Genomic DNA, 54,183 nt, shown 5'->3' on the forward strand with positions numbered 1-54,183 from the left:
TGTAGCCACTAATGTAAGAGTCGACGTTACCGCTGTAAGTACTTTGAGTCATAGTAATTACTAGTCAAGTACATGAACAACTAAAAATAGTCTACAGTATGCATCTGAATCTGGCACACCCTAATTTAGTATGCTGTTTTTTGTGGGAGTTGTTTGCTTCTACATATAAAACATGATAGCTCTGGCATAAGCTAATCCACTTTGAAAAGCAGAATTTTTGTCGAGTTGGAAACCTTTGCTTACAAGGACTGTTTTGTGCACATGTTTAAGAACTCATTTAGACATCCCTAAATAGTTTTTTATAGTTTTTTTTTTAAATTTTGCAGCCAATTCAAGCAAGGTAACTTTCACTTGATTGCTTTGCGCATTGCTGTTATTAATGTAAATGACTAATGGTTCTATCTATAAACGTGAGTAGCATTTTTGGTTCAAATTTTTTTTATATTTATAAGTTTTTTTTACGAAATTTATCTCATATTTGCAGGATATTTATATACTAGCAGACAAGCTGACACAAAAACAGGGTAGTAGCAAGCCAGATGTGAAGCGAACGTATAACATAAACTTGATAGTCGTAATTGTCTTCTCTTCAACATCTGAAGTTCTCAGCCTCATACTAATTGCAGCCATCATTAAAATAAAGTGAGAGGTATGAGAACTATTGAGTGCAGTCAGTTTAACACAAGTTGCATTTTAAACATGTTTTTTATAATAAGAATGGCATGTTTCGCAGTTATTTGACTGACTCAGATGGAGTTTTTTAAAGGGATGATGACCTTTTACAAACAAATGAATATTGTAAACAATGTTAGCAATCTGCTTAAATTGCCATCTGTCTGTATTTACAAAATTTAAAGTTGGCATTGCAGCGAAATAATTAATTTACACGACAAGTTTTATTCAGCAGCTCTTTTTATTCGTATAATGAGAAGGCAAGGAGTCTAGTTCAGTACTCTCGTTATATACATGAAGTATTTATCTATGTAAAAAACATACCTATCTAAAGTTATCAAGATTATTTGCTTAGCAAATTAGTTATATGACAACTTTTTTGTTTCTTAGAGTTCAATTAGCTTTGAACTGTATGGATAATTGTCATTGATGATCATAATCATTGGCCATAATTGAGAGGTGATAATAAAATTCATATCTTTCTATATTAATGACAAGGAAAATAAATAAAACTAACATGACAATGGTACATCAATTACCAATGGTCAAAGTTGGAAACATCACTAACAAGCTAATTAAGCAAATCATATAAATAAAAAGGCAACACTAGATATATTTGTTAACAAATTGAAAACACCTAATTCTAAAATATAATTTAATGAGTGTAAGCCATAAATAGATGTACATACTTTGGCAGGTCTGTAGATGGGCTGTACAGCTTACTCCGAAGTACTTTGCCATATGCCAATATCCAAGTTTAGAATCAAATGCTACAGCTCTACACGTTTTATAGTTATTAAGGCTCATTGTCATACATTTTATGTCTGTTTTTATGTCATGCTGGGTGGTCTTTGTCACTTCGCCTAGACACAAATCTATTTTTGTATAATATATTTGTAGAATTATGTGGGTTATAATGACATGGATACTGTAACTCACAAGTATACCCAAATAACCAATTATGTTAAGCGGATGCGTTTTTGTTGATCAATGGCAGAAAGGTGAGAGAAAAATCAATGATAAAGCTTTGAGAAACAATTTTATCAATTTTAATATAGTTCTGTTGTAATTTTGACATAAAAAACAAAATTCAAAGTAGTTATTCTGTTAAAAATACTGTTTCATCCTTCTTAATCTCTATATCTATAAATAAATTTCTCAAAGTTTGTCGACTGTTTCTGTTTTCGGTTTGTCCAGCTATATAGCTATTAAAACTTTTGAATTAAAATTCAAAATATTACTGGAATTGAACGCACAATGATAGCAAACGCAGATTGATAATCTAATGCATTAACTACGAGACCGCAGAAGCTCACACAATTGCCCACTCTTACTACATAATGTATACACCTTTTTCCGTTTTCACACCAAAATGATGCATTAGTTTAAACTCTATGAACTCTTTTTGCGCTATGAAATGTGATGCTTTTTTGTCCTGCCGTATTACGGCTCATTTTTTTTGCAAAAGCTATATCAACAATGGATTCTTTCGAAATTAAAGTTTGGCAATTAAAGTTTTATAACTCTATGAAACACGATGCCTTTTTTGCGATTTGTGAACTTTTATTTCCGGCTTTTCGTGAGGCTCAATTGCTAAATTGCGGTAAAGGTTAACCCTTTTTACGCAAACAATTTTATTGTCTCGAGTAGGAAGTCTTGAGATTCTCTCCCCGTTTGTCAGACAAAGACACTAGAATATCTTATTTTTACATATTGTCGTTCAAGTATCGTCGTATTCAGAGTTTTGGAGGATAGCTGCTGGTGGAACAGTAAATTTTATACACACACTTCTATGCAAGAACTGTTATTAATAATTCAACATGTTCAGAACTTTTACTTTGTTTTCTCATTTGGTATTAATTGTATCATTATTGAATCATCTCTTATAGCAATCGTAGCAAAACAGACACAATTTAGCTATTACTTGCTAATTATCTCACTTTTACATCTAAACCCTTTTGTAGTCTATGAATTTTTTTTAATTTATTTGACTTGCGCAAAACATTTTCCTCGTGATATGAGGAAATATGAGTTTAAAAATTGTTTGATAAAGTTTGAAAACCTTTACAGTTGTTTTTATTTTCTGTCTCAATTTAATTCAATTACACAAAACACTTTTCTCATGACATGTAGTCTGAAAGTAAGAATGGCAATTGTTGTTATATTCTAAATACAAATCAATTTTCTGTCCGAAGACTTTTTTATTACCTGGGCAAAAAGGGGTTGTACAGCTAGTACATACATATATATTTTTCGAATTTTGTGTATCAAGGCAGGATATGTTTAGCTATAGCTGTAAAAATCTTGGAATAAAGAGTCCATATTGCAGGAGATTTCATTATTGGACCTTCCCCTTCTCCAGTTCAATACTTGACCAATTAAGCCACACAAGCTTGATAGATATGCTAGGCATTATATGTTATTACTAGCTGTACCACCCGGCGTTGCCTGGGTAATAAAAAAGTATTTGGACAGAAAATTGAATTGTCCTTAACATATAACAAATATTACCATTATAAATATCAAACTACATACTATGAGAGAAGTGTTTTCTGTAGTTGAAATAAATTAGGAGAGAAAATAAAAACAACTGTAAAAGTTTTCAAACTTTGTCAAACAACTGCAACTTTCAAACATTATATCATGAAGGAATGATTTTGTGCAGAACAGGTTCTTTTCTTTGGAGGTGTTTGACAAGTTGTAACTTCTGTGAATACATGTATTTAACAGATTAATAAAAAAAATATGACAGAATATGGTAGTATTTTGTGGTTGAAATTTTATTACAACGATTTCTGCCAAAAATGGTTGAAGGAAAACTTAATACTAATAATAAAGGTTGGAAACTAACTAAGTAATAATAGGTAACAGTGATAGGACAATGAACAATTGTTAAACTTCAAACAAATATTAAACTCGAATTAAAATTAAAAAATGCAAGTTGCAATAAAAACGATAATTTAACAAACTTTAAAAACTTATATTATAAACTTCAAAAGTTATACAAAGTTTATAAATGTAATAAGAGAATGTAAATCTACCTATATATATATATATATATATATATATATATATATATATATATATATATATATATATCATATAATTATATTATATGATATATATATATGATTATATTATATATGATTATATTATATATATGATTATATTATAATCATATAACATGAATTATATATATATATATAATTCTCGCAGTATGTAAATGTATGTAAATATAAGAGAGTGAGGAATAACTGATAATAACGATAAATCTTTAGATAATCTTACATTAATCTTACAAATTATTGTAGCAAAATGTGAAAATAAATACAAAATACTAATTAGCTAGGTTTAGAGGAAAAGATGTGTAAGCTAATACACAAAGCGAGCACTAATAGAAAAAATTTTGAAACACGCATTTAGCGAACGAAACATTCGGCTCTTGAGGAAAGGAAATAGCGCCTGTTACTACATTATATCGCTATTAAAATAAACGATAAATAACAAAATGAATAAAATTAAACAAAATAAAAACAACTGTAAAGGTTTTCAAGCTTTTTCAAACAACTGTAACTTTCAAACTTTATATCATGAGAAAAAGGTTATCAAACCACTGTAAATTTAAAAGTTCATAACTTTCAGCCATGTATAGCTTTTAATAACGCACAGTTCAACCTATTCTAGCGGAACGGTTCAAGCGTTGCTAACCAAATTTTTCGAAATCTGAAACAATTTTTCCTATTAAAAAAACTGATGTAGATTTTAATCCGTTTCAAGATAAGAAAAACTTGAGTAAATTTGGAGATATACTTTGGTAAAGTATTTTTTTCAACATTTTACACCATAAGCTGTACTGTATACTACATACTATAAATAGAAACTAGTATATATAGATCATGTTTAATTTTAATAAAATGTTTGATACTTATGATGATGGAACACGAAAGCAAAAGTAAACATTTTGTATGTTTGGCTTTTAAAACATCCAAAGCATTAAAGGTTAAAATACAGTACTAGAAATTGTAAAAATCGATAATAAAAGAGCAAAAAATACAACAGATAGTTGCATCAAAAATCGTAGGAAAAAGAAAATATAAACTGCAGTGGCCTGATTACACCTTTAACTTAACAACTTTACACCTTTACTTAACAACTGTACCTTTCAAACTTCATATCATGAGGAAAATGTTATGCGCAGGACAACTAAATTAAAAATAAATAAAACAACTGTAAATGTTTTCATACCACTGTAAATTTAAAAGTTCATAACTTTCAGCAACCTATAGCTTTGAGTAACGTACAGTACTTTTAGTAAACAAACCTTGGTTCTCGATCATAGTTTCGATCACAGGTTCTCGATCTCCTGTTAAGTTTTTTTAGCGTTGCTAACCAAGTTTTTCGAGATCCGAAACAATTTTTCCCATTAAAATAAAATTATGTAGATTTTAATCTGTTCCAAGATGAGAAAAACTAGGGTAAGTTCAGAGATATACTTCGGTAAACATTTTGCACCATAAGCTGTACTGTATACTACGTACTATTAATTGAAACGGATATATATAGATCGTGTTTAATTTTAATAAAATGTTTCATATTTATGATCATGGAAAAAGAAAGCAAAAGTAAACATTTTGTACGTTTGGTTTTTACAACATCTAAAGCATTTAAGGTTAAAATACAATACTCAAAATTGCAAAAATAGATAATGAAAAGGCAAAAAAATGCAACAGATAGTTAAATCAAAAATCAAAAAAAAGAAAATATAAATAGCAATGGCCTGTTTACTTTACATTTACAGGAGACTCATCTTCCAAAACAATTTAGGGTAACTCGACCGGAAGGGTTAACTCCCTAAAAAATTTCTTTGGTAGAAGAGGCGTTGTCTCGCATGGTTTCTCCCTTTTTGTAAAGAATTTACAAAGCATGAAATGCTTATCCATTTCCAAGCGTTGTCGGAGCTTAGCTAATTGCAATGCACATGCTTCAGCTTAGTTGAGAACCGAATTTATGTTCAAGCTCTGAGGCAAACAAATCTCAAAACCTTTGATGAAAAACCTAAGGCTAAAATAATTAGCACACGTGTGTTGTATACTTTACATGAAAACGTATCTAATCGCTACGGCGTTGTAGCTCAGTAGTAGAACATCTGGATAAAACGCTCGTCGATTAAAACATCATCGAGAGTTCAAATCCATCAGAATCCATCAGAATGCATAAAAACCAAGAAAAAGCGTAAGTTTACGGGTGCTCAATTGTGAGAGCAACTAGACAGCTCTTATTAGTAAGCTTACGCGAATTAGTGATTGGTAAAGTGCCTGGTTAATAGTAAGTGGCAGGCAACTACAGTACCTCTCATTGCTTATAAACTGATTTTTAATACCCAGGCAACGCCGGACATCTAGCCAGTATACATATATACCGCATATATAGTATATATTTATACTAGCTGGATAACAAACACTAACAAACGCTGATATATATGCATATATATTATATATACATATATATACATTTATATATATCCTAGTGTTTGTTGGTTGTTTCTTCATCCATGCGTCCAGTTTCGCAATGAAAATTGAGCCAAGAAAAATCCACATCGTCTAAGATTTGATCCCTGCGCCTACCATACAAAAGGCAACAAGCTAATCATTAAGCTATGCGAGATAAAATTGGTTCATCGAGCAGATAGTCATTATTTGGGTTAAATTACTTACAACACTGTGTTACACAAACCATCACCAAAGCTTGATCTCATAGCTTTTCATTAATAAGTGCACATAGCAATACCTATACAAACTTATTCAATTTAACCAGTGACACCTACATTGCCAGTCACTGTTCATGGGCTGCTTTCATTACTCATGCAATGGCAGGCATTCATCTAGATATGTATAATGTATATAATGTATGTACTATATGCATGGTATCAAGTAATATATATTTTACATTATGTAGAATATCATCATACAATATTACAGTAGATGCTTCTCCAACATGTGTCTCCTCTAAAATAAATTCCAGATAGCGTAAAAAGTTTATGTGTAGTTTTCGTTTCATTCTATGTAAAAAACTCTGTATATCAAAAAGTGGCAAGTTGGCTGATTTATAAAATTTAGGTTGAATGGTAATCTATCTCGCAGCACTTGAGAAAAAAGAGTAACGCCTGTAAGCATTAAATCTATTATATATAGAGCAACCGTGGCATTCTAGTTTGTCATGATAGATTTTCAGTTGTTTTGACAAAACAGAGAATAGGTTAGCTGTGCAATAGTTCATAAATGCTTATAGGCAATTGATCGGTACATGTGTTACAACGTTGATCTACCAAACTGAGTGTCATGAGTTAAAGTATTGTAAAGAGTTATCTATTATCCTAGCATTGATCCTGAATATAGATAGATGGCAAACAGGTAGTACCAATGTTTATCGGAAAACTATTTGTTATTTTGCTTTATTGAAGACGTATAAACTATTTGTTATAGTCTATAGAACCAGTGATATTAACCAGAAAAAGAAGAAAAGTGGGCGATGCAAACAAATAATGTTGAAGTTATGTTACACTCAACAAATAAAAATGTTACGTCTAGTTTGTCTTTTTGTATGCCAAAGAGGTGAGTTTAAAAAGATCTTGGAATATATTAGGCAACTTACAAGCTAGTATTTGTATTACAAACCTTACTAATCAAAACAGTAAGAGCAAGCTTTGGGATGTTGCGCAGTAATGCAGTAACTATGCGTATTTTAACTTAAATCGCAACTTATATTGCCGTGTGAATTGATGTATATCTGAGCATATATATATACATATATACATTTTTTTCAAATATTAAGAAGAAAGTAAACTTTTAGTAATTGTGTTAGTTCCCTTTATATATATATGTTTATATATATATATATATATATATATATATATATATATATATATATATATATATATATATATATATATATATATATATATATATATATATATATATATATACATATATATATATGTATATATATATATACAGGCAACTTTATATGTAAGTTTATATACAGTGCGTGTCATAGCTAGGTGAGGGACCCAAATCTCATTACTAATGAGAGTTAACTTCCTGCCAGGAAACAACTAAATCAAACAAGTGATGAACTTTGCGCAAAAGCTAATAGTGCCGCACCTCTCACAGAGTGCTCAACCAAACCGAAGTGATGTATATTTATATATGATATATATATATATATTACAGAAAATCCCTTTAACTTTTCAGCAAGTAGCAACATCAAAGAAATTAATGGTGTCAAAGGAATTAAAAGTCTTTTAGGGCTGACAGAACATGTATAAATACTATAAAGCATTAAACTCATTTGCTAAAATTAATGAGCATTGTTTTAAGAATAACAATTTTCAAACTTTCACTGTTACATTTAAACTTTTTAGTCAGGGATTTAATAGAAAATATATACGGTAACTGAAAATTTCATTTGCCGTCACAAATCACTGTAGCCGAAATTGGAATTTCTCAAGTATTTGAGCTGACTTTTAGAACTTTATTCACTATTTAGCTGATGACAAAAATAAAAAGTAAAAAAATTTTTTTCTTTTTTGTTCAATGATATACTAAGAAATTTAACTACATAATATAGTATTGAAAAGATTTTAAAGAAAAATTAAAGGTTAAGATTTAAAAAAAAGATTTTAAAGAGTAAAAAGCCAAGTTAGGAATAAATTTCTTTAAAAGTTTTATAAAAGCTTGGGCTAACATTTGTTTGAAATTCAGAAACTTGTCATAAAATTCTGATTATTCATTGATTTTGGTCCTGATAATTTGTGGTAGTCTTGTGCCAGCTTTCAGAATTCTGCTTGAGTTCTCCAGATAATGGTCTAGTTTTGACACTATATATCTTATTGGATGCAAATAATGTTGCGTGGATGTCCTTAACCTGAAATTAGTTTAGCTGGCATCCTAACAGTCTTGGTGATGCTACATTAGTGTTGATGGCAATGCTTTATTGCCCATGTTACCATATTAGTGCTGATGGTAATGTATCAGTGCTGATGGTAAGGCTTTATTGCTCATGGTAGCATATTAGTGCAGATGGTAATGTATCAGTGCTGATGGTAAAGCATTAATGCTGAAGATAATGCCTTACACTGTTATTACTACATTAGTTCTGAAGCTAATGCATTAGTCCTGTTGGTAATGTATTAGTGCTGTTGCTAATACAATACTGTTAATAATAGTGCAGTACCTGTGATGGTAATCATAAAAATTTGAAGTTTTTTTAGCGCTGATTTTATTGTCTTAGTGCCGATATAACTGCATTAATGCTGTTTTGAATGCTTTAGTTTTACTGGTAATGTATTATTGCCAATATAACATCTGTAATGCTATTCATAATGTATTAATGTAAATACTAATGCATTAGTAGTTATGATGCCTCTTGCACTGCATTATTAGGCAATTTATTTTATGTTCACAGTATCTAAAAATGGTTGCATGTAATTTTCAATATATACAATTCACATATATGTAGTTCAATGTAAATTATTGTAACTACCGATTTAATCAATTGTATTCACAAACGAATAGTCTGGCATTGCTGCAACTGATGTCATGCCAGCCATCAAGCGCAATGCCCACACATAGCCCAGGGCCACTATCGTTTGGCTGATTGTCATACCAGTCTGAGTTAAGTTGGCCATTTCCAGGGATGACTCCTGTTACTAATCCTTTCCATGCAAATTCAATTAAATCTTTCTGGCCGCCAATGAAACTGTATCCGCCCCAGCCTGAAATAGGCAATGTAGTCACATTTTAAAAATTAGTTTTTCATCTTTTGTTTGAAGAGCTGTTTATTTTCACTACATCATATTTTATTTCCAGCACATTATAGCAAGCAGAAATGAAAGTCATTACATAAAAAGTTTTAGTTGGCGTTTTGATTTCAATTAAGAATTTTATGGAGTCGGTGTGCTTAGAAATTGTCATTATTTACGATGACGTTGGAATGCTTACGATAATATTTCTAAAGCGGTGGGTTCTATTTAAAAATACATTCTCCGGTGCTCCAGTTTGCGTTGAAAGATGGTTGAGCATGCCGATCAGTCACAAAGAATAAGTAAACGCAATTATTCTGAAGTAAAGGAAGCTGGTCATATGGCACAAATGGTAGCTGCTAAGCCAAATATCTGAGTTCGAATCCAGTGCGATGCTATACTTTTTACTACTATCTACCTGTGGCCTCTGATGGGCCGACAGATAGACAAACAAAAAGCTTAATTTATCAAAAATAAATAATGCCAAACTCCTATGAACAATATATTATTTTTATTAATTATTTTGACTAAATAAAAAAGGCTTAATATAAGGAAGAGTTTCAAAATGTTTATTTTCAAAAAATCTTAAGAGTTAAAAAAAATTCTATAAGCTATCGACCTTTTGTGTTGTAGCTATTAAAAACCAGACTAGCTAATGTTGTTAATGACTAGCGTATTTTTAAAAATATATGCATCTATATTCTTTTTAAACCAAGTTAGAGAATATAAATGACAATTTATAAATAAGAATTGAGAAATCTACCTGAGTTTGAAGGGTAGAGGTCTAATTCAATTTTAGCTCTCAGCCATTCTGAGGCTTCTGTTGTAGCAAAGGTAGCAAGGTACTCTCCGTTAGCTTTGCAGTAAGCATCTGCGTTGTCCCAGCTTAGAGCTGTCTCAATGAGACGAAAGCATGTCTCCGATACGGGATTGTATGTGTATGGATCTGTGCAGATTAACTCAGCTGTAAAAATTTGCATTACAAACATCAACTACTATATGTACATGAATTTTCTTCAGCTAGCAACCACATTATGTTTCTGAGATCACAAAAATCTATTTCTATATGAGGATAAGCATAAAAGAACTTGCTGTTGTCCAGTAAAAAGATGAATTTACACAAAGTCTTTGCAGATTCTATCGGAAAGTGTTGGTATTTCTCTATCATTTACAATTATTTTTTATATTTGAGTGGATCTGATTGCCAGGATGTTTCATTATTAAAGCTAAACAATTTGATCACATTTGAAGCACTCGGGCTAATTGAAAGTTCAAATATGATTCCTATAACCGCAAAGTCACCAACAGAATAGAGGGGCATAACAGTAAAGCTTGAATGCAATAGCCGACATCAGCTATAGCAACGATACCATTTAGTGAAGTCATTTTGCATTTATCTTTCTTTCAATCGTTGGTTGTAGCGTTTGTCTTGTAATCTAAAAATGCGCTGGCAGTCCAATCACCTCACAAATCAAAGATGGTTACAAATGATAAAAAATACTAATACTTCTTAATAAAAGTTAGAAAATTTTTTTTGTAAGTTCACCTTTAACAGCTTAGCCAAAAATAGTTCATTGTTAGACAACCTCATCGCAGTAACTAAACAAAATTTGAAAATGATTTTGTATATACCAGACTTTATATATACCTGATTTTATACACAAGTAGCTAGTTATAGCTTTATTAGTAGTAAGTCCAGCGTTAGTCATGATTTATTTCATTTTTGTAAAATAGCACACAAAACCACTAATAGCTGAACTTACTGTGGTAGGTCTGTAAGTGGGTTGTGCAGTTTTCTCCGAGATACTTTGCCATGTAGCAGTATCCAAGTTTAGAATCAAATGCTACAGCTCTACATGTTTCATAGTTAGCAAGGCATATCGTCATACATTCTATTTTTGTCCGTATATCATTTCGGGTGGTCTTTGTCACTTCGTCTAGACACGAATCTGTTTTTGTAAATGTCCTGAGCCTCGAATTGGCACAAACTGCCTAAAACATTTTTATAATATTATACTCATCTCCACAATAACATGTTATTGCTCACACATACACTCTACCCAATGCATGCATCGATTAAATTTTTGCATTTTAGTTTTAGAGGCAGACATTTAAAGCCAAAAATAAATATTACCAGAAGTATTTGGTAAAGTCTCAACAATATAAAAGTATTAATAAGCAATGATAAGGAATTATCTTTGCAAAAATTGCAGTTAAAAATGCTACGCTAAAGAAATGTAAATAATTACTAGTGCTAAAACATATTACACCAAAATCTAGATATATAGGCAGAAATTAGGATTCATTGAAGTCTATGTGCGCACAGTTTTATAACCTATGAATATTCATACAAGGCATATACATACAGGTAAATGTGAAAAGACTTACTTGAGTAGGTAAGTAAACATATATGTAAACCGAAATGTAAACAGAAACAATATTCAACCAATTTTATTGATACCTTACATGAAATTTGTATGTAGCAATTCATTTAACTCGCATGCGTAAAGGAATTTACCGTCCTTTACTTTGGCACGATCTAGACTATTACATCAAGAAAAGAGAATGCGTATGGTTTCATTCACTTTTATTAAGGAAAGAATTTCCACTAGCCGAGGAGTGTACGGTTATTAGTCTGTTCAACTGAGTGAGCGCGCTCCTTTATATACAATAAGCTCACCCGTTCCAGCTAGCGGAACCAAGTGAGAAAACCGGCTAATAATGGAAACAAGTAGAACCGCTAATGCGTTGGCATAGTTACAATACATTACAATAGCGATACAACATAAAATGAAAGCACAGCGATATAGTATAACAAGCAAATAATAATGATGAAATAAAAATAACAACACAAAATACATATATTAAATATTTGCAGGAATTACAAAGTCATGGTCTGGCGTCCACCACACGTGCAATCACCTAAGCTTTTTCAAAATTATGTCATAGCCTTACACGCATAATTTTACAAACTCTCAGACAGTTTCAAATTTTTAATAAACAAGACTGTTTTCTTCTGATAATATATAGTTTAATTTAACAGCTGAGACACTAAAATTCTGTGTGCAGTTTGATTATACTTACCACTGCGCAGAAAGCCAATGTCAGCTGAACGATTGTCAACATTATAGCGAGCGGTGTTAGTGTTTCAACCTAAAATATAGTAGCGCATGTACAACCAATAAAAGTAATACTTGCGGCTATACCTCAAATGTTGTAGAAGAATGTTTAAAGCACTAAGGTTTGATTTGAGAATAAAAGTAATTTCCTTTGTTTTTATGTATTTCACTTGAGTTAAAATTTTGGTCAAAAACTATAGAGTCGGTCCCAAATAGCCTGACCTCAGACGTATATGAGTAACAATCCGCTTCAAAGCATCTTAGCTGAAGTTGTGCTGGTTTCTGCAATGACTTGTAGTGAAGTTCAAATCAATATTATAATGAAAAAGTAAATACAACTCGCAAATGCAAAAATTAATTATTAAAATGATGACGTATGCGTAGTGGCCAGCACCATAGTCACTGAGCAATGGGAGCAGCCATTTTTCAGCGCTAAAGTTGCTGAATTATTATTAATAGACCAGTGGTTCAAGTAGCACAGGGACCATTGTTGGTGTTAGAGAAGGCTTCCAGCCACAATTACTCCTGTGCCAAATCTGGTCGGGTTATCCCTGACTAAACTGGCTTTATTTTTACGCTCTAGCATAGATGAAGAGGGTTGCTAGCAACTCTGAAGGACTAATAAAAAACTTGACCATGAGTGAAGGATCGTTTTTCCTGCCTACAGCTAGCTAGCTAGTCATGATGCAGCAATAAAAACGTTCAACAGAAGCTATGGCAAACCACTGTTGAAACCTGCTAAAAAAGTCGTTGTTATAGAATGTTGGGGAGAACCCTAATAATCTATGTCATCAAAAAACATAGTACTTGCGAAATAAATTTGTATTAGTAAAATAAGAACTAGGGTGGCTACCATTAGCTAAGTTATTCAATGGCCATCGTTGCGTTGGTCATGTTTTATCATTCAAGGTGAATCAGATTTAGCAAAACAACATATAGAAATATTGATTGCAGGGAACCATTACGGTATGTTGACATTAATAGTCCAGTGCATGTGATGCTGAATTGTTGAATTTTTTTTAGTTTAAGAAACCAAAAGCAGAGCAAGATTTGATTGTTCCAAAATATGGCTGTAATGTATGTCTTTAGAAATTCATTTTGTCGGAATGGCCAACCTTGCCAATACACAATCAGCGTCAAATTTATTGGCGGCGACATTTGCCATTTACACATGTACTGTGTGCGTGGCAGTCTAAGGTGACATAAAGGCTTTTAAACAACTATTTAACTTTTTTATATATAAGGTGATTATATCAATGTATTTCACACTTAGTCGCTAAACTATTACACAAGTGAATAGATGCATTATGCTATTAAATGTATTTTCTGACACAAGGGAGACAACTTCAACAAATAATTGTGGTTTTTATTGAGATTTGATAAATAACAATACATTCATATAGATAATTAATGATAGGATTTAGCTTTCATCTTCCTCATCAGCTTCCTCCTCATCCTCTTCCATACCCCTGTTAGTGCATTCTGTATTGGTGCAGCCACAAAGGTCGCAGCATGGTAAGTTGGCCATCTTGCATGAGCATCTTTGGCGGCAGCCATTTTTGTCGCACTTGCAATGTACCGTCTTCAAAACTTGTGGTGGTATGACAGATTTCTGATACCAAGTTATTTCTAGTGTGTCTTCTTTAGTCATCCTTCATATCTTTCTGATTTTGACTGTTCAGGAGAGTGATTCGGGTTGTTTATTTTACCACCAGCTAAACTGCAGAAATAAAGTATATATATGTGCAATGTTAATTCATACCATAAACAGCAATGGCATTATATCAAATTGTTAGACAAGCATGTGAAAGCTCTTTATTAGCAATCATAGAGTGTGTAGATGTTAGTAGGATAATTTAAAATGAAGCCATGTTGAAGAAGAATTATATAACACAAATCCACTGTTTTTTTACTAAGATTACATTGCACTGATAAGTTTATGTTTGAGGTGAGTTATTTCCCCCTGCCAAATAATTATAATCCTTGACCATATTAAAGAGTCTCAAGTTGAGATTTATTAATAATCTAGTTCAGCGCCACTATGTTTGGGGTTGCTGTTTTGCCTCAAACTACAACTGAAATAGATTGTCAATCTCTATAGCGGAAGGCCACACAAATCCCAACATATACCATACACCTTTTATACCTATTATTCTACACACTCTATACATACCACATCATCGCTCCTGCATAATCTGTTAAATAAAATCATACTTTGCAGTGTTGAATGTTTCACATGACAAACAAATATCAAAGATAGAATACCTGTTCACACAGAGACTATAAAGCACTAACAACAACAATATTCTTAAAAAGAAATATAATAGGAAATTTACCTCTCGGCGTCATATACATACTTATCAGAGCAAGATTTATGGTATTTTAGCTCTCGAGCGACAGCATCACTCCAGCTAAACTCCCGCAAAATACGTTCATTTCCAAGGATCTCTGCACAGTCCTGGAGTTCACCTTTGAAAAACAGCACAACAAATAGCACAACTCAAACATATACCATAAATCACAGGTTACCTTTAGTAGGTCAAAATCGGATGATATCGTCATAATAATACTATGCCATCAAACCAACTAGATCAAATCAGCCATCACAGGCTATTTAAACATTCTTCACTGACATGCATGTACCTGCAGTTTTGGACTGGGTTTTTTGGAGTTTATCAATAGTAGTGGTTGCACATCCAGTCTTGTACTTGTGTTCCTTCTGACACAGAATACATATTGGAGGTAAGATTGGTCGCTGGTTTGCCACTCGTTTTCTCTTAGCAGGCCTAGGTGTCTCCCCTATACTCTCATTTTTCAATTGACATTCATCAATATTGACAGCTAGGTCTGTCTCTGGCTGTGGTGATATTACGCAAAATGTGCAAACTTACTTTCATTTTTGCAAAGAATAGGTTTATATTATGATGGAATAGCTGGGGTGGCGGTTTCTCAACCAGGTAAAACCTGGTCTCAACCTTTGAAAAACAGCACAACAAATAGCACAACTCAAACATATACCATAAATCACAGGTTACCTTTAGTAGGTCAAAATCGGATGATATCGTCATAATAATACTATGCCATCAAACCAACTAGATCAAATCAGCCATCACAGGCTATTTAAACATTCTTCACTGACATGCATGTACCTGCAGTTTTGGACTGGGTTTTTTGGAGTTTATCAATAGTAGTGGTTGCACATCCAGTCTTGTACTTGTGTTCCTTCTGACACAGAATACATATTGGAGGTAAGATTGGTCGCTGGTTTGCCACTCGTTTTCTCTTAGCAGGCCTAGGTGTCTCCCCTATACTCTCATTTTTCAATTGACATTCATCAATATTGACAGCTAGGTCTGTCTCTGGCTGTGGTGATATTACGCAAAATGTGCAAACTTACTTTCATTTTTGCAAAGAATAGGTTTATATTATGATGGCCAAGCTGGGGTGGCGGTTTCTCAACCAGGTAACTTGATAACACTGAGGCAGACCATTTTACACATATACACTAGACTTTTGTGTACTCTGCGTAAAACAGTTGCATCTCATATATACATATGATATTTTGCGATACTGACGCTGGTGGGCAGATCGACTATTATGTCACCACGCGAACGTTTTTTATAAACTGATTTCTGGTTAGCTTATTGTCTTTTTTTATTTAATTTTACTACCAATAATAAACTACAATAGATTGGTCTCTGCTAGCAACAAAAAAAGCCGTTTTGAGAAACAAAAACGATCGTTTTTGTAATACTGAATGAACAAAAATCCGAAATAAAAATGTATTTAAATAAAATTGGGAATTTTGTTTGTAGCTTGTTTCTGCTTTTGTTTCTGCTTTCTGAATGTTTTTCCAGAGTGACGCAACTTTATTTTACTCTCATGGCGTCTTCCAAAGGCTATAAGCAAAGGAGATTGTTGTTTGAGATAGTATTACTCAACTCACTTCAGTTCTCCTTTGAGCTGATTGTAACGGTTTCTTGTGAGTGAAATGGCTGTAGCACTTCTCATGGCAGCTGATAGTGATATCTTAAGAGGCGTTGGTAGTGGTAGAAGATGATGATGCTCCTAGTCCCTTAGAAGATCGTTGCAAATAGAGTCTGGATAAACTCCTTTGTGGCTCAAGATAATAGTTAATATATTGCTGCACATATGACTCAGCAGTGCCGAGCCGCTTTGATGTTAAAACAATCAAGTTACAGTTGTCATTTTCTAATTTCAGACAGTGAAAAGCACATGAGGTAGGAGCCTTTTTCTCCATTTCAACTTGCAAACATGCATGCAGCTTACGCACTACTTTCTTTCATAATAACAAACCGGATTACTAATAGTAAAGCACACTGTTTAACATGGCGTAGTAATTATAAAATCATGACCGCGTGCTGTGAAATAATGCAACCATATTTTGTAACATTTTTACTAGAAATGGCAAGTTTTCAGATTCCAAAAACTTTATTTTAGTTAATTTATGCTACATTAACCATTTTAAATGATCAAAAAACTTCTGCTGGCCGTTTTCTGATATTTTACAATTCAGCATCACATGCACTGGACTATAAGAAGCTCACAGGGAAATAACACTTGCCAAGAAAATATGTCCAGAAATGGTTGGATACTACAAGCTAGAGATAAGAGTCCATCACAGTGGACTCTCACCCAACACTGTAGTAACTAATGTAGGAGTTGACGTTACCTCTGTAAAATTTTGAGTTATAGTAGTTAGTAGTCAAATTCTTGATAAAATATAAATAGTCTACAGTACGCATCTGAATCTGGCTCAGCTTGATGAAGCATGCTGCCTTTTATTGGAGTTGTCCGGGTATACATATGAGAGATGATAACTCTGGCACGAGCTGATCTTTGTCAAAAAGAAGAATTTCTGTCGAATTGGAAACTTGCTTGCTTACCAGGACTGTTTTTTGCAAATGCTTAAGAACTCATTTAGGCATCTCTCAATTGTTTTTTATAGTTTTTTCATTTATTTTCGACAGTCATGTCAAGGAAATTAACCTTCAATTGAATATTTTTACAATGTTGATATTAGTGTAAACGAATAATCTACCTGCTAAAAGTCACTACCATTTTGGGTTCAAGTGTTTCTATCTATAACCATTTTTTTGAAATTTATTTTATATTTGGGTTATCTCCTTTTCGCTATCACATTATCTCATATCTCACAAAGGGCTGGGGAGCAACCCAGATGTGAATCGAACTCATAACATAAACTTTATAGTGGTAATTGTCCTCTCTTCAACATCCGCAGTTCTCAGCCTCATACTAATTGCTGCCATTATTAGGATAAAGCTGCAGGTATGGGAACTATTGAGTGCAGTCAGTTTAACACAGGTTGTATGTTAGGCTTGTTTTTGATAATAATAATGACATGTTTTACAGTTAGCCAAATCAGATGGAGTCTTCTGAAGGATTGATGGCCCTTTATAAACACATAAATATTGTAAACAGTTCTTTTGGTCTGCCTAAACTTCTATGTGTCTAGTATTACCCAAGTTTAAAGCTGAGATTGAAACATAATCATTAATTTATTGAACAAACTTTTTTTAGCAGTTCTTCACTAGTTGTATAATGAAAAGACCAGGAGTCTAATTCAGTACTCTCAACTTGTACACAAAGTACTTATCTATGTAAAAAGCAATTTTATCTAAAGTTGTCCAGATTCATTGCAAAGTAAACTAGTTATATGACAATGCTTTTGTTTTTGTGCCTTAGTGTCTAATTTGCTTTGAACTGTGTTGATAATGATCAATAATGGCCATAATCATTGGCCATTATTGACCAGTGATAATAAAATTCATATCTTTCTATCTTAATGACAAGGAAAATAAATAAAACTAAAATGACAATGGTACATTAATTGACAATGCCTAAAGTTAAAGGAAAGCTAAATAAGCAAATAATATAAGCAGAAAGGCAACACTATAGATATATCTGTTAAAAAATTGAAAACAGTTTAATTCTGAAATATAATTTAATGAGTGTAAGCCATGAATAGAAGTACATATTTCTTACTTATTGTTATTTTTTCACGCATTGGTTAATTATATTTCGTCTCGAGTATTAATTCAATTGTGTAATCTTTAAAGGTGAAATAAAACACACACACACACACACACACACACACACACACACACACACACACACACACACACATACTTTGGTAGGTCTGTAGATGGGTTGTGCAGTTTGCTTCGAGGTACCTTGCCATGTAGCAGGATCCAAGTTTACAATCAAATGCTGCAGCTCTATACGTTTTATAGTTAGCACGGCATATCGTCATACATTCTACATGTATGTCTGCCACTATATCATGCTGTGTGGTTTTTGCAACTTCATCTAAACACAAATCCATTTTTGTGAATTTTGTTTGGCCAAATGGGATGCACACTCTCTGAAAACATTTTAAAATTTTGTGTGGTATAATGACGGGGATACTGTAACTTACAAGTATACCAAAATAACCAATTGTGTTGAGCTGATGCATATAAATAGATGCACATAAGTAGATGCATATAAATAGATGCATTTAAATAGATGCATTTAAATAGATGCATATAAATAGATGCATATAAATAGATGCATTTAAATAGATGCATATAAATAGATGCATCTAAATAGATGCATATAAATAGATGCATATAAATAGATGCATATAAATAGATGCATATAAATAGACGCATATATACTAACATATACACATGCATATATACATATATTGTGCATATATGCCATTACATATACAGTACAAATGTAATGAGTGCCTACACAAGAATAAATAATTTTAGATTATTAGTTTACAGCTGTTACAGTCTTATTATAATAATATATTGTATTTAATTCACATGTAATAGTTTTTAAGTTAGTTTAGTGTATGTCTTTAGTTTTAGTAATTTGTCTCTGAAATAAACTAGACATATTCCGTTTTACATTAAGCTCAGTTAATTTCTTCAAAAATACTTAGCTCAACAATTTAGTAGCCCTACCACTATGCAGAAAAAGACCGTCAGGTGAGCCCTTACTGACACGTTGCTCAAAGAGCTCACCTAATCAAGTGCTGACAGTGTTTTCACAGCAGACAAGCACTAATACATATTGTTTGCTAAAGAAAATTGACTTTGTAATAGTTCTTTGCTGATTTAATTTGAAAAAATTCTACACAATCCAGTTTCCGCCAAAAGCAAGTTCTTTTGCCAAACTATAAACTTCAGCCATTATTCCGCATTGATTTACAATATTAGGCATGAATTGATTTGGTGCTAATGGCAATAGGTTATTAGAGTGTTGATATTTAAGAATAAAACTATTCTTTCGTGTTTTGATTGTTGATCTCATCAAAAAGCTTCAAAGAGTTTACTTTTGAAATAATTTGGTCTGTCTATAGATAAATCAAATGTTGTTGTTTTCTTTTTGATGTTTTCGTTTCACTTTCTCTTTTTTGCTTTTTTTCCTGTTTCCAGTTCTCAGCTTGTTTTCCCACACTCCGTTTTTCTCTCTTAGCTTTTCTCCTCAATTTCTGTGTTTTTTTCTTGTATTCCTCCTCTTTGACCTGCTTTTTTCCAGTCATACTTTTTTCCTTGTTTCTCTGCTTTGATTTCATCATACTTTCTTTTCTATCTTCTTCAAACATTACTTCTCATAACGTACTTATTGCCTGCTTTACCAAAGTATTTAACTTTTATTTTATTTTAATTAATTTAAAATTAAATGTCAAATATGTTTATCATGATCATGTTCAAGGCAAAACCAAAGTTTTTTAAAACATTTTTTAAACATGATGTTTGGAAATAACTTCTACCACTGCAGCTAAATATAACTTTACAACATGCCTGTAGGCATTTGCTCAATGTTATATTAACTTGAGTTGCCAAATGGAGCTAGGAATTAAAGAATATTACCTGTTCCTAATGGTTAATAAAAAAAACATGAAACTATTTTTGAGACATATTTTGACTTTCATATTTTTCCTGCTGTATTAGATTGTGTGTAATGTATATAATATGAACCTATGGTCTTTCTAGATAGCATGTATGTCATGTCACAAACCGGTAAGGATTGTGAAAAGCTGGTTTATAAATCAATTTTATCATCACAACTCAAGCACTAGTACAATAGAACTTATTCAAAAAAAATAATTCTATTTATATAATAATTGCATGGCATGCACTCCCATAAATGCTCAAAAATCTTTCTTTTCATTCAAATATACTTAGTTCTCCAGAAAATTTTTAGACTTCTGTGCATACCCTTATTCTAGTAAATACTAGTGAAATACCTGGCATTGCACATGTATTAAAACTCATGTTATAAGCAGTGATCACCATGCCACACTTATAAACTCAGTTTATGAACAATGCCATTTGCCACTAGCCTGGCACATTGTCAATGGCTAATTTAGGTAAGCTAGTTATTTATGGCTTTTACTAATGCATAGAATGACGTTGTGCAGTAATACAGAGCGTAGAGCGGTGGCATATTCTTACCCACATGACGACATATATCGCCAAATAAATCAAATAGGCTTGTGTGGCTTGATTGGTAAGGGATTGGACTGTTGAATGGGAGGTTCCGAGATTACGTCTACTGCGATACAGATTCTTCATTCCTAAATTTTATTACTTATAGCTAGACAAACTGAACTACCAACAAATACACACAAACTTTTAACTATATATATATATATATATATAAATATATATATAAATATATATATAAATATATATATCTATATATATATATATATATATATATATATATATATATATATATATATATATATATATATATGTATATATATATGTATTTATATATATATATTTATATATATTTATGTATATAGATACATATATATATTTATATATATAGATATATATATATATGTAGTTATATAGTATAATCATTATATAAAATTATACATATGTAAAAAAAAACTTTCTTTCCTTGTTCAATGACATAATAAAGAAATAAATGCATTATATATATATATTGCAGCAAATCACTATTTCTTTTCAACAAGTAGCAACGTTAAAGAAATTAATGGTGTCGAAGGGATTAAAAGCCTTTTATGACTGACAGAACATGTATACATACTATAAAGTGTTAGACTCATTTGCTAAAATTAATGAGCAATGTTTTTGTCATGATAATTTTAAAACTTTCACTATTTCGTTTAAATCTTTAGTCAGGAATTTGGTAGAAAAATGTATAACTAAAGGTGTCATTTGCTATCACAAATCACTCCAGTCGAAATTGGAATTTCTCAAGTGTTTGAACTGGTTGTTAGAACTTTAATCATTATATAACATGATATATATTAAAAAAACTTTCTCTCCTTGTTCAATGACATCATAAAAAATTAAATGCATCATATATTACTGACTCTAGAAAGATTTCATAGCGTGAAGAGCCAAGTTAGTGATGAATTTCTCTGATTTTTTTATAATAGTTTGTGCTAACATTTGTTTGAAATTCAGAAACTTGTCACAAAATTGGAATTATACTTTTGATTTTAGGTCTTGATAATTTGTGGTAGTCATGTTCCAACTTTCAGAATTCTGATTGAGTTCTCCAGATAGTGATCTAGTTTTGACGGTATCTTATTGGCTGCAAATTACGTTGCATGGATGTCCTTAACCTGACATTAGTTTAGCTGGCATCCCAATAGTCTTGGTGATGATACATTAGTGTTGATGGTAATGCTTTAGTGCTGATGGTAAGGCTTTATTGCTCATGGTAGCATATTAGTGCAGATGGTAATGTATCAGTGCTGATGGTAAAACATTGGTGTTGAGGGTAATGCTTTAACACTGTTAGTACTACATTAGTTCTGTTGCTAATGCATTAGTCCTGTGGCTAATGCATTAGTCCTGTTGCAAAAGCATTAGTCATGTTGCTAATGCATTAGTTCTGATGCTAATGCATTAGTCCTGTTACTAATGTTAGTGTTAATAATAATGCAGTAGCTGTGGTGGTAATCCTATTACTTTGAAGTTTTGTTTTAGCGCTAATTTTATTGTTTTAGTGTCGATGGCAGTGCATTAGTGCTGTTGGTAGTGCATTAGTTTTGTCAGTAATGTATTATTGCCAATAGTACATCTGTAATGTTTTTTGTAATGCATTATTGTAAATACTAATGCATAGATGCTAATGGTCTCCTTGCACTACGTTATTAAGCAATTTATTTTATGTTCCCAGTATCTGGAAATGGTTGCATATAATATTCAATATATATAACTCAGATATATGTAGTTCAGTGGAAATTAATGTAACTACAGATTTAATTAATTGTATTCACAAACGAATGGTCTGGGGGTGCTGCAATAGAGGTCACGCCAGCCCTCAGGCGCAATGCCCAGACAAATGTCAGAGCCGATATTGTCTGGCTGATTGTAATACCAGTCGGAGTTAGGTTGGCCGTTTCCAGGGATGACTCCCGTCACTAATCCTTTCCATTCAAACTCAGTTAAGCCTTTCTGGCCACCAATGAAATTATATCTGCCCCAGCCTGAAAAAGGCAATGTAGTCACATTTTAGAAGTTAGTTTTTCATCTTTTGTTTGAAGAGCTATTTGTTTTCACAACATCATATTTGATTTCCAGTACATTATAGCAACCGGTAATGAAAGTCATTACATACAAAGTTTTAGTTGGTGTTTTGATTTTAATTAAGAAAGTTATGGAGTCGGTGTGCTTAAAAATTCTCATTATTTACGATGATGTTGGAATGCTATCGATAATATCTCTAAAGCGGTGGGTTCTATTTAAAACTAAGTTCTCCGGCGCTCCAGTTTGCGTTGAAAGATGGTTGAACATGCCAATCAGTCACAAAGAATAAGTACACACACAATTATTCTGAAGTGAAGGAAGCTGGTCATATGGCACAAGTAGTAAATACTAAGCCAAATGTTCGAGTTCAAATCTAGTGCGATGCTATACTTTTTATCAACATCCATCTTTGGCTCCGGATGGACCGACAGACAGACAAACAAAAAGCCTAATTTATTAAAGATGAATAATACCGAATTCCTATGAACAATTTATGATTTTTATTAATCATATTGACTAAATAAAAAAATGCTTAACATAAGGAAGAGTTTCATAATGTTTATTTTCAAAAAATTTTGATTTTAAAGTTTTTTTTAAATTTCAATTTCAAAAAATTATCCTGAAAGTCAAAAAAAATTCTATTAGCTATCGACTTTTTGTGTTGTAGCTATTAAAAACCAGACTATCTAATGTTGCTAATGACTCGCCTATTTTTTTAAAATATATGCATATATATTTTTTCAAAACCAGGTTAAAGAATATAAATGACAATTTATAAATAAGATTAGAGAAATATACCTGAGTTGGAAGAGTCGAGGTCTGATTCAATTTTAGCTCTCAGCCATTCTGAGGCTTCTGTTGTAGTAAAGGTAGCAAGGTACTCTCCGTTAGCTCTGCAGTAAGCATCCGCGTTGTCCCAGTTTAGAGCTGTCTCAATGAGACGAAAGCATGTCTCTGATATGGGATTGTATGTGTATGGAGCAGGGCAGGTTAACTCAGCTGTAAAATGTTGCCTTACAAACATCAACTACTATATGTACTATCAGCTAGCAACAACATTATGTTTCTGAGGTCAGGAATATCTATTTTTATATGAGCATAAGCATAAAAGAACTTGTTATTGTACAGTAAATAGATGAACTTACACAAAGTCTTTGTAGAATTCATCGGAAGGTGTCGGTATTTATCTATCATTTATGATTAATTTTTATGTTTGAGTGGATCTGATTGCCAGGATGTTTGAATAGTAAAATCAAACAATTTGATCGGTTCAACGCATCTAAGCTGAAGTTCCTCTGGTTTTGTTATGACTTTTAGTCAAGTTTAAATCAATATTGTAATGACAAAGTGAATACAAATCGCAGATGCAAAAATAAATTATTAAAATGATGGCGTATGTGTAATGGCTAGCGCCATAGTCACTGAGCAATGAGAGCATCCATTGTTTGGTAGTTAGGGTGTTGGCTTATGATCAATAGACCAGTGGATCAAGTCACATGACCATTGGTGATGTTATAGAAGGCGTCCAACCACAATTGCTCTTGTGCCAAATCTGACCGGGTCCTCCGAGACTAAACCGGCTCTTATTTCTATATTCCAGCGTAGATGAAGAGGGTGGCTAGCAACTCGGAAGGACTAATAAAAAACCTGACCAAGGGTGAAGGACCTTTTTCACCGGCCCACAGCTAGCTAGCTTGTCATGATGCAGCAATAAAAACGTCCAACAGAAGCTACGACAAACCACTATTGAAACCTGCTAAAAAAGTCATTATAGGATGTTGGGGTGAACCTTAATTATCAACGTCGTCAAAAAACATAGTACTTTCGAAATAGATTTGTAATAGTAAAATAAAAACTAAAGTTGCTACCATTAGCTAAGTTAGTTAAGGACCACCATCGTGTTAGTCATGTTTTATCATTTAAGGTCAATCGGATTCGGTGAAACAACATATATAGAAATATTGATAGCGGGGAACCGATGTGGTATGTTTGACATAAAAAAGCTCAAAAGGGAAATAAAGGTTGCCAAAAAAATAAATCCAGAAATGGTTGGATACTAAACAGGCTGGAGATAGGAGTTCAGGACAATGGACTCTCACCCAACATTGTAGTGACCAGTGTAGGAGTCGATGTTACCACTGTAAGTACTTTGAGTTATAGTAGTTAGTAGTCAAGTACTTGATAAACTATAAATAGTCTACAGTATGCATCTGAATCTGACTCAGCTTGATAAAACAGGCTGTTTTTTATTTGAGTTGTCTGCTTATACTTATAAGGAGTGATAACTTTGGCACGAGCAGATCTTTGTCAAAGAGCAGAATTTCTGAGGAGTTGAAAACTTCTGTTCGCTTACAAGGACTTTTTTTCCAGTTGTTTAAGAACTCATTTAGGCATCCCTAAAATGTCCTTTTTATGATTTTTTTATTTATTTTCACAGCCATTTTTAGGAAATTAACCTTCCCTTGAATATTTTTACAATTTTGATATTGGTGTGAACGAATAATCTATCTGCTAAAAATCACTACCAATTGCGTTCCAAATGTTTCTATCTATAACCATTTTTATGAAATTTATCTCATATTTGGGTTATCTCCTTTTCGCTATCACATTATCTCATATGTCACAAAAGGGTGGCAGCAATCCAGATGTGAATCGAATGCGTGACATATACCTTATAGTGGTAATTGTCCTCTATTCAACATCTGAAGTTCTCAGCCTCATGCTAATTGCAGCCATTACTAGGATAAAGCGACGGGTATGGGAACTATTGAGTGCAGTCAGTTTAATCCAGGTTGTATTTTAGGCTTGTTGGTGATTATAATAATGGCATGTTTTACAGTTAGCTGAATCAGATGGAGTCTTCTAAAGGAATGATGGCCCTTTATAAACACATAAACATCATAAATTGTTGTTTTGATCTGCCTAAATTGCCATTTGTCTAGTATTACCCAAAGTTAAAGTTGGGATTGAAGCATTAAAATTTATTTACGGCCATTATTGACCAGTGATAATAAAATTCATATCTTTTCCTATCTTAATGACAAGGAAAATAAATAAAACTAACATGACAATGGTACATTAACTACCAATGCTCAAAGTTGGATACATCACTCACAAGCTAAAGACGCAAATAATATAAACAGAAAGGCAACACTAGATATATTTGTTAAAAAATGATAACAGTTTATTTCTGAAAAATAATTTAATGAGTGTAAGCCATTAATAGAATTACATATTTTGGTAGGTCTGTATATGGGTTGTGCAGTTTTCTTCGAGGTACTTTGCCATGTAGCAGTACCCAAGTTTACAATAAAATGCTACAGCTCTATATGTTTTATAGTTAGCAAGGCATATCGTCATATATTCTACATGTATGTCTGCCACTATATCATGCTGTGTGGTCTTTGCCACTTCATCTAAACACAAATCCATTTTTGTAAATTTCGTATGGCCGAATGGGATGCACACTCTCTGAAAACATTTGTAGAATTATGTGTGGTATAATGACGTGGATACTGTAACTTACAAGTATAGCAAAGTAACCAATTGTGTTAAGCTGATGCATATAAATAGATGCATATATATAGATGCATATAAGTAGATGCATATAAATAGATGCATATAAATAGATGCAAATAACTAGATGCATACAAATAGATGCATTGAACTAGATACCTATAAATAGATGCATATAAATAGATGCATATAATTAGAAGCATATAAATAGATGCATTTAAATAGATGCATATAAATAGACGCATATAAGTAGATGCATATAAATAGACGCATTTAAATAGATGCATATAAATAGATGCTTGTAAATAGATACATATAAGTAGATGCATATAAGTAGAAGCATATAAGTAGATGCATATGAGTAGATGCATATAAATAAATGCATATAAATAGATGCATTTAAATAGATGCTTATAAATAGATGCATATAAATAGATGCATATAAATAGATGCATATAAATAGATGCATATAAATTGATGCATATAAATAGATGCATATAAATAGCTGCATATAAATAGACGCATATATACTAACATATACACATGCATATATACATATATTGTGCATATATGCCATTACATATACAGTACAAATGTAATGAATGCCTATACAAGAATGAATAATTTGAGATTATTAGTTTACAGCTGTTACAGTCTTATTATAATAATATATTGTATTTAATTCACATGTAACAGTTTTTAAGTTAGTTTAGTGTATGCCTTTAGTTTTAGTAATTTGTCTCTGAAATAAACTTGACATATTCCATTTTACATTAAGCTCAGTTAATTTCTTCAAAAAAACTTAGCTCAGCAATTTAGTAGCCTTACCACTATGCAGAAAAAGACCGTCAGATGAGCCCTTACTGACACATTGCTCAAAGAGCTCATCTAATCAAGTGCTGAGAGTGTTTTCACAGCAGGCAAGCACTAATACATATTGTTTGGTAAAGAAAATTGACTTTGTAATAGTTCTTTGCTGATTTAATTTGAAAAAGTCTACACAATCCAGCTTCCGCCAAAGCAATTTCTTTCGCCAAACTATAACTTCAGCCATTATTCTGCATTGATTTACAATATTAGGCATGAATTGATTTGGTGCTGATAACAATAGGTTATTAGAGTGTTGATATCTAAAAATAAAAACTATTATTTTGTGTTTTGATTGTTGGTCTCATCAAAAAGCTTCCAATAGTTTATTTTTGAATTAATTTGGTCTGTCCATAGATAAATCAAATATTGTTGTTTTCTTTTTGATGTTTCCGTTTCACTATCTCCTTTTTTTCCTGTTCCCGGTTCTCAGCTTGTTTTCCCACACTACGTTTTTCTCTCTTAGCTTTTCTCCTCATTTTCTGCCTTTTTATTTTTTTTCTTGTTTTGCTCCTCTTTGACCTGCTTTTTTCCAGATATACTTTTTCCCTTGTTTCTCTGCTTTGATTTCATCATACTTTCTTTTCTATCTTCTTCAAACATTACTTCTCATAATGTACTTATTGCCTGTTTTAACTAAGTATTTAATGTTTACTTAATTTAATTTTAATTAATTTAAACTTAGATGTAAAATATGTTTATCATGATCAAGTTCAAGGCAATAACAAAGTTTTTTAAAACATTTATTAAACATTATTTTTGCAAATAACTTCTACCACTGCAGCTAAATATAACTTTACAACATGCCACTAGGCATTCGCTCATGTTATATTAACTTGAGTTGCAAAATGGAGCTAGGCATTAAAGAATATTACCGCTTCCTAATGGTACATAAAAAAACATGAAACTATTTCTGAGACATATTTTGACTTTTATATTTTTCCTGCTGTATTAGATTGTGTGTAATGTATATAATATGAACCAATGGTCTTACTAGATAGCATGTATGTCATGTCACAAACTGCTAAGCATTGTAAAAAGCTGGTTTATAAATCAATTTTATCATCACAACTCAAGCACCAGTGCGATATAACTTTTTCAAAAGAAAAGAAATACTATTTATATAATAATTGCATGGCATGCACTCCCATAAATGCTCAATAATCCTTCTATTCATTCAAATATACTTAGTTTCCTAGAACCTTTTTAGACTTATGTGCATATCTTTATTTTAGTAAATACTAGTGAAATACCCGGCATTGCACATGTATTAAAAATCATGTTATAAGCAGTGATTACCCTACCACACTTATAAACTCAGTTTATGAACAATGCCATTTGCCACTAGCCTGGCACATTGCCAATGGCTAATTTAGGTAAGCTAGTTATATAGGGCTCTTGCTAATGCATAGAATGACGTTGTGCAGTAACACAGAGCGTAGAGCGGAGGCGTATTTTCACCCACATGACGACATATATCGCCAAATAAATCAAATAAGCTTGCGTGGCTCTATTGGTAAGTGATTGGACTGTTGAATGGTGTAATATTCTCCTAGTAATATTGTACCAGTTTATTTGTTATCAAGATTCAACTGTATTCTCTGCTCTCTAGCATAAAACTGAATAATATGGTCAAAGCTGTAGGGTAAAGCGCAAGCATAGTCAAGGCTAATGTGAGTATAATAGCTATATAAACATAAATGTGGGAAAGTCAGTGTTTATACAAACATTCCGTAGTATGCTATTGCTATGAGAAAATAACATCATCAATGTCAACATACAACATCCCTTTCCATCTTTAATCGAATTCATTGCACCAGTATTGAATATGCATATACTTCTGAGTGTTACACAAGCTAGGATACAGCCAATGGCTACCACAGGCATCGAGGAGAAGGCACCAAGCAGTGCCAGCCCCACAGCACAACCACAAGCCAAATCGAAACCCAAACTCAATGACGAAATGCTCAAGCTACCAAGAAACACCCAGCTTTATGCACAGTTCACCCAGAATTCCAAAACTACCTCATACTGAGACTGCTTATATGTAGATATTTGCTCAATGATAACAACTTGTATTACTATGACTGGCTAATACAACAGACTAATACGAATACCCAGATTTTCTCTTCTTTTTTTTTTTTCCTTTTTATTTCTACACTACACCACTATCCCTGCAAGAATAATATGACTAGCACTACTTTTTAGTCCTACTCAACTAAATTCACACAAAAGGACACTACTGGCTAATCAATGACTAATAGGATTTCCATACCGCACAGGCATATTCCGCACCCTAAGTGGCCTGATTGGCGTATCAAACTTAGCACTCTGACCTTGTTCTGGTGCTGCTGGGTTGCTACTTTTATCTGGAATATTACCTGCATTGTCAGCAGTACCTACACCACTCGAAGCTAAACTCTAATCAACTGAAGAACCATTGTTAGAAACACCTAGACTACCCCGCTGAACAAATCGTTTAACTTCAGAAACATTTCTACGCATTCTTTTTCCCTCGGAGCTTTCTACCACCACCTCTGAACCATGCTTCCCTACAACCTTTTGTTCCAGTTGATGAAATGTAGAACTAAGCTTGTCAGTCTTGGCCTGCCTTACCAAAACTTTATCTCCTACAATTATGTCATCCTGTGACCGACCTTCATCTGTAAGAGCCCTACTTTTCTCCTGAGCCAGTGCTTGATGATCCCGCAGTTCACCATCCAGAGATTCCTGTCTCTCAAGGCAGGGTAACTTTGTCCTCATTGGTCTTCCCATCATTAGTTCACCTGGAGCTACACCAGTCACTGTATGAGGTGTGGAACGATATGCTAACAGAAACCTTCTAAGCTCAGCTTTGTAGTCCTTACCGGACATATGTGCTATTTTGAGACTTTTTAACAGGCTCCTGTTCTGCCTTTCCACTTCTCCATTAGCAGCAGGCCACATAGGGGTAGTTGATAACCAATAAATCCCATAACTTTGCAAAAACTCTTGGAACTCGCTGCTGACAAATTGTGGACCATTATCAGTCCTGACACTTAAAGGAACACCCCATCGACATATTATGGAATCAAGAGCTGCCGTGATTTTATCTGATTGAGTAGACTTCAAAAAACACACCTCAAAGTAACGACTGTAGTAGTCAACTACTACAAACACACTTTCTCCATTAGGCAGAGGTCCCAAAATGTCACAGGCTATATGTTCCCATGGACGATCTGGCATTTTAGTAGATACCATAGGAGGAGGTTTTGAAGGTGCACTAACCACTTGGCACTCATGGCACTCTCGACATTTAACTTCTGCCTCTTTGTCCATTCCTGGCCACCATAACTTGGATCGAAGCAGATGTTTAGTCTTTTCTATTCCTTGGTGACCTTCATGTGCCAACTCCACAGCCTTTGCTCGCAGCACCACTGGCATGACTATATTGTTGCCTCTCATGACAACACCTTCAACATCACTCAACTCCGTGTACACTGACCTGTAAGCTGGTAAACAAGTAGACCACCTTCCATCTAACAAAGCATCTCTCACTAGTTTCATCTCAGAACAGTCAATAGATGCCTTCTTGACCTCGTCAAATGACATTGCTTTTGGAACTGACAACCTAGCTACCGTATGTACATATTCATCAGCAACATTAGCCACATTCCTGATGCAATCCGGACTAGCAGAAAGCCTTGACAATGGGTCAGCTATGTTTTCCTTACCTGGCTTGTATACCACTTCATAATCAAATGCCATCAGTCTCAACACCCATCGCTCAATGCGAGCAGAAGGTCGAGATTGTACTTTGTTGAAGATAAACTGCAGTGGACGATGATCAGTGACAAGACGAAACTGCAAGCCAATGAGATACATTGCAAAATGCTCACAGCCCCACACAATAGCTAATGCTTCTCTCTCTGTCTGGGAGTAGCGCCGTTCTACAGAGGATAAGCTTCGATGCCCATAAGCTATTACACGCTCCACACAAGCTATCTTCTGACTTAAAATGCAACCCAGCCCAAATGGACTGGCATCAACTGTAACAGTGGTTCTAGCACTAGGGTCAAAATATGCTAGTGTCTCTGTCTTTGACATCAAGGCCTTTATGCCTTCAAAAGCAGACTTCTGTTCTTTACTCCACAGAAATCGAACCCCTTTCTTAGTTAGCCGGTGCAACGGCTCAGCCAAAGTTGACAAATTCGGAAGAAATCTACCAACAAAGTTTACCAACCCAAGAAAACTTCGTAACTCTGAGGCATCTTTAGGTTCCCTAGCACTAACAATAGAGCTCACTTTCTTGGGACAAGGGGAAACACCATCAGCAGAAATCTGAAATCCTACAAAGTCTATTTTGGTCACCCCAAAGACACACTTGGATGCGTTTAATGTCAGACCTAGACCACTCATTCGCTTCATGAACTCAGCTAAGCGTTCATCATGCTCTACACGATTCTTACCAAATATCACAATGTCATCTGCATAGTTTTGGCACCCTGCCAAGCCCGTGATAGCTTTCTGGATTTGGTACTGAACCAGTTCCGGTGCTGAAGCTATCCCAAACATTAGTCTCTTATACCGATAAAGACCAAAGGGGGTAATGAAAGTTGTGATATCTCTAGAGTCAAGATCCAGTTCGAATTGATGAAACGCTTGTTTCAAATCAACCTTACTGAAATACTGGGCACCGTTCAAATTGTACAACAACTCTTTTACTGTAGGTATAGGGTGCCTCTCTCTAATAATAGCTTTGTTAGCCTGGCGCATGTCAACACATAGACGAATATCTTTCCCTTCATTTTTCGGAACAGTAACTATTGGGCTAACCCATCTAGTGGGTCCTTCAACACGCTCAATAATTTCTTGCTCTAGCAACTCATCTAGCTTGACTTTTGTGAGCTCACGAAGGCCAAATGGCAGGCGTCTTACAGGCTGAGCCACTGATGGAACACTCGGATCAATGTGCAATGAAACCCGAAAATCTCTCAGCAACCCAACACCATCAAAGCATTCCGGGAAGCGATCAACCCATGAATGAACTCCAGGACCCCCCACACCTAGAGCCTCACTCCCAGCAACCCTAGCCACCATCGGTCCAACCCTAAGCAAGTCCAACAACTCAGAAGTATGTCTGCTTAACAAAGCAGTAGCCCTACCATTAAAAACGTAAAATACAGTATCTACACGTCTGTTAGTATCAGGCATAAAAACATGAACATGAGTTTCACCAATCAGATCTAAGCATGCAGATCTGTTACCATAGGCAAAAAGTCTTTTACTTGTCTTAGTTATTGAAAAGTTAATAGAGTCAGCAGTGTATTTGTCCATCAAATTGCAGGAAGCCCCAGAATCAATCAACGCAGGTACATCTGACCCATTGAGTCTTAGTATTGTTCTTGCTGACTTGTTAGGATATAGATTAAACACCTCACCATAGTAGTTGTCTCCCTCATCAGCCAACATCTCGCTGCTAATTGTAAATAGAGCATCCACATCAGCCTCCTGCGCATTGTTTGTAAAGTCCAAACTGTCCACAACAGCTGCTTGTGTGGTAGACTTGTTGCTTTTATCACAGTACTTCGAGCCTTTGAAGTGCCCTTTTCTTCCACACTCATTACATCGCTGCTCTCGTGCCGGGCATTCTCGAGCTGATGCCAAATGTTTGATCGACTTGCATCTATAACAGGCACGACTGTCTTTTGTTTGTGTCTTATAGCGCACTCCACTAGTGCCGCTAACCCTGTTAACTGGTTCACCCTTTCTCTTAGCACCATGACTGACATTAGCCTCTATATCACTCGTCTGCCGCAAAACAGCCTCTTCAGTTTGGGATATTGCTATAACATTGGCCAATGTGAGCGCCGAGCCTTTCTCCAAAAGTTTCATTCTAAGCCTATTGCTACGACATTTCTCTATGACTTGGTCTCTAATGACATTTTCAGTCTCTTTAAACTCACAGGTCACAGCCAATTGGCGTAATCTGGTCACATAACTAGTAATCGTCTCCCCTTCATTCACTTCAGTGCGACGAAAAACTGACCTTTCATATGGCACGTTCGTTTTTGGTTCAAAGTACCTGTCTAAAGCTGCCATTGCCTTGACATAAACATTGTCACCTTCAGTCTCTTCAGGCAAGACGTCGAATATGTCTTGAACTTCCTCTCCTGAAAGATCCATCAGCATCGCTTTCTTCTGTGCATTATCAGCAATCCCCCTAGCTGCCACAAAGTACTCAAAGGACCGTTTCCACTTCCTCCATCTTGACCCAACAGTCAAAGGGTCCACAGCCACACCAAATGGCTTAATATGAGCAGAACCATAATCCATCACGAGTCTTTGCAATTAAGTAACCCGAATGATAAAAATCCACTGCAAACTCACAGTCACCTCACCAATACATCCTCGTCGCCATTGTAATATTCTCCTAGTAATATTGTACCAGTTTATTTGTTATCAAGATTCAACTGTATTCTCTGCTCTCTAGCATAAAACTGAATAATATGGTCAAAGCTGTAGGGTAAAGCGCAAGCATAGTCAAGGCTAATGTGAGTATAATAGCTATATAAACATAAATGTGGGAAAGTCAGTGTTTATACAAACATTCCGTAGTATGCTATTGCTATGAGAAAATAACATCATCAATGTCAACATACAACAAATGGGAGGTTCCAAGATTAAGTCTACTGTGATACAGGTTCTTCATTCCTAAATTGTATTAGCTAAAGCTGGACAAACTGAACTACCAACAAATACACACAAACTTTGAACTATATATATAAATCTATATATGTATATATATACAATAAAGTATAGGCTAAAAGTCAGAATAAAGTGCTCGATACTAAAGTAGAGCTTACTATAAATTTGGTAAGAAATTTATTAAAATTTGACTAAGCAAAAAATTACTAAAAGTTTCGTATTACACAAAAGGCGTGTAACACTCATCAGATAAAATGCTAAGCATTTTATCTGATGAGTGTTACACGCCTTTTGTGTAATACGAAACTTTTAGTAATTTTTTGCTTAGTCAAATTTTAATAAATTTCTTACCAAATTTATGTATATATATATATTTATATATGTATATATATGTATATATATATGTATATATATATATATAGATAACGGGAAATCACTTTTTTTTAACAAGTAGCAACGTTAAAGAAATTAATGGTGTCGAAGAGATTTAAAGCCTTTTGAGACTGACAGAACATGTATACATACTATAAAGTGTTAGACTCATTTGCTAAAATTAATGAGCAATGTTTTTGTCATGATAATTTTAAAACTTTCACTGTTTCGTTTAAACTCTTTAGTCAGGAATTTGGTAGAAAAATGTATAACTGAAGGTGTCATTTGCTATCACAATTCACTGCAGTCGAAATTGGAATTTCTCAAATGTTTGAACTGGTTTTTAGAACCTTAATCATTATAGAACATGATATATATTAAAAAAATTTCTCTCCTTGTTCAATGACATAATAAAAAATTAAATGCATCATATATTACTGACTCTAGAAAGATTTCAAAGCGTGAAAAGCCTAGTTAGTGATGAATTTCTCCGATATTTTTATAAAAGCTTGTGCTAACATTTGTTTGAAATTCAGAAACTTGTCAAAAAATTTGAATTATACTTTTGATTTTAGGTCCTGATAATTTGTGGTAGTCCTGTGCCAGCTTTCAAAATTCTGATTGAGTTCTCCAGATAGTGATCTAGTTTTGACGGTATCTTATTGGCTGCAAACTATGTTGCATGGATGTCCTTAACCTGACATTAGTTTAGCTGGCATGCCAATAGTCTTGGTGATGCTACATTAGTGCTGATGGTAATGCTTTAGTGCTGATGGTAATGCTTTAGTGCTGATGGTAAGGCCTTATTGCTCATGGTAGCATATTAGTGCAGATGGTAATGTATCAACGCTGATGGTAAAACATTGGTGTTGAGGATAATGCTTTAACACTGTTAGTACTACATTAGTTCTGTTGCTAATGGATTAGTTCTGTTGCTAATGCATTAGTGCTGTTGATAATGCATTAGTCATGTTGCTAATGTTAGTGTTAATAATAATACAGTAGCTGTGATGGTAATCCTATTACTTTGAAGTTTTGTTTTAGCGCTGACTTTATTGTTTTAGTGTCGATGGTATTGCATTAATGTTGTTTTCAATGCCTTAGTTTTGTCAGTAATGTATTATTGCCAATAGTACATATGTAATGTTTTTTGTAATGCATTATTGTAAATACTAATGCATTGGTGCTAATGGTCTCCTTGCACATCTTTATTAAGCAATTTATTTTATGTTCACAGTATCTGGAAATGGTTGCATATAACATTCAATATATATAACTCACATATATGTAGTTCAATGTAAATTAATTTAACTACAGATTTAATTAATTGTATTCACAAATGAATGGTCTGGGGGTGCTGCAACTGATGTCATGCCAGCCATCAGGCGCAATGCCCAGACAGTTCTCAGGACCACTATTGTCTGGCTGATTGTAATACCAGTCAGAGTTAGGTTGGCCGTTTCCAGGGATGACTCCCGTTACTAATCCTTTCCATTCAAACTCAGTTAAATCTTTCTGGCGACCAATGAAATTATATCCGCCCCAGCCTGAAAAAGGCAATGTAGTCACATTTTAGAAGTTAGTTTTTCATCTTTTGTTTGAAGAGCTGTTTGTTGTCACTACATCATATTTGATTTCCAGTACATTATAGCAACCGGTAATGAAAGTCATTACATACAAAGTTTTCGTTGGTGTTTTGATTTTAATTAAGAAAGTTATGGAGTCGGTGTGCTTACAAATTGTCATTATTTACGATGACGTTGGAATGCTATCGATAATATTTCTAAATCGGTGGGTTCTATGTAAAACTAAGTTCTCCGGCGCTCCAGTTTGCGTTGAAAGATGGTTGAGCGTGCCAATCAGTCACAAAGAATAAGTACACACACAATTATTCTGAAGTGAAGGAAGCTGGTCATATGGCACAAATAGTAGCTGCTAAGCCAAATGTTCGAGTTCGAACCCAGTGCGATGCTATACTTTTTATCAACATCCATCTTTGGCTCCGGATGGACCGACAGACAGACAAACAAAAAGCTTAATTTATTAAAGATAAATAATACCAAACTCCTATGAACAATATATTATTTTATTAATTCTTTTGACTAAATAAGAAAAGGCTTAACATAAGGAAGAGTTTCAAAATGTTTATTTTCAAAAGAGACTAAAAGTTTAAAAAACTTCTATTAGCTATCGACCTTTTGTGTTGTAGATATTAAAAACCAGACTAGCTAATGTTGCTAATGACTAGCCTAATTTTTAAAATATATGCTTATAAACTCTTTCGAAACCAGGTAAAAGAATATAAATGACAATTTATAAATAAGAATAGAGAAATCTACCTGAGTTGGAAAGGTCTGATTCAAATTTAGCTCTCAGCCATTCTGAGGCTTCTGTTGTAGCAAAGGTAGCAAGGTACTCTCCGTTAGCTCTGCAGTAAGCATCCGCGTTGTCCCAGCTTAGAGCTGTCTCAATGAGACGAAAGCATGTCTCCCATATGGGATTGTATGTGTATGGATCAGTGCAGGTTAACTCAGCTGTAAAAGTTTGCCTTACAAACATCAACCACTATATGTACTATCAGCTAGCAACAACATTATGTTTCTGAGGTCATGAATATCTATTTTTATATGAGCATAAGCATGAAAGAACTTGTTATTGTACAGTAAATAGATGAACTTACACAAAGTCTTTGTAGAATTCATCGGAAGGTGTCGGTGTTTATCTATCATTTATGATTATTTTTTATGTTTGAGTGGATCTGATTGCCAGGATGTTTGAATAGTAAAATCAAACAATTTGATTTCGGTTGAAGCACTCGGACTAATTAAAAATTCAAATATGATTCCTATAATCGCAAAGGCACCGACAGAATAGAGGGGCATAACAGTAAAGCTTGAATGCAATAGCCGACATCAGCTATAGCAACGATATTATTTAGTGATGTCATTTTGCATTTATTTTTCTTTTAAGCGTTTGTTCTAGCGTTTGTCTTGTAATCTAAAAATACGCTGACAGTCCGATCGACTGACTAATCAAAAACGATTATAAATAATAAAAAATACGAATACTTCCTAATAAAATCTACAAAGACCTGTGTAAGTTCACTTTTAACAGATCAGCCAAAAATAGTTCATTGTCAGACAACCACATCGCAGTAACTAAACAAAGTTTGAGAATGATTACGTATGTACGAGACTTTATAATGATCTTAAGAGTATGTTTTTATACGCAAGTAGCTGGTTATAGCTTTATTGGTAGTAAGCCCAGCATTAGTCGTGATTTATTTCGTTTTTGACAAATATCACTCAAAACCACCAATAGCTGAACTTACTGTGGTAAGTCTGTAGGTGGGTTGTGCAGTTTTCTTCGAGATACTTTGCCATGTAGCAGTATCCAAGTTTAGAATCAAATGCTACAGCTCTACACATTTCATAGTTAGCAAGGCATATCGTCATACATTCTATCTTTGTCCGTATATCATGTTGGGGGGTCTTTGTCACTTCGTCTAGACACAAATCTGTTTTTGAAAATGTTGTGAGCCTCGAAGTGGCGCGTACTGCCTAAAACATTTTTATAATATTATACTCACCTCCACAATAACATGTTATTGCTCACATATACACCCTACCCATTGCATGCAATGATTAAATTTTTGCATTTTAATTTTAAAGGCAGACATTTAAAGCCAAAAATAAATCTCACCGGAAGTTTTTGGTAAAATCTCAACAATATAAAAGTATTAATCAGCAATTATAAGAACTTATCTTTACGAAAAACGCAGTTTAAAACGCTACGCTGAAGAAATGTAAGTAACTACTTGCGTTAAAAAATATCACACCAAAATCTAGTAATATAAACAGCAACTGGGATTTATTCATGTCTATGTGCGAAAAGTTTTATAGCCTATAGATATTCATACATGGCATGCACATGCAAGTAGATGTGAGAAGACTTACGCGAGTATATGTAAACAGAAACAATACTCAACCAATTTTATTGATAAATTACTTGTAAGTTGTATTTAAAAGTTAATTTAATTTATGTGCAATCCACCTAGGTTTTTTCAAAATTATGTCATAATCTTACGCACATAATTTCACAAACGCATAGACAGTTTCAATTTTTATCATGGGAAACTGTTTTTTATCACATGTAGATTAGTTTAACAGCTGAGCCTCTGATTTTTTACGTGTATTTTATTATACTTACCACTGTGCAAAAGGTTAATGTCAGCTGAACGATTGTCAACATTATAGTCGTGTTAGAGTTCAAACTCAAAATATAAAAACGCGTGTAAAACCACTCAAAGTAAAACCTGTGGCTATCTCGTGTGTTGCCAAAAAATGTTTGTAGCATTATGGATTGATTTGAGAATGAAAATAATTTTCTTTGTTTTTATGTATTTAACTCGAGTTAAAATTTTAGGTAAGAGCCATATAAACGAAAATGAGTGACAATCAGGTACAATGCATGTAAACTGAAGTTGTTCTGATTTCTGTTATGAGTTGTAGTGAAGTTTAAATTAATATTATAATGAAAAAGTGAATACATATCACAGATGCAAAAATAAATTATTAAAATGATAGTGTATGTGTAATGGCTAGTGCCATAGTCACTGAGATATGAGAGCAGCCATTGTTTGGTAGTTAGGGTGTTGGCTTATGATCAATAGACCAGTGGTTCAAGTCACATGACCATTGGTGATGTTATAGAAGGTATCCATCCACGATTGCTCTTTTTCCAAACCTGGCCGGGTCCTCCGAGACTTAACCGGCTCTTATTTATATGTTCCAGCGTAGATGAAGAGGGTGGCTAGCAACTCTGAAAAACTAATAAAAAACCTGACCAAGAGTGAAGGAACTTTTCCACCGGCCCACAGCTAGCTAGCTTGTCATGATGCAGCAATAAAAACGTCCAACAGAAGCTGCGACAAACCACTGTTAAAATCTGCTAAAAAAGTCATTATAGGATGTTGGGGTGAACCTTAATTATCAACGTCGTCAAAAAAACATAGTACTTTCGAAATAAATTTGTGTTAGTAAAATAAAAACTAAAGTTGCTACAATTAGCTAAGATAATTAAGGACCACTATCGTGTTAGTCATGTTTTATCATTTAAGGTCAATCGGATTCGGTGAAACAACATATAGAAATATTGATTGCAGGGAACCAATATGGTATGTTTGACATAAAGAAGCTCAAAAGGGAAATAAAGGTTGCCAAAAAAATTAATCCAGAGATGGTTGGATACTACAGGCTGGAGATAGAAGTTCAGGACAATGGACTCTCACCCAACACTGTAGTGACCAGTGTAGGAGTCGATGTTTCCACTGTAAGTTCTTTGAGTTATAGTAGTTAGTAGTCAAGTACTTGATAAACTATAAATAGTCTACAGTATGCATCTGAATCTGACTCAGCTTGATAAAACAGGCTGTTTTTTATTTGAGTTGTCTGCTTATACTTATAAAGGATGATAACTTTGGCACGAGCAGATCTTTGTCATAAAGCAAAATTTCTTTGGAGTTGGAAACTTTAGTTCGCTTACAAGGACTTTTTTTCAATTGTTTAAGAACTCATTTAGGCATCCCTAAATTGTCCTTTTTATGGTTTTTTTATTTATTTTCACAGCCATGTTAAGGAAATTAACCTTCCCTTGAACATTTTTACAATTTTGATATTGGTGTGTACGAATAATCTACCTGCTAAAAGTCACTACCAATTGCGTTCCAAATGTTTCTATCTATAACCATTTTTATGGAATTTATCTCATATTTGGGTTATCTCCTTTTCACTATCACATTATCTCATATTTCACAAAGAGGTGGTAGCAAGCCAGATGTGAATCGAACGCGTGACATAAACCTTATAGTGGTAATTGTCCTCTCTTCAACATCTGAAGTTCTCAGCCTCATGCTAATTGCAGCCATTACTAGGATAAAGCGACGGGTATGGGAACTATTGAGTGCAGTCAGTTTAACACAGGTTGTATTTTAGGCTTGTTGGTGATTATAATAATGGCATGTTTTACAGTTAGCTGAATCAGATGGAGTCTTCTAAAGGAATGATGGCCCTTTATAAACACATAAATATTGTAAATTGTTGTTTTGATCTGCCTAACTTGCCATTTGTCTAGTATTATCCAAATTTAAAGTTGGGATTAAAGCATACAAATTTATTTACGAAACAAGCTTTATTCAGCAGTTATTCCCTAGTTGTACAATGTATAATGAAAAGACCAGGAGTCTAATTCAGTACTTTCAAATTCAGTACTCTCAACTTGTACACGAAGTACTTATCTATGTAAAAAGCAGTTTTATCTAAAGTTGTCAAGATTTATTGCTAAGTAAACTAGTTATATGACGATGGTTTTTTTATGCCTTAGTGTCTAATTTGCTTTGAACTTTGTTGATAATGATCAATAATGGCCATAATTATTGGCCATTATTGACCAGTGATAATAAAATTCATATCTTTCCATATTAATGACAAGGAAAATAAATAAAACTAACAGGACAATGGTACATCAATTATCAATGCTCAAAGTTGGAAACATCCCTCACAAGCTAAATAAACAAATAAGATAAACAGAAAGGCAACACTAGATATATTTGTTAAAAAAATGATAGCAGTTTAATTCTGAAATATAATTTAACGAGTGTAAGCCATGAATAGAAGTACATACTTTGGTAGGCTTGTAGATGGGTTGTGCAGTTTTTTTCGAGGTACCTTGCCATGTAGCAGTATCCAAGTTTACAATCAAATGCTACAGCTTTATACGTTTTATAGTTAGCAAGGCATATCGTCATATATTCTACACGTATGACCGCCACTATATCATGCTGTGTGGTCTTTGCCACTTCATCTAAACACAAATCCATTTTTGTAAATTTCGTATGGCCGACGGGGATGCACACTCTCTGAAAACATTTGTAGATTTATGTGTGGTATAATGACGTGGATACTGTAGCGTACAAGTATACCAAAATAACCAATTGTGTTAAGCTGATGCATATAAATAGACGCATTTAAATAGATGCATATAAATAGATGCCAATAAATAGATGCTTGTAAATAGATGCATATAAATTGATGCATATAAATAGGTGCATATAAATAGACGCATTTAAATAGAAGCATATATACTAACATATACACATGCATATATACATATATTGTGCATATATGCCATTACATATACATTACAAATGTAATGAATTCCTACACAAGAATAAATAATTTGAGATTATTAGTTTACGGTTGTTACAGTCTTATTATAATAATATATTGTATTTAATTCACATGTAATAGTTTTTAATTTAGTTTAGTGTATGCCTTTAGTTTTAGTAATTTGACTCTGAAATAAACTAGACATATTTCGTTTTACATTAAGCTCAGTTAATTTCTTCAAAAATACTTAGCTCAACAATTTAGTAGCCTTACCACTATGCAGAAAAAGACCGTCAGGTGAGCCCTTACTAACACGTTGCTCAAAGAGCTCACCTAATCAAGTGCTGACAGTGTTTTCACAGCAGACAAGCAATAATATATATTGTTTGCTAAAGAAAATTGACTTTGTAATAGTTCTTTGCTGATTTAATTTGAAAAAAGTCTACACAATCATGTCTCCGCCAAAGCGATTTCTTTTGCCAAACTATAAACTTCAGCCATTATTCTGCATTGATTTACAATATTAGGCATGAATTGATTTGGTGCTGATGGCAATAGGTTATTAGAGTGTTAATATTTAACAATAAAAACTATTCTTTCGTGTTTTGATTGTTGGACTCATCAAAAATCTTCAAAGAGTTTATTTTTAAAATAATTTGGTCTGTCCATAGATAAATCAAATATTGTTGTTTTCCTTTTGATGTTTTCGTTTCACTTTCTCCTTTTTTTTTCCTGTTTCCGGTTCTCAGCTTATTCTCCCACACTACGTTTTTCTCTCTTAGCTTTTCTCCTCAGTGTCTGCCTTTTTATTGTTATCTTGTATTGCTCCTCTTTGACCTGCTTTTTTCCAGTTATACTTTTTCCTTGTTTCTCTTCTTTGATTTCATCATACTTTCTTTTCTATCTTGTTCAAACATTACTTCTCATAACGTACTTATTGCCTGCTTTAACGAAGTACTTAACTTCTATTTAATTTAATTTTAATTAATTTAAATGTCAAATATGTTTATCATGACCATGTTCAAGGCAAAAACAAAGTTTTTAAAAACATTTTTTAAACATGATGTTTGGAAATAACTTCTACCACTGCAGCTAAATATAACTTTACAACATGCCTGTAGGCATTTGCTCAATGTTATATTAACTTGAGTTGCAAAATGGAGATAGGCATTAAAGAATATTACCTGTTCCTAATGGTACATAAAAAAACATGTTTTTGAGACATATTTTGACTTTCATATTTTTCCTGCTGTATTAGATTGTGTGTAATGTATATAATATGAACCTATGGTTTTACTAGATAGCATGTATGTCATGTCACAAACCGGTAAGGATTGTAAAAAGCTGGTTTATAAATCACTTTTTATCATCACAACTCAAGCACCAGTACGATAGAACTGTTTCAAAAGAAAAGAAATACTATTTATATTAGTACATGTAAATACTAGCAAAATACCTGGCGTTGCACAGGTATTAACAATCATGTTAAAAGCAGTGATTACAATGCCACACTTATAAACTCAGTTTATGAACAATGCCATTTGCCACAAGCCTGGCACATTGCCAATGGCTAATTTAGGTAAGCTAGTGATCTACGGCTCTCACTAATGCATAGAATGACCTTGTGCAGTAACACAGAGCGTAGAGCGGTGGCGTATTTTCACCCACATGACGACATATATCGCCAGATGAATCAAATAAGCTTGCGTGACTTTATTGGTAAAATATTAAAGTGTTTAAACTTTGAACTATATATATATATATATATATATATATATATATATATATATATATATATATATATATATATATATATATATATATATATGTATATATATATATATATATACTTATATATATATATGTATATAGATATATATATATTTTTATATATATATATATGTATATAAATATATATATATATATATATAACAAGTAGCAACGTTAAAGAAATTAATGGTGTCGGAGGGATTAAAAGCCTTTATAAGACTGACAGAAAATGTATACATGCAATAAAGTGTTAGACTCTTTTGCTAAAATTAATGAGCAATGTTTTTGTCATGAAAAATTTAAAACTTTCACTGTTTTGTTTAAACTTTTTAGTCAGGAATTTGGTAGAAAAATGTATAACTGAAGGTGTCATTTGCTATCACAAATCACTGCAGTCGAAATTGGAATTTCTCAAGTATTCAAACTGGTTTTTAGAACTTTAATCATTATATAACATGGTACATATTAAATAACTTTTTCTCCTTGTTCAATGACTTAATAAAAAAATAAATGCATTATATATTACTGACTCTAGAATTATTTCAAAGAGTGAAAAGCCTAGTTAGTGATGAATTTCTCTGATATTTTTATGAAAGCTTGTGCTAACATTTGTTTGAAATTCAGAAACTTGTCAAAAAATTTGAATTATACTTTTGATTTTAGGTCCTGATAATTTGTGGTAGTCCTGTGCCAGCTTTCAGAATTCTGATTGAGTTCTCCAGATAGTGATCTAGTTTTGACGGTATCTTATTGGCTGCAAATTATGTTGCATAGATGTCCTTAACCTGACATTAGTTTAGCTGGCATCCCAATAGTCTTGGTGTTTCTACCTTAGTGCTGATGGTAATGCTTTAGTGTTGATGGTAATGTTTTATTGCTCATGGTAGCATATTACTGCAGATGGTAATGTATCAGTGCTGATGGTAAAGCTTTATTGCTCATGGTAACATATTAGTGCATATGGTAATGTATTAGAGCTGATGGTAATGTATTATTGCTGAAGATAGTGCCTTAACACTGTTAGTACTACATTTGATCTGATGTTAATGCATCAGTTCTGTTGGTAATGCATTAGTGCTGTTGCTAATACAACCATGCAAATAATAATGCAGTAGCTGTGATGTAATCCTATAACTGTGAAGTTTTTTTTAGTGCTGATTTTATTGTGTTAGTGCTGATGGAACTGCATTAGTGGTGTTGGTAGTGCATTATTGCTGTTTTGAATGCTTTAGTCTGTTGGTAATGTATTATTGCCAATAATACATCTGCAAGGCTATTTGTAATGCATTAATGTAAATACTAATGCATTAGTAGTGATGATGCCTGTTACACTGCGTTATTAGGCAATTTATTTTATGTTCACAGTATCTGGAAATAGTTGCATATAATATTCAATATATATAACTCACATATATGTAGTTCAATGTAAATTAATGTAACTACAGATTTAATTAATTGTATTCACAAACAAATAGTCTGGCATTGCTGCAACTGATGTCATACCAGCCATTAAGCGCAACGCCCAAACAGAGCCCAGGGCCGCTATTGTTTGGCTGGTTGTCATACCAGTCAGTGTTAGGTTGGTCGTTTCCATGGATGACTCCTGTTACTAATCCTTTCCATTCAAACTCAGTTAAATCTTTCTGGCCACCAATGAAACTAGATCAGCTCCAGCCTGAAAAAGGTAATGTACCCACATTTTAGAAGTTAGTTTTTCATCTTTTGTTCGAAGAGCTGTTTGTTTTCACTACATCATATTTGATTTTCAGTACATTATAGCAACCGGTAATGAAAGTCATTACATACAAAGTTTTAGTTGGTGTTTTGATTTTAATTAAGAAAGTTATGGAGTCGGTGTGCTTAGAAATTGTCATTATTTACGATGACGTTGGAATGCTATCGATAATATTTCTAAAGCGATGGGTTCTATGTAAAACTAAGTTCTCCAGCGCTCCAGTTTGCGTTGAAAGATGGTTGAGCGTGCCAATTAGTCACAAAGAATAAGTACACACACAATTATTCTGAAGTGAAGGAAGCTGGTCATATGGCACAAATAGTAGCTGCTAAGCCAATTGTCCGAGTTCGAATCCAGTGCGATGCTATACTTTTTACCATCATCCATCTATGGCTTCTGATGGACCGACAGAAAGACAAACAAAAAATTTAACTTATTAAAGATAAATAATACTCCTATGAACAATATATTTTTTTCATTAATTATTTTGACTAAATAAAAAAGGCTTAACATAAGGAAGAGTTTCACAATGTTTATTTTTAAAAAATCCTAAAAGCTAAAAAAATTCTATTAGCTATCGACCTTTTGTGTTGTAGCTATTAAAAAGCAGACTAGCTAATGTTGCTAATGACTAGCCTATTTTTTAAAATATATGCATATCTATTCTCTCGAAACCAGGTTAAAGAATATAAATGACAATTTATGGATTAAAATTTAAATTTAAATTTACAGTTAAGAATAGAGAGATCTACCTGAGTTGGAAGGGTAAAGGTCTGCTTTAACTTTAGCTCTCAGCCATTCTTAGGCTTCTGCTGTAGCAAAGGTAGCAAGGCACTCTTCATTATCTCTGCAGTAAGCATCTGCGTTGTCCCAGCTTAGAGCTGTTTCAATGAGACGAAAGCTTGTCTTAGATACGGGATTGTATGTGCATGTGTCAGTGCAGGTTAACTCAGCTGTAGAAAATTGCATTACAAACATTAACTAGTACATGTACATGAATTTCCTTCAGCTATCAACTACATTATGTTTCTGAGGTCACGAAAATCTATTTTTATATGGGCATAAGCATAAAAGAACTTGCTATTGTACAGTAAATAGATGAATTTACACAAAGTCTTTGTAGATTGTATCTATTCTATATATCTATTCTTCTTTATCATTTACAATTATTTTTATGTTTGAGTTGATGTGATTGCCATGATGTTTCAATAATAAAACCAAACAATTTGATCTCTGTTGAAGCACTCCGACTAATTGAAAGTTCAATTATGAATCCTATAATTGCAAAAGCACCGACAGATAAGACGGGTAGTGCTGCACGATATCTTTGCATGTACATTCGATTATTTGGTCTCAGAATATATCGAATATCGAAAAATATCGAACATTGGAGTTGTCTTCTTTCGATATATAGTGTTAGGCTTTAACATGAACGATATGAGAGGATATGGGGTTAATATCGGTTGAAAACTAGGAGTTGTCACCTCGTTACAATAAAGAGAAAAAACAACTCCATTTTTGCAAAATAAAATCCTCCATATCTCGATAAAATATCGGCTTCGATATTCATATCGACTTGAAAACTGACCAAATATAAAATCATTCACTGAAATATATCGTCATATCGAATTATATCGTTTTATCGTGCAGCACTAGAGACGGGCATAACGCTCAAAGTTGAATGCAATGGCCGATAACAGCTACCGCAACGATACCGTTTAGTGATGTCATTTTGCATTTATTTTTCTTTTAAGCGTTTGTTCTAGCGTTTGTCTTGTGATCTAAAGATATCCTGACAGTCTGATCACCTGACAAATCAAAAGCAATTACAAATGATAAAATGATAAAACATTTGTTTAAGTTCACCGTTAACAGCTGAGTGAAAAATAATAGCGTAGCCATAATAGTTCATTGTTAGACACCCATAGCGTGATAACTAAACAAAACTTGAGAATGATTACATATGTATCAGACTATGTAATGATCTTAAGAGTATGTTTTCATACGCAATTAGCTAGTTTTAGCTTTATTGGTAGTAAGCCCAGCATTAGTCATGATTTATTTCATTTTTGTCCAATAAAACACAAAATTGCCACTAGCTGAACATACTGTGGTAGGTCGGTAGATGGGTTGTGCAGTTTTCTCCGAGATGCTTTGCCATGTAGCAGTATCCAAGTTTAGAATCAAATGCTACAGCTCTACACGTTTCATAGTTAGCAAGGCATATCGTCATACATTCTATTTTTGTCCGTATATCATGCTGGGTGGTCTTTGTCACTTCGTCTAGACATAAGTCTGTCTTTGTAAACGTCTTCAGCCTCGAAGTGGCACATACTGCCTAAAACATTTTTATAATATTATTATACTCACCTCCACAATAACATGTTATTGCTCACAGATACACCCTAGCCAATGTATGCAATGATTAAATTTTTGCATTTTAATTTTAAAGGCAGACATTTGAAGCTAAAAATAAATCTTACCGGAAGTTTTTGGTAAAATCTAAACAATATAAAAGTATTAATAAGCAATAATAAGAAATTATCTTTACGAAAATTGCAGTTTATAACGCTACGCTGAAGAAATGTAAATAATTACTTGCGTTAAAAATATCACACCAAAATCTAGTGATATAGGCAGAAATTAGGATTTATTGAAGTTTATGTGCGAAAAGTTTTATAACCTATAAATATTCATACATGGCATGCGCACACAGGTAAATGTGATAAGACTCACTTGAGTCTATGTAAACAGAAACAATTTTCAACCAATTTTATTGATAAATTACTTGTAAGTTGTATTTAGAAGTTAATTTAACTCATGTGCAATCCTCCTAGGCTTTTTCAAAATTATGTCACAGTCTTACGCACATAATTTCACAAACTCGTAGACAGCTTCAATTTTTATCATAGGAAACAGTTTTTTTATCACATATAGATTAGTTTAACAGCTGAGCCTCTGATTTTTCACGTGTATTTTCATTATACTTACCACTGTGCAAAAGATTAATGTCAGCTGAACGATTGTCAACATTATAGTCGTGTTAGAGTTCAAACCCAAAATATAGAAACGCGTGTACAATCACTCAAAGTAAAACCTGCGGCTATCTCGTGTGTTGCCAAAGAATGTTTCTAGCATTATGGATTGATTTGATAATAAAATTAATTTTCTTTGTTTTTATGTATTTCAGTCGAGTTAAAATTCAAGTCAAGAGCCATATAGACGTAAATGAGTGACAATCAGGTACAATGCATGTAAACTGAAGTTGTTCTGATTTCTGTTATGACTTGTAGTGAAGTTTAAATCAATATTATAATGACAAAGTGAATACATATCGCAGATGCAAAAATAAATTATTAAAATGATGGTGTATGTGTAATGGCCAGTGCCACAGTCACTGAGCAATGAGAGCAGCCATTATTTGGTAGTTAGGGTGTTGGCTTATGATCAATAGACCAGTGGTTCAAGTCACATGACCATTGGTGATGTTATAGAAGGTATCCATCCACGATTGCTTGTTTTCCAAATCTGGCCGGGTCCTCCGGGACTAAACCGGCTCTTATCTCTATGTTCCAGCGTAGATGAAGAGAGTGGCAAGCAACTCTGAAGGACTAATAAAAAACCTGACCAAGAGTGAGGGATCGTTTTTGCCTGCCTACAGCTAGCTAGCTAGTCATGATGCAGCAATAAAAACGCCCAACACAAGCTATGGCAAACCACTGTTGAACCCTGCTACAAAAGTCGTTATAGGATGTTGGCGTGAACCTTAATTATCAACGTCGTCCAAAAATCATAGTACTTTCGAAATAGATTTGTATTAGTAAGATAAAAACTAAAGTTGCTACCATTAGCGAAGTTAATTAAGGACGACTATCGCGTTAGTCATGTTTGATCATATAACGTGAATCGGATTCGGTGAAACAACATATAGAAATATTGATTGCAAGGAACCAATATGGTATGTTTGACATAAGGAAGCTCACAGGGGAAATAAAGGTAGCCAAAAAATAAATCCAGAGATGGTTGGATACTACAAGCTGGAGATAGGAGTTCGGGACAATGGACTCTCACCCAACACTATAGTGACCAGTGTAGGAGTCGATGTTACCACTGTAAGTACTTTGAGTTATAGTAGTTAGTAGTCAAGTACTTGATAAACTATAAATAGTCTACAGTATGCATCTGAATCTGACTCAGCTTGATAAAACAAGCTGTTTTTCATTGGAGTTGTCTGCTTATATATATAAGGGATGATAACTCTGCCTCGAGCAGATCTTTGTCAAAAAGCAGAATTTCTGTGGAATTGGAAACTTATGTTCGCTTACAAGGACTTTTTTCCACTTGTTTAAAAACTCATTTAGGCATCCCTAAATTGTCCTTTTTATGGTTTTTATTTATTTATTTTGACAGCCATGTTAAGGAAATTAACCTTCCCTTCAATATTTTTACAATTTTGATATTAGTGTGAACTGTGTTGGATCCTGCGACCAACACGTAGAGGCGACTAGGTCGGCTTACTCTACCGGTCTGCATTCACCCTTCACAGGGGCTGTGTACAGGTTGCCCGTGACCAACACGCGGAGGCGACTAGGTCGGCTTACTCCACCGGTCAACATCAACCACCTTACACAAGGGATTGCTCCCAGAGTGGTTCTATACTAGGTCGACAGGGTCGACCGGAGGTCGACGGGGTCGACAGTGTTTCTGTGAATTTACTCCCACAGCACAGTCCATTGACTAGGTCTCTTGGACTTAGTGATGTGCTTGGTGTGGTTCTGATATCGCGCAAGGTAACAGAAAGAGTATGGTTCCCAATGCAATGCATATATTTGAACAACATAAAAGAGCCGAGGCTCTGCCTTAAATACATTCGATTATGCAAATAAGGAAGCAAAGACCAGCCTCCTTTAGGGGCGTGGTTACATAAAGGATAAAAGGGAGCACAACTCCAAACGATACAAAGAAAAGGGATGGCAACATAACGTTTCCATCACACACGCCGCCCCTATAGACGACCATCGGCTATATAAAAAAAACAAACCAAAAGAAATGAAGAATAAAATAATATAAGAAAACACAAACTAATTGAAGCATACCAAGAGAAATAGGAATAAACAATGTCTTTCACGGGACTCGGTCGCATCTTTTATTGGGTCGACATCCGGTTTGCCAATTCTTCTAGACGACGGGCCGTCCGTCTGAGGTTAGAGGCCTCTTCCCGAAGGACGTCCACCGTGACTCGGGGTCGAATGTCCCCCAGTCGGCTCTGGACGCTGCCGACCGTCGTCAATGTTTTCCTGGGAGCTGGTATGGGTCTTTCCACTTTGAGCGGACTACACCGCTGGCCTATCCGCTTTTTCTTCGGGGGAGAGGGAAAGGGCGCCTGGGGCCCTCTTCTCACAGGCGGCTTCGCCTTAACCGGCCCATAGGGCGTAGGTTTTTCGAAGGCCGGGGGGTTAATCAACCGGACTTTCTGGCTCCACGCTGGGTAGCTGGCGCGGTCGACTTCATAAATCTTGCTTCCCGTTCCACCGTGGGCTTTTCGTATCTCCACATCTCTGATTCTGGATTGATGTTTAGCGATAGTATCCCTTGAAGTCGAGTTCCGCCCACATTTACAAAAGAATCTAGTGAAATGCTGCGCGATATGAATTCGGCGCCGTCGGGGGGTGGACAATAGTTGTTGACACAACGGGCAGTTGGTACCGTTTTCCCGGCATAATCTCAATATCTTTCTGGCCGTTTCTTCAGAGACCCACTTGGTCGGCAGGCGAGAGTTTGGGGAGAAATCTTCCTTCAGGGAGTCGGGCTCCATATCGTCCAGTGTTTCGTTGGGAGCCGGGTGGAGTTCCAGTGGAATTATTAGTTCTGGTAGTAGAGGCAAGGCTCCGATAATTGGAGAAGCCTTCTTTATTGTTTCCTTCGTCACTTCCATGGTTAGAGGAGGTACAGATGTGTATGCTTCGAGTTGACAGCAAGCAATGAACGCGCTCTCTCTGGCTTCCAAGATGGCCGCCCTCTGACCTTGACCTCTTGTGGCTTCTCCTGATTGGACCGCGCTGGTATCATAGTCGGCTAAATACGCAGGGGGCTTTCTGATTCGTTGGGGCCGTGGGGTGTTTCCAGCCCCGGCGGTACTAGCCTGAGCTCCTACGTTTCCCGTGGTTCTTGCTTCCTCGGCCGTCAATCCGCAGCCAGGGTCGGGGCCAGCCCTCGAGTTAGGGTTGCGTTCCCCTGGAGAGACCAAATTATCTTCGCTGGGAAGCCGAAGTGATTCCAATCTTCCCGGCGATTGTGGTATTGGTACATCCATTAGTCGACTAGGCAGGAATGATTCCGAGATAACGGCATCTGGATTATTGTTCTCTCGTGGTACTCGTCTCCGGGGGTAACCTCTCATGTTGGGACGTCGGGTAGGTTCGACTTCAGCTGGGGCTCGTCCTTGTTGCACCGTGCTAGGGCGACAGAGCCTTAACCTTCCTTCAGCTTGAGTGGATCGCTGACCATATCTTTCTATTTCGTAAGTATGATTTTCGTGACTCCTTAGGACGCGATAGGGCCCCACATACTTGGCCGCTAATTTCGGATTTTCCCCTTTTCTTCGCCGCTTGCTTAGCAACCATACGAGGTCACCCTCATTGAATAGCGGAGGCTCTCTCACATCGGTTGATACAATTTCCTTCTGTCTATCTCGGAGGAGAGTATGGGCTTGCATCAACCGGTCGTGAACAGTCTGGACATACTCGTGTAGGCTTGTAAACGATTCCAACCTGTTTCCATATAGCAACTGGTCAGGAAGACGAAGCTCTCGACCCAACATCAAGTAATTTGGTGTTTCCTTAGTGGCGGAGTGCAGTAAGCCTCGCAGCGTCCGCATGATTTGCGGCAATAACTGGTCCCAGTCCTCTTGTCCTCTGCCCAGTAAAAGGGCCCGTAGGGAGTCACCCAGTACCCGATTGTTTCTTTCAACCACACCATTCCCTTCGGGGTGGTACGGAGTGGTCCTAGATTTGTCGACTCCCCACAAGTCACATAACTCTTGAAACAAAGCGGACTCGAATTGGCTCCCCTGGTCGGTGTGGATAATTTCTGGCAGACCGAAGTAACTGAAGACCCTCTCGTCCAAGATCTGAGCTACCGTTGGGGCTGTAGCATCAGGGATAGCTAAGGCATCTGACCACCGAGTGAAATGGTCAGTGAGCACCAACACCCAGCTATTTCCTCGAGGGGTCTGAGGTAGGGGTCCCACCAAATCTACGGCTAGACGTTGCCATGGCCTCCCGGCGTACAGGTGTTGTCGGTTCCCGGAGGTCCGGGCCTTTCCCGTCTTGGCCCGCTGGCAAACTTCACAAGAGAGAACTGCTCTCCGGATATCTCCAGCCATGCCCGGCCAGTACCAATCCAGTTGGACGCGTTTCAGGGTCCTCTCCACACCGCAGTGCGTTTGTTCGTGGGCTTTCCACAGGATCTCCTGTCTCAGCGTTTGGGGGCATACCACCACCACCCTTTCTCGCCCATTCTGAATGAGATGAAGGGTCAATACACCTGATTCATCAAGCTGGAGCTGGTGGAACATCCGGGCCAATCGCTGCAACTCGGGGCTGCCTACTTGCAGCACGGCCTCTTCTATTCTTTTTCGGTTCCTGACGGCCTGGTAAATTATCCCTAGGTCGGTAGCGGGTCTCTGTTGCAATGCCCGTACTTCATCTAACGAAGTCTGCACCACCGTCAACAGTTCCGGGACCTTTGGGACCGTGATTTCATCAGTTTCCTCCACGGGTCCTGGTTCACCTGCCATCTTGACGGCCCGTAACCGAGGGTTTTGAAGCTTGCTGAGAGGGTCGTCCAACACTCCCGGTGACCCCGCACCGCATGGCAGCCATACTGGAACTGGGCTGGCTGGCGTGGGAGTCGGGAGACCGGGCCCTGATGTATGTCCGCTGCTGGGTAGTCGAGGCCATTCGTCTTCATCCAACTGGCGGGCGCTGGGACTGGGTCCTCCTGTACCTCTTGGTGGCTGTACTGGAACTTGGCCCACTGGTACAGTGGTTTCCCAATTTGTCCCTGGGATTACTAGAGAGTCACACACTTGTGACCTAGTTGGCCCCCGATCCCGCTTCTCAATGGCAGCACACTGCCGGCAGTCGATGCACTGTCGTCGACTCAACCCATCGGCGTTACCGTGCTTAACGCCTTTTCGATGGATAATTCGATACTTGTGCTCGGCTAGGCTCTCCAGCCACCGGGCCACCTGGCAAGAGGGTTCCTTCCTCCGGTGCAACCAAACTAAGGAGGCATGGTCTGTCCGGATAGTAAATTCTCTGCCATAGAGGTAGGGCCGGAAATGTCGGACAGCTAGCACGACTGCCAGCAACTCTCTTCTAGTCACGCAGTAGTTGCGTTCGGCGGGGGAGAGGGTCTTGCTATAGTAGGCTATAGGTCGCTCCTTGCCTTGCTGGACCTGGGATAACACAGCCCCGGTCCCTACGTTACTAGCGTCGGTATCGAGCACGTAGGGTAAAGAGGGATCAGGGTATGCCAGTACTGGAGCGTGCGTCAGTGACCACTTGAGCTTAAGGAAAGCTTCCTGTTCCTCTTCCTCCCACTTCCAGGGGACCCCCTCGCTTGTCAACAAGGTGAGAGGTTTGGCGATCGAGGCGTAGTCAGGTACGTATCGGTGATAGTACCCAGTGGTACCCAAATACGATCGTAACTGCGTCACATCCTGTGGTGCTGCCCATCCACTGATGGCCTGAATCTTCTCAGGGTCGGTAGCCACTCCAATGTCGCTGACTATGTGGCCCAGGTACTTAACTTGAGTCTGGAACAGACTGCATTTAGAGGGCTTTAGTTTTAACCCAGCTTGCCTCAATCGCTCCAACACCTCTGCCAGCCTAGTCACGTGACTAGAGAAGTCCGCCGA

The 54,183-nt window shown here is 35.1% G+C and overlaps 3 protein-coding genes across 3 annotated transcripts; all 3 read right to left on the reverse strand.

The window, feature by feature from the left end:
- Positions 1-9,221: 9,221 nt before the first annotated feature.
- LOC137407144 (lithostathine-like) lies at positions 9,222-11,359 on the reverse strand. The gene is made up of 3 exons (XM_068093745.1): positions 11,236-11,359; positions 10,236-10,418; positions 9,222-9,445 (listed from the first exon to the last, which is right to left on the reverse strand). The coding sequence occupies exons 1-3, from the start codon at positions 11,357-11,359 to the stop codon at positions 9,222-9,224; spliced, it is 531 nt and encodes a 176-aa protein (XP_067949846.1).
- Positions 11,360-22,883: 11,524 nt separating this feature from the next.
- On the reverse strand, positions 22,884-33,845 carry LOC137407145 (uncharacterized). The gene is made up of 9 exons (XM_068093746.1): positions 33,548-33,845; positions 32,595-33,061; positions 30,899-31,403; positions 30,651-30,823; positions 29,993-30,215; positions 29,806-29,911; positions 29,312-29,502; positions 23,946-24,146; positions 22,884-23,107 (listed from the first exon to the last, which is right to left on the reverse strand). Exons 1-9 carry the CDS (start codon positions 33,843-33,845, stop codon positions 22,884-22,886), a joined length of 2,388 nt encoding a protein of 795 aa, XP_067949847.1.
- Positions 33,846-35,912: 2,067 nt separating this feature from the next.
- On the reverse strand, positions 35,913-38,044 carry LOC137407146 (C-type lectin domain family 4 member M-like). The gene is made up of 3 exons (XM_068093747.1): positions 37,921-38,044; positions 36,929-37,123; positions 35,913-36,136 (listed from the first exon to the last, which is right to left on the reverse strand). Exons 1-3 carry the CDS (start codon positions 38,042-38,044, stop codon positions 35,913-35,915), a joined length of 543 nt encoding a protein of 180 aa, XP_067949848.1.
- Positions 38,045-54,183: the final 16,139 nt, after the last annotated feature.

This window comes from Watersipora subatra, chromosome 10 (genome assembly GCF_963576615.1).
Source record: "Watersipora subatra chromosome 10, tzWatSuba1.1, whole genome shotgun sequence".
Classification (NCBI taxonomy): Eukaryota; Metazoa; Bryozoa; class Gymnolaemata; order Cheilostomatida; family Watersiporidae; genus Watersipora; species Watersipora subatra.

Coding starts and splice junctions, on each gene's coding strand:
- LOC137407144 (XM_068093745.1), bottom strand. CDS start 11,359: ATGACGATATGCCTTGCTAACTATGAAACATGTAGAGCTGTAGCATTT. Junction 10,419..11,235: donor CCACTTACAGACCTACCACA/GTAAGTTCAGCT, acceptor TAATCTGCACAG/ATCCATACACATACAATCCC. Junction 9,446..10,235: donor CCTCTACCCTTCAAACTCAG/GTAGATTTCTCA, acceptor TGCCTATTTCAG/GCTGGGGCGGATACAGTTTC.
- LOC137407145 (XM_068093746.1), bottom strand. CDS start 33,845: ATGGATTATGGTTCTGCTCATATTAAGCCATTTGGTGTGGCTGTGGAC. Junction 31,404..32,594: donor GACCGATGGTGGCTAGGGTT/GCTGGGAGTGAG, acceptor TGGGGCTGTGAG/CATTTTGCAATGTATCTCAT. Junction 23,108..23,945: donor CCTCGACTCTTCCAACTCAG/GTATATTTCTCT, acceptor TGCCTTTTTCAG/GCTGGGGCAGATATAATTTC.
- LOC137407146 (XM_068093747.1), bottom strand. CDS start 38,044: ATGACGATATGCCTTGCTAACTATGAAATGTGTAGAGCTGTAGCATTT. Junction 37,124..37,920: donor CCACCTACAGACTTACCACA/GTAAGTTCAGCT, acceptor AAACTTTTACAG/CTGAGTTAACCTGCACTGAT. Junction 36,137..36,928: donor ATCAGACCTTTCCAACTCAG/GTAGATTTCTCT, acceptor TGCCTTTTTCAG/GCTGGGGCGGATATAATTTC.